Below are 72,089 nucleotides of genomic sequence, written 5' to 3'. Positions count from 1 at the left end.
CACAAACTGCAGCGCTCATCTGGAATCCGTAAAAACAACCAGAACCGAACGGAGCTGTCAGTAATTTTTACGCAGCTGTGCTATCTGCCGGTTTTCCTGGGTTTTCCTTACAAGCTCTCAGAAATATGTCGGTACAATTCCCTTAGAAGTCGGCCCAGGACGCACATTCTCCGGGACGTCAGTCGTGACGTTGCGCACCCCTGTGAGGCAGACAACGGCGAGCTCCTTCACCATCACGACCACCACCACTGGGCCACAACACCGTGTTGATAAATCGGAGCCATGTGGACCTCACGTACAGTTGTTGTGATACCTTATTTAAGAGCAAGTCTTTAATTGCGATTTAATTAACAGCAATTAAGAGCAAGACCGTTCTACGTGCATGACGGGAAAGGGAAAAGCGGATGGGATGTGCGAACGGCTGACCTACTTGCATAGCGTTATAAGCGTGTTTCTTTGTCAAACAAACTTCCTGTTTGTCAGTCAGTACTCTTCGTGTTCGTCCTTTCGTTCTGTCTCCTGTGTTTGAGTATTTTATCGCTTTTAACGCAGAAGGTGGTTGGTAAACTCTGCCCGAATAAACACGATCACCAAAGGCAAAAGGAAGGAGAGATGTAGTCGCAAACGGTTGTGATCAGATGGTAGAGGTGAACGGACATCATATCAACGTTTCGTTTCTACGCACCAAGACTGAAGTCACGCAAACGCCCGTGATGTTTCCCGCAGATGGACATGAAGTTACAGCACTGCACAGGCATGGCCTTACCCGGGCCGGGCCTGGCCGGGTAAATCTTCTTTTTTTTTCTTGCTTGCCCAGCATGGACTCGGTTTAACAATATGGGTCCAGACCTGTACGTTACCGGGACTAGTTTGGGCTCAAGCATGTGTTACCTCACCATTAGTGAGTTAGGGTCGACTTTTACAGCTGACTACACTTGGCCCAGGTAATCTATATATTTTTTTCGGGCTCGAGCCGGGAAACCAAGAATACTTCGGGTTTGCGAGGGCCCGGGCAAGGTGTGGAGCCAACGGGATCGGACCGGACGTGATCCTAAAAATGCGGCCCGTTCAGTACTCTGTGAAATCGATATTCTTCCAGAATTTTTGCGGGTGTTTGATGCATTTCAAGGGCAGCATTCCGGGACACCTCATCTGAAACCCGGCTTGACCTGATAGCAGAGGACTAGGCAAGGAAGCGAAGTTCACAGGGTGGTGAGTGAGTTACGTGAGGAGGAACAGATTTGGGCAGTGAGTGGAGGACATATCTGAGGCGAACAATTTTCTTCTCGCGCCGCGACCGACAACAACACTGATAACACGCCCGGGAAATTTCGCGAAAGCTAAAGAATAAGACGTGATGCATAACTCTGGGAACGAGCATGAGACTTTCCAGATATCGGGAAATTGCCGGATGAAATTGATTGACTGAATTGTGATTGCCTTGTGGATGACAAATTAACTAAATGTGAGTTCTAAGGGCGCGGCAAGGAAAACAGCTACGGTCCGCAGATGATATGCAAACTACGTAATTACATGATGATACCGTCAATGTCAAGTTTGTATCAAGAGTTATTACGAGTTAAAATAGAGGAATTTTCCGCCTGTGAGTGCCACTTGGGCAACGATTTGACAAAATGTCTGAAGTATATAGACTGGGCTGGTTTGTGTAAGTCCAGAAGGGACCAAAGAAGAAGCACGAAACAACAACAGAGCGACTTGTGCGTGGTCTTGACTCCTGTTTGTTCTTTGGTCGCTTGAAAATGAACAATTTGACCAAACGACACCTCGCAAGGTGTAGCAAGGGAACAGGCATGGGCCGCGTAGTCATAGCTACTATAAGCATGGATATACGACTACGTAGTTAAATGATGACGTCTTCGATATCACGTTTATGTCAAGAGTTATCACGAAATAAAATGGAATATATGACAATTTGGCGTCTACGAGTGCTATCTGGGTAATTAGCTGATCAAACGCGACTTAAATTTTGGTGCAGTAAATATATTTATACCCGTATCCACCAACTTCCTTAAACCATTGGTTTAGTGACGTCGGGTTTAAATCGATCACGTGAGACTTTCGTTCGTCAATCCTGGATCACCACCCCATGCTCTACTACCTGCTGCTGTGAAACCTTTGGCACCGCTCACCGCCCGCACATAGCGAGCTTCTTGCACGGCGCATGCGCATTTCGCTAGAGTCTGCCAGAAGTGGTGGTGACTGATAGGCCTAATCCCCGATTCACGAAGAATTTTTCATCAAATCTTGGGTAAGTTTTGATTGATATAGTTACTAGAAGCGCAGAGGAGATGGATTTTATCGCAATAGGACGAATATTTGCTTCAAATATTCCATTTCGATTATCCACCCAAGCTACTTAAACCGGTGGTTTCAGACCCATGCACTTGAATGGGACGCATTTTAAACTAGGGGAGGGGCTAGTTTAACGTCGGTCTAACTACGCTACAACTGCGAACGTGTGTGTTGAAAAAACTATCGTAGAGTGGTTGCGGTAGGGGATGTTGCACTAATTCGAAGTCTGACTGGTGTCAAAATTAATCAGAATCATTTTAAATGCACGGCTAGTAAAGAAAAGCGGCGTAACGCTTGACCGTGGGCACGGAATGCTGCAGTTGTTTTTAGAAGGCGCTATTGCGAACTCTTGCATAGTAAACGTAAAAAACATCGTGAAAGTGTGGTCAAAGAGAGTTAAATCGCCAATCGACATGTGCCAGGACAAAATCCAGATACCAATCCAATGGACCGAGAGATCGTGTGGATGGACGAACGTCAATGTGCATCTACGAAAACAAAGCATAATAGTGCTGGCGCTTATTATGAGTGTCATCTCCTGTGATACACACTGAAAGCACCCCGGTCATTGTACAGTAAGAGCAATAACATACTAGATGGTTGTTGCGAGCTCCGACGGAGAAGTGGAGGGGCGTTATTCACAGGCATGTTTATCAACCATCCCAGTATATCTCACCTCTTCGCAGCGTATCTAATCTCCAGAGACATTTAACCTTGCAATAGGACTGATCATAAAGTGCATTAGCGTCTTGTGGCTGGTGGGTGGGTACTATCGAGGTGTGCAGATATTGCATGTTGTTGCACTACACTGAACACAAAATTTAAGCAGGTTCTGGGTTCCCAGATTATGAAAATACTGGAGCACAAGCGAATGAGGTCCCCATTTTCCCTGGATTCACATGCAAGCATAGATGAAACTGAGATGTGTGTTTTACGTATTTCAGCAGGCCACAGCAGAAGAGAATCTATCGAATTTATCGTCTGGTAACAGTAGATCTGTCTGTAGGTCTGCTTCTGCAAAAGATACTACAGAGCATCGTGCCAAAGAAGGTTGCAAACCTTTTGGGAGCATCATTACTTTTGGAGGTCAACAATTGGAGGTACATAACCATGACCAATCACTGACAGCTTTTGTGCAATATATAAGCACAGGTATTTTTGAGATTATTTATGAAACATTATCTGTTATGGACGCATTCAAAACAACAACCATGTATTTGTGAACTTTTTGTTTATATTCAGACAATAAAGTACGTAGTTCCACAAGGATGACTTTTTTCATAGAGGCATGCACTCTCGATACCCTGCTGGATTAGTTATCAAGGTCAACATAAGTGAGCAATGATGCACAAAGAAAAAAAAATCCTTGCTGTATTCCACATGCGGACTCCACTAATATATCTGAGGTGTCGTACTGCAATAGAGCTGAATCGTACAGGAAGAAAGGGCAATGTGTACAGAAACTATGAGGCTCCCATTGGGCGGCAATTAAAGTTGAAAATTAGATCAAATGCAATTACTGCATATAGGACATTCCAGATGAATATAACAAAACGTTGGCTATAGACTCATCAATAGATGATATTAGCAATTATAATAGTAGTATAATGGTATATTGGTATAATGGCAATGGTAGTATAACAGTAGAATAATGGAAATGTGGATCCGCTATAGCTGCAGCATGAGCTCATGGATAAATTGTACCTACATGGCTACGTGACTGTTGTCAACTACTTAAGAGAAAGTTAGCTTGCGTTAACATGGGTGGATTTAATTGTCCTGCAAGTGCAGCCATTTATATCTACAGGAGACACAAGCACACACAAGCACACTGAGCACACAAGCACGACGAAGAGCATGAACCCATGTTAACAGTAGCTATCGTTCTTTTAGGTCATTGATAGCTGCCATATGACCGCATAGTTAATTTCTGTGCACATGTGTTCAGTGTGGATATAGACGAAGCAGTAAAGCAGGGTAAACATGCACCCATATTACATAACTCTCCTTTTATCTTGTTGATAGCTGAGATATGGCTTCAGAATTTCGAAGAATCATGCCATATGATTTATACTACTCTACCGCATCCACATTGCAATCATGCTCCTATTTATCGCGAATGCCACAATGCCTGTAATTTGGTGTTGTGCCTGTTTTCAACATGTCTGAATAGCCAAGTTCCAAAGTAGTGAACCAAACCAATATTCACTTCAATTATGCATATGCATAGTACTGCACTGTACTTTCAATTTTGTATACAACTTGTTCTCCTTATACCAGCTCAGGTGCATGCAAAGTGTCCACGGTTATTCCTATATGACATGTCCTGTACGTTACCTACGCAGAACCGGTACTCTCATTTGACCTCTGCCTTGACTCGCACTCCACCCCTAAAGGAGTGAGTGTAGGGCATACAGAATATGGGCTTACTACGGTAATAAAGTTATGATGTAACTAAGAGTGTGTCCATCAGTGTCATGACAAATGATTCTAACATCTATGGATCTGTCATTCGAAAGAGTGCCTGAATGCTGTTGCAATAGGACACACCACGACATACATTTATTGCTGGTAAGCTCCTTCTTCCCTCATCATCACCAGGAGAATATGTGGCATCTCGTGCACGTTAGTTTCACTGAATCACTGGCACCAAATGCTTGTGACATATGATTGTATATGTGTCACACCTGGTTATTTATTTTCTTTCAGGTAAGCAGTTCTTCAACGCCATATATGAAGAAAATTTATTGCTCTACAGTTATGTGGCTGGAATTAGCTTAGGCTTATTAGGCTTCTGGCATACCATGCCATCCCTAACAAAACTAACTTTGACGAAAAACATTTTTGTGTAACAATGAGCTTCACCATAGGTTCAGAAATCTTGTGGTTGTGTGTGTGGAATTTTTCGTTTCTTTTTAACGGGAGATTGACACTACTTGTGTTTCTTTTTATAACCCCCTCTTCTCCCACGTTTTCTATTGCACCCTTACGGGTGAATATAGTTCACTAAAGTGGAACGAATAGTTACCTGCAGTTGTTGTGTCCCAACGTGATGCATTTGTCCAGAATCTGTGAAACTGTTGCTTTGGGTGCTGGTATGTTGCAAACCATCTCCCCATACACCAGGTATTACTTTCCAGATGTTGCCTGAAGACAGCGCATGTTCATCACTCATTACTGAAGTTAGGTGGTCAGTCATGCAGAGGCATCTATTTCATTTTACTACATATTCAGCACTGTGTCCCATACACCTGCTCCCGGACTTTGTCCTTGATGATGCAGTACACCATGCTCACTAGATTAAACTGTCCAGTTGCATAGATTTGTGCTGACACAACTGGATGAATATTTCGGCTTCTGCAAAGTGACAACAACCAAGGTGGCTCAAAAATAACTGATATTATAGAAGAAAGGTATATAATAATTTAAATTTTAATAAAAAGACTACAGCACATTGTGGGTAAGATGCACCTGATTTCAATTTGCGTTCTTTCCTTTGTATGAGCCTATTTGAGTTGCATCCATTTGTTCATTGCGGTCTTCCTCTTAGTGATGAAAGATGAAAGTCACTGGAAAGGTTAGCCAGCTGTAGGACTCGAACCCACATCTTCTGGATTACCGGTCCAGGGCTGTACCAATTAAGCTAAGCTAACACGCCTTCTCAGCGACTTCCAGGGTGCGTCATCTGAAGGGACAAACCAGTCACTCTCTCTCACTCATCCTCCTTTCACTCTTGCATTTTTGCACACTCATACACACATTCATATGACAGGGATCGACGCCTCTTATGTCTATATATAGAAGGCCCCTTATGTCATTTTACAGTCAAAGTTGAATGATCTGTGCCAGAGTGGGGTGACAAATGTAACTGCATCACTTTGCAGATTCTTTCTGAGCAAGAAGCCTGAACTGAAAACCTGGATAAGAAGTGATTTCACAGAGCGTAGTTCATGATGCAGTCATCCGTGTTGTCATTCTTCTGTCCACATATTTTTCCTGTCTACACACCATAATTCGTACCAACTACACCGCCTTCGTAGTACGCTTGTTTAGTGCATGATGTGCTGTTGGCAGCCATATTAGAGCACAGCATGAGCTGTGGGAAGTTTTTAGACATTGGTGGTGGTGATAGTTTGGCATGTAATGTAACCTTTCATCAATGTAATGTAATCTTTCATCTTCCATGGAATGGTGCGATGATAATGCTAGTGAAATTGTTTACAATACCAGTATGAAGTCAAGAGCGAAGATTATAAAGAATGAGCATGGAAAAGTAGGTAAGTCCCCAACCAAGTGTGTAAAAGTGTTTCCTCAATAAAATACTGCTTTGAACAAATAAGCACAATACAATTATTGAACAAAATAGCAGTACAGGCTTGTGTGTAGCTGATGTTGCAGCTGTTGTTGTGTGTGTTGTCTTTGGTCCATTCCTATTTGCTCCACCGTTAAAACACCACTATTCAAACTGATATAAGACCTCGTACTTTATTAGGTATTTGGTTCATTTTAATATCTATATTTTGTGTACATGGTCTCAATAAACTGCAAATTGTGAATGGCTAGGATGTATTGTAATGGCATTAAAGTGTGGCCGTTTATTTTAGCAGTTATGACGTCTGTGATGTCAAGTACATAATATCAGATGACAAGCATGACAAGTATGCTTAATAACTAATTACAAATATTTACATAGGTATGTTCCCATTTTGTGAGATTTCATCAGAGCAAGACACAACCACATCGTAATAATGAATCTTTGTTGGATGAACAGAACAATCAATTTAGTGCGTAATGATTTCGTACAATAATATTATATGCTGAAACACAGAAATCAAAGAGGTCAGAGTTAAGCACGGCACCGTACTGTCAGGGGTTCACGACACTGGCAACTTCCACGCTCACACGCAGGGACGCCCTGGGCAACATGACGAAAACGGTGTTAAACAAACAAACAAAAGCCGCACACACAGGACGAGGACGTAAATGAGGCAGCACCCTCAGTACGTTTTCCGTATGAGTCGTGCTCCAAAGAAACACATCCAGCAAAGAGATGCTCTAACGCGTTGCAGACTTCTGACAAGTTGAAAGTACCACATCGATTTCTTAAAGGTATAACACCGTAAAAGTTATGAGTGTGGGAGGATAAGGCCACACCAGCATCGATGTTCTTTCTGTTGACATAGCCTACAGTGATCAAGCACTTGCACACACGTTGCGAGCATGACATCAGCTCGAAAGCGTATAAAAGATGCAGCTGGAATGCCCCAGCAATCGAGAGACTGTCTTGATCGTTGCAGACAGGTGGCACAACAGATGATAAACAAGCGAGGGTCGGTGCGGATGAAGTTATTATACGCAACCACAATCGACGAGCGAACACCGACAAAAGCACAACGGTCATCTGTGCGAGGACACGTACTGCTGCCTTTCAAATAACGTGACAAACGCTCTGTATGTACACTTTTTTAGCGACCATATCAACCACAAGTCGCAGAGATTTTCATTAATAAATACAGAGGTAGGCCCAACCTCCGATTACAAACACCCTGATCCGCAACCACCTGCAAGCGCAGCGCCAGCGCCGCCTGAACTTTTCTTCCGTTAACAGATTCATAATAAAAAAACAAACAAACGGGAGCCCTCCCCTTGGCAGTCCTGTCGTCTGTTACTTTCTCCCTTCCGTCAACCATCTCGTAACAATGTGAATAATGCGCATGCGTCGTGGTCAACCCTTTGGAAAGAGCTTCAGAGCCGGAGAGATCACGTGATCGATTTAAACCCGACGTCACTAAACCAATGGTTTAAGCTGGCTGGTGAATACGGGTGTTAGAATCGAAGGCCAATTGAATCGAAGGCCTTCCAATGGCTAGGAATACATAAGGTCACCTACACACGAGTCTGTGAAGAAGAAGAGAACATTGAGCGAATTTTATTTTACTGTATTTACAATAATCTCTGCCCATACATGTGGGTATATAGTCGCGGGTGGATAGTTCACAGGGCAATTTACAGCAACACAAGAACGGACAATTACAACAGGCGTTGCAGTTTCGAGCTTAAACCCTCGTGTTAGATTTTGTCTACCGGAATGGTACTGTCATGGGATTGTCTGCGCAGTGTGGCGACATGTTGCACGTGCCGCAGGGTAGGGCTGCGGATAATTTTGACGACCTCGGGTTCTTTTGACGTGCGCGGGAAATTTCCAACACAGGGTGCTGCAAGCAACGTTTACCTCTCCCAGACATTGCTACCGCCCTCGGCCGGGATCGAAGCCGCGATCTTGAGCCCAACAAGCCAGCACGTTACCAACTGAGCAACCGAGAACGGTTGTCTTCTGGAGGTACGGAAAATTTGATTGGCTCATGTGTGAGAAAGGAAAATCAGTGACGAAACCAAGATAACCTGACAATGAGCTTTTTTGTGGGGGTCCATCTTGAAACGCGTTTCGTGGTGTGTTATCGCTATCTCTGAATGACACCGCACATCTGACGGCCCCCCGCCCGGGAAGGAAACATTTTCGTGTTACCGTATTTTATGTATGTAGTATTTTACCGAAGGCGACATTAGTCCCTCACAATACAAATCTAGAGAGCATCGGGTGCATCGTACGAGGCTCGTTGTATTCATCTTTCCTTTATTGCGTGTTAGAGCTGCGAAGTAACTGTGGCTATGAGCAGCGTACAGACGTCGACAGATGTCCGTTGTATTCAGTAGCATAGTTATGCGTGGAAAATGTAAGGTGCTCCAAAACTAAATTACAGAGCAATCAGCGAGTTTAGATAAGTCTGAAGCGAAACAACAATAACGCGGTTTGATATTGCGACCCCTTCCTTCCATCGCAGCCTATACCTTTCAACTTGATCTCCAATGTTTATTGTAGATTTCCAACAACCGATTGCAAGGATCCGTGGTATGAAGACTGGCATGGGATTGAGTGTAGGGAAGTAGAAACTGGAACAGGATAGAATATCGCCGGTGGCGATTAGACACCCCAATGTCAAGAATAAAGGTGTTCTTGAGTAGGTTTGGAGAAAACGCAAAACAAGTGCTACACGCTCTAGAGCACATTATTTATTTCCAGAGTTCGAGGTAACTCGTCACTGTAACTAAGTTCCTTTTTTTTGGTAACTTGTAACTTAACTCGGTACTTCTGCGCCGTGGTAACTTTCAGAGGAACTAGTTTCTTTTTCAGCGAACTTCGCCAACGTAACTTCGGCTAAGTTGCAAGTTACTTTTTATTCGCTTTTCACTCACGTCCACTTATTTTCTTGCTTTCTCTCCGGTTCTTTCATGGTATTTTATGCCACAGAAAGTGATATTCAATCAATGACAACATTTTCTTCAGGAAGTAAGAACCGCTGCCATTGAAATGAAACTGAACCATTGTGCGCCCACAGGAAGTAAGATACAAAGCGTTCGAATTGTTGGACATAAACGAAAACTATCTAAGCGTGTTGCACTCCTTACTGGACTCAAGTCATGGTCTAACTCAACTGCTCACGCGCGCTGCATCTGTGTGGTGCTATCTTGTGTCCGAACTAACTTGGAAGTAACTCGTTCTTTTTAGTAAGTAACTCCGTAACTGCGAGTTACATTTCAGACCGAAGTACTTCGTTATTAACTTAGTTGCATTTTTAACTCGTAACGAGTTCTTTTTGACGGCTAACTTCTCAATATATGTTTATTTCTCGATTAAGGTGAAGCAATGCTTAGATCAGGGTAATCAGGGGCCTCACACACGCGGGCCGCATGTGCATGGCTTGCAGTCAGCTATTGTATGGCCCGAGGGCTCTTGACCACTAAATAGAATAATGCTGCCCAGCCCCCTCTTCAATTATGAAAAATTCAGAATGAAACTAGGTGGTCAGGCACTGCTGTTACCATTGCATGATGTAGTGCTGCTCCGGTCCACGCTAGGAAGCACATACACATACGAGCAGTTCTTGTGACTCACGAACCTGACTAAGTAGTTACAGCGACCTGGTCTGCACGTGCATTTTGATAAACCACACTGTAAGTGATATGGTAATTAAGATGTATTAGTGAAGACTTTGTTGTCGTTGCTCCACGAAACTCCCAATCATCATCAGCATCATCAGTGAAGAGAGGTACAGAGAATGGCATCATCCTAATTATTACACTAAGTTTCTGGGCTTGCAGCATCGCAACAGCCTCTCCGGATATGATCCGCGAAAAACCGTACGGAGAACAGAGGCGCAGAGCAAAAAAAAAAAAAAAAAAAAAAAAACGGGGGGGGGGAGGAAAGAGAGATGGAGCAGTTATGTATGGGGGTCAGTGTGTAAACATTTTTAATCATTTCTTTTCACGTTGAAAATGTAAACGAAATCAACAGTAGGCAATGTTTTGATTTCAGTGAAAAAAATATATTTTGGAAATGACCTTCAGTGAAGACAAAAGCAGTTGTCCGGAGCTTCCTACGATCAACCAGTCCAGAGATGGAGAGGGAAGAGCAGCTTTGCAGCCTTACTAACACCGTTTCATTGACGTCACAACCCTCGTAGCTGGCACACGTGAAGTCTGGGCCCTCTAGTATACCTGTACGGAGTGCAAACGGTCGCACTTTAAGGGGACGCTGAAGAAAAAATGCCGAAATCAGGAGATATGGCAAAAATTGCACATTCTTTAGCGCTCATTGCTCCTCGATGGCAGGTGAGATATCCGTAACTGAAGTATATTTTTAATGTGCAATCTTTCCTCTATCGTTTAATATATATATAACACAATTCTGCTCCGTTTCGTTGTGGAAAGAGATGAGAGTGACAGCAGAAAATTGCCGATGTTTGGTATGGCGTACGCCAGCCGCTGCAAAACTTATTCCAATAATTTTGCGGTCACTGAAAGACCAACGTATCCCATAAAAAAACTGCAAAAATGCAACTGCAAATAAAAGCAACTGCAAAAATATGTTGCACTATTTCAGCAGGGTTAATGCAGCGATTTTTTCTCCGTGCCCAGGTTTCGCCGTTGCGGCCTAGCACTCCGACTCCACTTTCGGGCGGCACGCCATCGCGCGTTTTCTCATTTCACAGGGCCTTCGGTCTCCCTCATCTAGCACTGATTCCTGCCGCTGGAACTTATTTGTGGACATGTGCACGACGGCATTCTTAGTTACGTGCAACCCTATGCCGTTGCGAGACCAATAGATGGCGTCTGTCTATTATGCCGCAGCGACTGAGAATGGAGTATTCACCCGCGATATGTCGCTGAGTACAGCAATAACGAGTTTTGTCAATGCAGAACGTGTGCGTTTCTTTAAATTAAATCTGTAGTAGGAAGGGCTACCAAGTGGCTATTGCTAGATTGCTATTGCCGTGCTATTGCTATTGCCGTCTTTATTACAGCCTCAAAAACAAGTAATAAAAAACTGTCCGGCTATATTGCATGGGTAGCATATGCATCCCCTGAGCCCTGACATTATTTGGTCAATTAGGCAGGATTCGGTCGATTAGAGGAAGGTTGCACCACGCCAGACCAAGCGAACCCTTGTCGTTAGAATGAGTCCCGCTTTCTTTATTATTAATATGTGTCAGAAGTAGATGTCACGATAACTTTCATCGCAGAAAGGCATAGCACCTATGCAACGTAGCTGGACAGTTTTTTGTTACTTCTTTTTGCGGCTGTAATAAAGACGGCACCTCCAGTGGTGAGGCACTGGTAGCGCTTCCCAATACATAATTTAATGTAAAAATCACACTTTGTGGAGTATTGACAAAACTGTTGCAAAAGTTGTTGTTATAGTGAACTACATATCGCAGCCAGTACCCCACTCTCAGTTACTGAGGCAGAATAGACACCATCTGTTGGCCTCGCAACGGCGTATAAAAAGGTTGCATGTATGTAAGAATGCCGACGTGGACATGTCCACAAATGAGTGCCGGCGGCGGGAATCAGTGCTACATGAGGGAGACTGAAGGCCCTATGAAATGGGAAACGCGTGATGGCACGGCACTCGAAAGTGGAGTAGGAATGTAAGGCCGCAACGGCGGATGCGGAGCTGCTCGGACTGATTGGCGCTCTGCGGCATATCACTGAGTCTGTGCCTGATGCGTGGGTCGTCCTCACAGACATCAAGGCGTCTTTGGCACTCCTGTCAGCATACCACCCGAGCGTCGTGAATGATCTGCGTACCATGGTACTTCAGGAGTACGCCCACCTCTCCTCAGTCGGCCACCTGCCTTCAGTGGGTACGCGGGCATGCAGGGCTACACGGAAACACCTGTGCCGACGCGGCTGCGAAACGCGGCCACGCCGGTGCCCCTACTGCCGCTCCTGGTGTCTGCGTGTCGCCTGATAATACGGCGTCTCTGCGGCAACGGCACCCGCCAGTTTCTTGTAGACGCTATCCGACCTCATGCATTCCTGCAGTCCGTCGACCCCTCACTGGGGTTTGTCATCGGCTGCCACTGTATCCGCGAGGAGGAGTCCCTTCAACATGGTCTTCGGCTGAACGTTGCCTCACCCGTTCACTCCTGTTCAAAATGGGCCGTGTCCCATCTCCCACTTGCCCCAGCTGCGCCGTACAAGACGATATCTCCTATCAGCTCCTCCACTGTCAGCGTTACCACCATTATCGGGCCGTGCTCTGCCAACAGCTCTCAGAGCTTCGGTGCACGGACGGATGGACAGACGATTCTCTCGCAACACTCCTTGGCCCCGTGCAGCGAGCTAGTCAGTGGAGTGTCACAAAAGTGGTGCTCCGCTTTGTGCGTGATACGGGCCTCCTGGGCTTTCTCTGAGCCGGGTTTCTTTTTTGGCTTTTCTTTTCTTATTTATGTATTTGATTTCGTTATTTCTTTTTCTCTCTTATTTATGTTTTTTAAGGAATAGCAAGCCGGCGTGCTGCATGGCTGACCTTTCCCCTTTCTTTTTCTCGTTTTTTCTGTCATTAAATTCCTCCCCCCCCCAGTCTATCAGTAACCACCACACATTTTTGTAACGGTGCCTAGTCATTGGTAGTTTGCTGGGACCCCTCCTCTTTAATATCTATATTAATGACGTCGTTAATCTCTACTCCCGGTCTAAGTTTGTGCTTTACGCTGACGACACCAGCACGTTTCTCTCTGGAACGGATATTAACTAATTAATTGCAAGAGCGAATTTGTTGCTGCACAATTTGTTGACATGGTCTGAAGCGAAGCCTGAGACTAAACCCCACCAAAACAAAAGCAATTGTTTTCAGACCAAGGAATAAGAAGATTAATGTACAGAGTTGCCTCTAGTGAAATGGGAGAACGGTTGACATAGTTGATACGGTCAAGGTTCTGGGTGTGCACTTTTCAGCCACATTGTCTTGGGATACCCACATACAGTACGTACGTTCGTTCCAGGATTTGCTCCATTTTGGGAATACTTTTATTTATTTATGATAGTACCTCAAGGCGCCCCATTGTGGCATTACATGAGGGGGTAAGCGAGGATAAAAGTTAACACAAGTAGAATATAAATAACACGGAAATATTAAATACACAGGAAATTGGCTAGTTCTCGCTTGAATACAATGAAATCGTTAATTATGGCATGTTCTGAGGAAGACAATTCCACTCGTTGGATGTGTACGGAAAAAAATGAACGAGAAAATTGGTCAATGTTGCATAGAAAACGTTCAACTTTAAGAATGTGGTCATGTCTCGGCGATGTATAGGAAGCAGCCGTGATGAAACTCGGTCGTAAAAAGGTGTTGTGAAAAAACTTGTCGTAGTCAAAGTCGTAGAAACTTCCGGCGTAACACAAGGTCAGGAAGGTCTAGAGATAGCATGATTGATGGAATGCTAGAAGGATAGTAATAGACAGTAGATATGAACCGTGCGGCACGGTTTTGGAAAGATTCAAGTAAGTTATTTAGTGTAAGTAAATTCGGATCCCAGATACAGGAACCGTACTCTAATTTAGGACGAATAAGGGTACTGTATGCTAGTCTTTTAACAGATGGTGGCGCATGCCTTAAATTACGGCGTAGGAATCCAAGTTTACGGTTAGCTTCGTTGATAATCGCATTAACATGATTCGAAACTAGATGAATCCCTAGGTATTTATATGAGTCAGATTTAGAAATAGGACAATTATTTAAGGTATAATCAGCGTTAGAAGGTAGTCTAGAACTCGTGAAAGAAACGTGCGAGCATTTAGACATATTAAGGGAAATCTTCCAGTTAGAACACCACGCGGAAATGAGATCAAGGTCATGTTGAAGTGCAAGCTGATCAGTAACGGAAGGTGTGCTGTGGTAGAGAACACAATCATCTGCGAAGAGGCGAATATTTGAAGAGAGGGAATTAGGAAGATCGTTAATAAAGATTAGGAAGAGAAGTGGTCCAAGTACTGACCCCAGGGGTACGCCGGATAACACAGGTAATGGAGAAGAGAGAGCATCATTTACCAGCGTTATTTGGTAACGGTCGTGGAGGTAATTTTTGAACCAGCTAAAACAAGGGGATGTAAGTTAAGTGGCGATACCTTATAAAGAAGGCCTGGGTGAATGACAGTATCGAATGCTTTGGAGAAATCTAAAAATATGGCGGCCGTGCGAATGTTACTGTCTAAGTTAAACTGAATGTCATGTATGAAGCAAGCTAATTGGATGTCGCATGAGTAGCCCTTTCGAAAGCCGTGTTTGTTACGGCGAGAAGATTATATGTTCAAGGATTTTGCATGGGACACTAGTTAAAGCTATCGGACGATTATTCAGAGGATCCAGCTTATCGCCTTTTTTAAAGAGTGGAACTATCTTTGACGAGCGCCAGTCTCTAGGAACAATACCGGAGGCAAGAGATTGAGAAAAAAATAGGGATAAGTATTGTGATGAGATTGCCTTTGTGTTCTTTAACATTTTAACATTGATGCAATCAAGGCCACAGGCGGATGACAGCTTCATATTTTCAATGACATTCTGAATACCATTAGGTGTGATATTAATTGGACACACAGGAGGAAATTGGTACGGCCGCGACAATGATGGTTGAAAACGTGAATCATCAACAAAAACACTAGCGAATGCATTATTAAAAATGTTACAGGAAACCCACTCGGGAACAACTGAACCATCAACATCTTTCGGAGAAATCGCCTGCTTTGATTTTGGGTTAATAACACGCCAAAATTTCTTTGGATTAATTGTAAGCTTGTTAGGAATATCTTTCGCATAGAAGCTACGTTTCGCATTCTGTGCTGTCTCTCTGAATATCTTGGCACAGTTGCGGTAAAGAGCAAATACTGACTCAGAGCCGCTTCTTTTCGCCTGAGCCGGTTTTTCTTGTTACTCAATTTTTTAAGTTCCGACGTATACCAGGGCTGCGTACAAGTATCCCTTACTGTACAAGAGGGGACCAAGTCCTCTATAAGCTGAAGAATTTTATTTTTCAAAACTTCCCAGTTATGATGAATGGAATAGCAGCTGAAAGATGCTGAGAAAGATGGGAAAAACAATGCGAGCTCCTCATTGATTTTATCAAAGTTGGCCATGTCATACAGCTTAATGATTTTGCTTTTACACTTTGTACGCTTAGAAGAAAGGCAAAGAGGAGCAATGACAACCCTATGATCGCTCAGGGATATCGGATACAGAAGATCACCAAAAACCCCGAGGTCTGTTGTGAGGACGAGATCGATAATATTAGATGTGGATGAGGTTATTCGTGTCGGTTCGGAAACCAGCTGTGTGAGGCCAAACTTTAGACACATATCTAGAAAGTTGCTTTCCTCCCTTATGCCACCACAGGGGATAGCCCAATCTATTCCGGGGTAATGTTGCGGAAAGCACACGGAAAGTGATGCAAGCACCTCAGAAAAAAGAGTTACCAAACTAGAAACACCAGGTGGCCGATACAACACTCCTATCAATATATCACTTAGCCCTAGCTTGGTAGATATCCAACACATTTCAAGTGGGGAGGGACCTGTGTCAACACGAATTGACTGGAATGTATTTCTAATACCAATAAGTACGCCACCACCCCGATGTTTAGTACGATCACAACGATAAATAACAAAATCGTTACAAGAACGCAATATTTCAGAGTCATCAATATCAGTGGTCAGCCAAGTTTCAGTTAATAATAATAATAATACTGCATCGATGCAAATATTTTCTCTCACGTCAGGCACTAAAATGAATACACTACGCGCACATCAAATCGCATCTTAGCTACTGTCTGTTAGTCTCGGGAATAACTTCCAGACACTCACTTTCGAAACTACTGGTTCTCCAGAAGAAATTTTTACGTATTCTAGAAGACGTAAGCTACAACTATACGACAGAGGGCCTATTCGAGAAGTATCGCATCCCCAGAATTCACACCCTTCATTGCTTGAGGCTCATCCTGACGTACCGAAGGGCAGTTGGACGTGGCGAGCTTAGAAATTCTAATCCTGTTTACAATTACCGCCACCCTTTAAAATATAAAGTTCCACAGTGCCGGACGTCGTATGGGTTCCACAGGTTGCAATATAATTTAGTTAGATTACTCAATGATAATACATGCGATCCGGTGTCTTTACACAGAAATGATTTGCTAATATATTTTTGAAATTTATAATAATCACTACTGTATACAAACGTTACATTGCTGTAGCAGGAGTAAGGTTCGAAGCTGATATTTGTTTCATTCGCTATTTATTATTATTGATGGTTGAGTGACATTTCTGTACTTGTTTACCATTGTGCATAGTGTTGCATACATTGTGATTATTTAATATGTGCTGCTGTAGGGGGTAGAGGCCTTGGCAAGTCTCCTGTGACTTTTTAGCGTCTGCTCCTAATCACTTGTGTGATGAAATAAATAAAATAATAAATAACAATTTCGTGAGCGGTGGCGTGTAGCTTGGGAGGCCCAGTTCGATCAGCGGGAGTGATGTCAGGATATCAGTGTGACGTAGCGAGCAGTCAGACCTCACATTTCACACGGCGTTCCTTCAGGTGTACTCACTCACGACGGACTGCGAACATCACGAAAATGTCGCCGTCCTCTCTTCTTCTGTAGCAGGCTCTCTAAACGAGGTTATGGTCTTTCGAAGGCAGGTCGTAGACAAGCCACCAACGGGCATTAGTTGTTTTTTCTCTCTATATCTCGTTCTTTTTATTCTGCAAGAAGGCAACGTACAGTACGACGCGCACAAAAGCGAATTTTTTTAGGAGCGAGGTTTCACTGCTCCTTTCGATGAACACTCTGGACTCGAGTGGCATTGCTGCATTGCCAAACTGACTTCAAACAGTAGGTAAGAAAACTGGCGGAGGAACACGTTTGGCTCTAACAGACACAACAACAAAATGCGTATAAGCATAACGATGTTTATCTTCGAAGCAACAGACGATACAACGGACAAACAAACTGGTCAACCAGCTAAAAGAATAACTAACGATCCATCAAATAATGAACAGGGAAACAAGCATCATCATCAAGCAAGAAGGAGACGCAACAAAGAAGCAACACAAAACAACGAATTACACAGCCGGGTGTAGGTATATCGTCGTCTTTGGTGTTATCATGGTCAGCCATTTCTCCGTGGTGTGGACGTACGTAGATATGATTGGCATTGACTGCGAGCGCTTCCTATTCACATCAATAATCTGAATACAAAAATCACAAGTGTTCAAAGATCCATGCATCCAGGACAAATTCAACTGCTTTCTTCACTAAATTCGGAATATGTAGCAATCAATCATTAAGAGCTGTACTTGAGAAGCCTCGTTGCACTATACATGCTGCCGAGTGGGGAGAAAGACACACTGAAGTACCAGATTGAAACAACAGCTTCGGGTCGCTGTTGAAGTTCAGATGATGACGTCTCGGCGAACGCCAACAGCTTTGCTAGGTTACCCATGAGGTTCAGTGCAGTGGTCCTTTCATTTATCATTTCCCGGGTCAACGGCTCTATGTATACAGTGGAAAGTCTTGGTGACACTGAATAGAGAAGTCCGGGTCTGAGCAGAGTGCTAAATACCCAATCTTGAAAGGTGTCTAAGTCAGAGTATTACTAAATACAGTCGACCCGCGTTTATCCGGATGGCTGCGTTTTGCTGTGAAAATGTCAAGATAGCGGGGGAACCGGATAAGTGAAACACGAAAATGCAGAGTGGTACTAAAAGGACATCCATATCGTACATTACATATAAAACTATCGATTGTCATCTGTTTCGTTCTAATACACGCATCCAGTTCTTGCAAACCTTTTCGAATGACATTGACTTGCGAAATGTTGTTCTGTTGCTCGAAAAAAAAATAGAGCTGTTCTCAGTGCCGCCCACACATTTTCTACCGTCACAGCTAGTGGGTCCACGCTTTCATCACCAGATTATTTTTGAACACTATCGGAAGCGACGACCTGACGATGATTGCAGCGCAGGGGTCCTCGTTGCGGACCTTCTCAGTCTGAAATGACCAGACTGCCCAGTGGATTACTTTTGTGTAACGTGCAAAGTCGGACAGGGAGAAGATTCTCTTTAGCAACACATTTTTGTGTCAGTACAAAGAAGGCCACGACCAGGGTTCTCGACCTCGCTTGACTAGGTGTAGGCCAAGTGTCCTTCCTGGAAAATACCGGATACCTGAAGCCGATTGTTGGGTATTGGTCACTTTTGTTCCCTGGAATTCTCGTCCGAGTCCGGAAGCTGAAGTCCGGATAAAGAGGGCGAAATACATGGAGAGAAATCCGTCCCCATGCTTTTTTGTCCGGATAGCGCAGGGTTCGGATAAATGAAGTCCGAATGAAAGCGGGTCGACTGTAGTTATAAAAGTAACTAGTTACGTTCCACATCATTTTTTACATTACGTTGCGACATTTTTTTGCTGGACGCCGCCTGTCTCAGAGTCACGTTGCTCCATGCGCTTGAGACTTCACTCATAGGTGGCTCCCCATGTCCGCTTTGTTATACATGTTAGAATTGTTTGGATTTGTGTTTGCATTGAAGAGAAAAAAAATCGATTACATCTGCCTGAAATGTAAAGACCCGGAAACAAGGCGGGATTTTCTGTAGTCCTTTTTCTTGTCTTCTGTGCAGCACCGTTTCGAAAGCTTACTCTGTCTATGTAAGTCACAAGACAGGTCGCACAGACACATGATGCTGGCGGTGCCTTGTGTGCAAAGAATGGTGAGAGTAAAAATAGCGTGTGGTTTTATTGCACATCACGTGAGCGTGAGCGGCGGGCTCAAGGGGGTTGCGCAGGGGCCTACGGGCTTTACTTTAACTGCTTGGATTGCAAAAACTAATTTGCATAGTTCATTACCACGGTGTGTCTCATCTTACCGCACGCGATTACTTGCTAATTGTCATAGCTATTGCTTGCACTCATTGGCAGTTCTGAGTGCGGTTCCAACTGTGTACGCCTAGCTAGGTACGCTAGCCAGGTCACCGTAGTTGACTTTACCATTTTTTTCGTGAATGAGCTTAGCCACCTTTTCCACGTCGTTCCTTACGTCTGGAAGAACACAGCCCGTGGCATTATTCAAGTCCTTCAACAGGCACAATTTTCCAGACTTCTGCTAAATTTTCTTTTTGATCAACTTTCTGTTCGCAACAAGGGACGACCATTCAATGGCTTCGGCTCTGGCTTCAGGAGCTGCTGTTGCCCTATTGCTTGGCAGGCGGTCGTATAATGCCTATGCGGAAAACATGTCGATTATTTACCGAATTTTGTCTCAGACCTGCAGCAAAACTATGAAGCAGACCGGCGCAGGACGCTCACCTTGGACAGCGTACGGTTATGCTCCAAGCACATTTGTGTGATTTGCAGCGCTTTGCCCTCACTGGATTCAGTACAGCGTATGAATGCAGGGCAGTCACTTTGAAAGGTGGTGCAAAAGCGTCTCTCGCTAGACCGTGTCCCAGCTGCTGAGAAAATTGGTCACAAAACACGAAAGCCAGGAGCTTACCTGGTATGGCGGTCTCCGGTGCCGCGACTCTGAAGTTTTTGCCACCTTTCAGGCAGGCACCCTTCAGGCCTGGTACATCCCGATTCTTTTATCAAAATAGCGTTTTACTTTGCTTATGACAGCTTGCACTGTTTTGCCATCGCGAACATAAAACGTTATGAAATTATCACTGGCGTACTTGTCGATCGCTGCCTTCAGTTCGTCGAACGTGTGCAATCGTTATTGCCAACTTCCGTTGCACTGCTTCAAGTGAATGCGACACGGAAAGTTTACCATGTGTTGAACGCACAGTGGTGGTGGCGGTGATAGTTGCTGAAAGGGCTTCCCGCTGTCGGTCTCACAGAGGTGGGCAGCGTCACGACTGACGACCTCTGGGAATGTGCGTCCTAAGGGAACTGTGCCGACAAATGTATTCAAGCGTCCGAGGAAAACCCAGGAAAAAGCCCAGACAGCAGGGCAGGCAGAGGGATTCAAAGCCGGTGACGCTTCAGGTGACTTGAGAGGACCCAGACGTCTTCAGGTGACTTCAAATGACTTCAGGAGACTCCAGACATATTCACGTTACTTCAGCTGACTCCGGACGTCTATCAGTTGACACCTGACGTGTTGTGGTGACTACGGCCAACATCAAGAGACTCCAGCTGACTTTAAGTAAGTTAGTTCGAGTAGCTTTAGCTCACTCATGACATCTACAGGTGCCTTGAGGAGAACTTTGGTGACTCCAGATGTCTTCAAGTGCCCTCAGACATGTTCAGGTGACTTCAAAAACTTCAGCCGTCTTCATGTAACCTCAGTTGACTCCAGGCGTCTTACGGCGACTTCAAATGACTTTAGGTGACTCAGAACGTCTTCAGGTAACTTGAAGTTACTGCCGACGTCATCATATCACACCAGATGTCTTCAGGCGACTCGAAATAACGTCATGTGACTGCTGATGAGATGAGACATCTTTGTGCGACTTCAAGTGACTTTAGATCTCCTGAGGTGATTTCGGGTGACTTCAGGTGACTCCAGCTCACTACAGGTGACTTCGAGTAAATTCAGGTGACTCATGACATCCTCAGGTGGCTTCAGGTGACTTTAGGTAATTTCATATGACACCAGACGTCTTCACTTGACTCCAGATATGTTCAGGTGCCTTGAGGTGACATCAGGCTCCCGACGTAGTGAAAACTTAAAAATGCGAGAGTTAGTGCACTATAGAAAAAGTATTTGGCTACGGCAAAGAGCGTTGCCTGCAATTGGAAGAGTTTTTAGTTGACACAGATCTAGCGTAAAAAGGAAGCTGTTCTTTATCACATTCTAAGGTTACATCCTTTCCTACGGGCAAATGAAAAGCCCTAGCGAATAATTATTTTCCACACCAGGTTCTGTACGAGCAATGCTTGCGTTGGTTCCTGACTCTCGGGTAACATTCGCTGAGAAGACCTGCAATAGCATGTCTAGCCAGGAAATTCCATTCTGGGCATGGACGTTCAAGGTGTAGACTATACACATGCCAGAAGCAAGGGATATTTGCATGTTTCTTCATCAGTGAGATATATCTTAGAAAAAACTTCAACACCTCCACATTATCTATAATTGTCCCGTCTGGCATGCGAAGCACGAATCACTTGCCCGATAACGTCTATACTAGACCACTTCGAATAATCATACATCTGCACAACTAGGAACAATTTTGGATGCGCTTTCGAAGAGAGCTACTAGGCGTTGATTTCATGGCTCCCATAGCTAACATATTTTCCGAAAGATCGTCTAACAAATTTGCACGCTATAGACAAGTATGTTGTCTAAACTGCAGTTCTCCTTGTGTCTGTATTATTTTCAATGGGGCACCAAATCCTTTCCTGAAAGATCTATTTTTGAAGCTCAAAACACCGTCGTCGTTTCTTTCAGAAAATTCCCAATTTGTGTGTGTTTGATCGGTGCTTGGGTAGCCTAGTGGTTTGAGGCACGCACATGCCGGAGACTACTTGTGTCGGTAAGGGTCGAGATCTCGTGGTGGGTGAGGTTCTGGGTGCAACTAAGAGGTCTGGGATTTCCCCTCCGACTAAGGAAACTGGGCGATGTGCGCGTGGTACTACCTAGTTAGTTGCCACTCCCAAGCCATGTTTTGAACTCTATTTCAAACTGATACCAGTAGTTTTGCATCTCAGCAAGCACGAACCGACTGTTCAGGAGGCTGTACCGAGACTTCAATTAAACCGGGGCCCTTCTCAGAACAAAATAATTAGGATAAAACAAGAAAATTTACATTAATTTGTGTTGGAAAATATTTCGTCTTGTGCGGGATTTGAACTGCCGATCTTCAAAGAAGGTCAATCTTCCATTTTTCGATTATCATACCAGAAGTTCAATAGGGATATGCACAAGAGCATTCTGATACAGTTCAACTCAAAGAGACGTAACGTAGAACATCATAGTGAAAAATTTGAAACACGACATTCAGCAGAATATAAAAATACTATGCTATGGCAAGGAGCGTTGGGAGCTATCGGGTGTATAACTGAAAAATGTGTCCGAGGGCAAGGTCATTTCTGGATCACCTGCCGAGGATCTCAACAAGCTGCATCATGTGCTGTCGACTAACATTAGGTGACTCCTGACAACTTCAATGGCTTCAGGTGACTTGAGATGACCCAGACGTCTTCAGGTGACTTTAAATGACTTCAGGAGACTCTAGACATATTCACGTTACTTCAGCTGACTCCGGACGTCTATCAGTTGACCCCTGACGTGTTTTGGTGACTACAGCCGACGTCAAGAGACTCCAGCTGACTTTAAGTAAGTTACTTCGAGAACCTTTAGCTCATTCATGACATCTACAGGTGCCTTGAGGAGAACTTTGGTGACTCCAGATGTCTTCAAGTGCCCTCAGACATCTTCAGGTGACTTCAAAAACTTCAGCCGTCTTCATGTGACCTCAGTTGACTCCAGGCACCTTACGGCGACTTCAATTGAGTTTAGGTGACTCAGAACGTCTTCAGGTAACTTGAAGTTACTGCCGACGTCATCATACGACACCAGATGTCTTGAGGCGACTCGAAATGACGTCATGTGACTGCCGATGAGATGAGACATCTTTGTGCGACTTCAAGTGACTTTATATCTCCTGAGGTGATTTCGGGTGACTTCAGGTGACTCAAGATGTCTTCAGGGTGACTCCAGCTCACTACAGGTGACTTCGAGTAAATTCAGGTGACTCCTGACATCCTGAAGTGGCTTCAGGTGACCAGGTAATTTCATATGGCACCAGACCTCTTCACTTGGCCGCAGATATGTTCAGGTGGCTTAAGGTGACATCAGGCTCCCGACGTAGTGAAAACTTAAAAACGCGAGAGTTAGTGCACTATAGAAAAAGTATTTGGCTACGGCAAAGAGCGTTGCCTGCAATTGGAAGAGTTTTTAGTTGACACAGATCTAGTGTAAAAAGAAAGCTGTTCTTTATCATATTCTAAGGTTACATCCTTTCTTACGGGCAACTGAAAAGCCCTAGCGAATAATTATTCTCCAGAACAGGTTCTGTACAAGCATTGCTTGCGTTGGTTCCTGGCTCTCGGGTAACATTCGCTGAGAGAAACTGCAATAGCATGTCTAGCCAGGAAATCCCATTCTGGGCATGGGCGTTCAAGCTGTAGACTATACAGATGCCAGAAGCAAGAGATATTTGCATGTTTCTTCATCAGTGAGATATATCTTAGAACAAACTTGAACATCTCCACATTATCTATAATTGTCCCGTCTGGGATGCGAAACACGGATCACTTGCCCGATAACGTCTATACTAGACCACTTCGAATAATCATACATCTGCCTAACTAGGAACAATTTCGGATGCGTTTTCGAAGAGAGCTACTAGGCTCTGATTTCATGGCTCCCGTAGCTAACACATTTTCCGAAAGATCGTCTAACAAATTTGCACGCTATAGACAAGTATGTTGTCTAAACTGCAGTTCTCCTTGTGTCTGTATTCTTTTCAATGTGGCACCAAATCCTTTCCTGACAGATATATTTTGAAGCTCAAAACACCGTCGTCGTTTCTTTCAGAAAATTCCCAATTTGTGTGTGTTTGATCGGTTCTTGGGTAGCCTAGTGGTTTAAGGCACGCACATGCCGGAGACTGCTTGCGTCGGTAAGGGTCGAAATCTCGTGGTGGGTGAGGTTCTGGATGCAACTAAGAGGTCTGGGATTTCCCCTCCGACTAAGGAAACTCGGCTATATGCGCGTGGTACTACCTAGTTAGTTGCCACTCCCAAGCCATGTTTTGAACTCTATTTCAAACTGATACCAGTAGTGTTGCATCTCAGCAAGCACGAACCGACTATTCAAGAGGCTGTATCGAGACTTCAATTAAACCGAGGTCCTTCTCAGAACAAAATAATTAGGATAAAACAAGAAAATTTAGATTAATTTGTGTTGGAAAAAAATCGTCTTGTGCGGGATTTGAAATGCCGATTTTCAAAGAAGGTCAATTTTCCATTTTTCGATTATCATACCAAAAGTTCAATAGGGATATGCACAAGAGCATTCTGATACAGTTTGACTCAAAGAGACGTAACGTAGAACATCATAGTGAAAAGTAGTAACACGACAGTCAGCAGAATACAAAAAAATAATATGCTATGGCAATCAGCGTTGGGAGCTATCGGGTGTATAACTCAAAAATGTGTCCGAGGGCAAGCTCACTTCTGGATCACCTGCCGATGATCTCGAAAAGCTGCATCATGTGTTGTCGATTAACATTAGGTGACTCCTGACAACTTCAATGGCTTCAGGTGACTTGAGATGACCCAGACGTCTTCAGGTGACTTCAAATGACTTCAGGAGACTCCAGACATATTCACGTTACTTCAGCTGACTCCGGACGTCTATCAGTTGACACCTGACGTGTTGTGGTGACTACAGCCGACGTCAAGGGACTCCAGCTGACTTTAAGTAAGTTACTTCGAGTACCTTTAGCTGACTCATGACATCTACAGGTGCCTTGAGGAGAACTTTGGTGACTCCAGATGTCTTCAAGTGCCCTGTGTCATGTTCAGGTGGCGTGAAAAACTTCAGCCGTCTTCATGTGGTTAATAGAGAACGGAAAAGGAACCGTCAGGGGAATGGTGATGCTTTTAAGCAATTAGTTGAGAGCTTTAAGGCTCAAGTGCGACGTGCCAAGTTTCATTTTTATATTGTGACACTGCACAAATTTCTCAAAGAGGATCCGGCCAGGTTTTGGCGTTTTTTATCCCCATCACGAAAATCACTTGAGAGGTTACAGGTGGATGGTACTGTGATTAGTGACATTAATGTGATTTGTGAATATGTTAATGACTACTTCTGTTCTGTGTTCACCATTGATGATGGCATTCGACCTGACTTTGACGATAACATTGTATATTCGCTTCTAGACATTGAGTTATCTATACATGGAATTTTTCAGCTGTTACTTAACATTGATAACAAAAAGGCGGTAGGTTCGGACGACATTCCCAGTACGTTCTTATCACGTTACGCGGAGTGGTGTAGTGAATTCCTTTTCTTGATTTTTAAGAAATCGCTGTCAACAGGATCAGTCCCACAACAGTGGAAGATTGCTAAAGTTGTGCCGATTTATAGGGCTGGCAGCGTTCAGGATGTTTGTAATTACCGACCGGTTTCCTTGTTGCCGACGTGCGCTAAGGTTCTAGAGCACATAATTAGTAAACATATAATATCCTTCCTTGAAGGGAATATATTTTTTAACCCATTTCAACATGAATTTCGGGCGGGGGTCTCCACATTAACTCAATTAATCGAAATCGTACATGATTTTGCGGAGATTGTGAATTCTCTTGGTCAGGTTGATGTTATATTTCTAGATTTATCCCGGGTGCTTGATAAAGTCTCGCACAAAAAATTGCTTCTGAAGCTTGGTAAAACTATTTCTAACCCATGTATTATCTTTCTGGTAGACAACAATATGTAGAAGTAAAGCAAACCCGGTCTACTTGCTCCCGCGTTTTGTCAGGTGTCCCGCAAGGGTCAGTTCTTGGACCGCTTTTATTCTTAATTTTCTTCAATGATTTTATGAAGGGTGTTTCCGCACGTTGCCGCCTTTTTGCAGATGATTGCGTTATTTATTCCCAAGTTAAAACTGTTGAAGATCAAGTCTTGTTAAATGAGTCTCTACAGAAGGTTGTGACTTGGTGTGACACTTAGCAGATGGCTTTAAACCCGAAGAAGTGTGTGTGCATGAATGTGACTAGAAAAAAAAGTACTATTTTTCGATTACCAGATTAATTCATGTACGTTATCCAATGTTAGTAATTTTAAATAGCTTGGTGTAAATATTTCAAATACTTTGACATGGAATTTGCATGTGGATAGCATCGTCCAGAAGGCTTCCGCTAAGCTCTGGTATTTAAAACGTAATCTTCAACATGCCACGTGGCAGACAAAGTTATCGGCATATAGAGCCTATGCTAGACCAGTATTAGAATACGCAAGTGTTGTGCAGGATCCGTTAACTGTAAAAAATATTTCTAAAATTGAAGCAGTCCAAAAGAGAGCACTTCGCTTTATTTTTAATAGATACGAGAGACTGAGTTCGGTGTCAGATCTTTACTACAAAGCGGATTTGGAGAATTTGGTCAATAGACGTAAAATTGCAAGACTCAAGACTATATTTCTTATCCTCAAAAATAAGCTTAATATTAATAGGGATCAGTACATTATGTTCCAGGAAAAGAGATCTATTCGTCGTGTACACGCTCTGCAGTTAAAGCCATACCAATGTAGAATAAACGCGTTTAAATTATCTTTTTTTCCCCAGGACGGTAGAGGAATGAAAAAGCCTACCGGAGGAGGTTGTCACGGCGAATACTGTAGTTCAGTTTCTGTCATTGCTGTCAGGGCAGTTGGCATAGATGTATAATTCTGTCATTATTCGGTTTTGTTGTCATTTCCCATTCCTACTTAGGCTTCCAGGAGGAAGCCAGTATTATTTCAAATAAATAAATAAACAAATAAAATGTGACCGCAGTTGACTCCAGGCGTCTTACGGCGACTTCAAGTGACTTTAGGTGACTCAGAACGTCTTCAGGTAACTTGAAGTTACTGCCGATGTCATCATATGAGAGCAGATGTCTTCAGGCGACTCGAAATGACGTCATGTGACTGCCGATGTGATGAGACATCCTTGTGCGACTTCATGTGACTTTAGAAGTCCTGAGGTGACTTCGGGTGACTTCAGGTGACTCCAGACGTACGAAGGTGACCCCAGACGTCGTCAGGGTGACTCCAGCTCACTCCAAGTGACTTCGAATAAATTCAGGTGACTCCTGACATCCTCAGGTGGCTTCTGGTGACTTAGGTAATTTCATATAACATCAGACGCCTTCACTTGACTCCATATATGTTCAGGTGCCTTGAGGTGTCATCAGGCTCCCGACGTAGTGAAAACTTAAAAACGCGACAGTTAGTGCACTATACAAAAAGTATTTGGCTACGCCAAAGAGCGTTGCCTGCAATTGGAAGAGTTTTTAGTTGACACAGATCTAGCGTAAAAAGAAAGCTGTTCTTTACCATATTCTAAGGTCACATCCTTTCTTACGGGCAACTGATAAGCCCTAGCGAATAATTATTCTCCAGAACAGGTTCTGTGTGAGCATTGCTTGCGTTGGTTCCTAACTCTCGGGTAACATTCGCTGAGAAGAACTGCAATACCATGTCTAGCCAGGAAATCCAATTCTGGGTATGGATGTTCAAGCTGTAGACTATACAGATGCCAGAAGCAAGGGATGTTTGCATGTTTCTTCATGAGTGAGATATATCTGAGAAAAACTTAAACACCTCCACATAATCTATAATTGTCCCGACTGGGATGCGAAGCACGGATCACTTGCTCCTGTGACTCCTCTGGCTACCTGCCAACGGACCGCCGACATACTACCCCCCGGCATGCTGAGCAGAGTTGACCGAACGCTCCCTTTCCGCATGCCAGCGCATATCTCTCATCAAGACGCCGCATAACTTCATGGAATGCGCGTCGACATGGCCTTCACAGCACAGTGGCGCTACAGCTTGAGACAAATTAACTCTGCCCACTGCTGTCACTGCGGTGCTGCGCAAGATGTCGACCGGGCCGTCCGCTCTCTCTCACAAAATTGCTTGGCCCCTAGCCGCATCCAGCTCGCCAACGGTCATCAAGGCTCTCTTCGCCTTTTTGGACGCCACAGGACTTCGATCCTCAGTGTGGGGGGACCCGTTCCTTCATTCCCTGCTTCATCTCCAGCAACGGGGTAGAGTATCACCAACGGCGATGTAACTCCCCACCCATCATCCTGAAATAAAGTATTTGTTGTGTCTTTATCTGTTTGAGTGAAATAGAAGCATGTTACCAACGAGCCTAAATGGACGTTTTAGTGTATTCCTTGATGCCCACCCGGCGTTTGACCGTATATAATCCACTTTGCAATCACGTGAAATCTCGTTTGTTCCGGTGTCAGCGGAGCCACCGCGTCATGTCGAGGCCTGGGGTACCCAAAGGTGGAGTTCTGGTTCTGGCCCCTTTGCCTTTCAACATTGTCATGCTTGATGTTCAGAATATACTTACTACGACCGGCAAAGTGACTATGTAAGGGTAAGGTGTGGCAAGATGAGACAGAAATGTGAATTTAGCATGAAATTTTTATTTTTCGTGTGTTAAAAAAATCGCCATGTGCGTATTCTCAGGGGATTAGAGCTTTTGAGCTTAAAGTGATATAACCGGTTTAAAATAACCACACAACAAGAAATTTTAAAAATGCAGATTGTCTCAAACACACAAACCGGGCACCACAAGTCTGATGCGTCGTTGGTCGCTTGCTTTTGCGTGCGCCTCTGTTTTGCTGCAAATATCCTAGGAAACAGGAAAACTTGCTGGAAAATCGTAGGCAATATGCAAAAAAAATAGACCCCTGGGGAACAAATATAATAGTTCATAATAGTTCACTTATCAGTTTTACGTGTACGTTAAATTTAAATTACATTAAATTGTTGTGTCTTGCCCCGTGCATCTCATCGGATGCGTTAATTTTTTCTACTGAACAGATATCCAAGAGCGCCCATATTTTGCATGTATCTACATGAATGAATAAAGTCCTGTATTTGCTTGCTGTTGGGGCACAGAAAACTGCTTACGATCTTTCTAGAGTTTGTGATGAGTGTCCCAAGTCGACAATGTTGCTTCTTGGGACTCCACGTCTTGATATGAGAACAAAAATAGCCTTGCATGTGCATCGTAAATACGAATATAATATGTTTGTTTGTTTACAATACTGTTGATCCAGCTTTGGATCGTTACAGGAACTTCACTCACTGTTCACTCGCTACGCTCATGCCTACCACTTCGTTCTGCGCGTTGGCCGCCCGGCGGTGCCAATCTTTTCTGAAATGGCGGATTATGATGGTCACCCAGCGTTATGCGCATAGGTACGCCATTTTCATGGTTTGACGCACAGCGTCGTACACAGCGACGGCTAAATTTCTGCTGTGATATTTTAATGTAACCTGGAGGCTGCGAGGGACTCATACTGCACCCAGTCCGTGGCAACATCGAATGTTGCCGTGCTGTTACCAGTGCCACTGAGACGTTAAACGTTGCTGATGGTCAGCTACACTAATATCCTAAATAATTGAAACTTTCGTAATATTCCTGAAAGCCCACATTAAACTCTTCCCACAATAGAGTAAGTTGGGGCAAGGTGAGACATAAATTTGCAGTGGATTATGAAATTTTACTTTTACTGTTTTTCAAAACGCTAACCACAGGCAGGGGTCTCAGTTGTCTAGAGCTTCCGACCTGCAAATGCAGAACGGGCGCAACCGGCGTGATATAACCAAAGAAATTCAAAAATGCAGATTGTGTCATCTTGCCCTAACCCTCGGGGCAATACGAGATATCGCGTGCAGCTAGATGAGGCACGCCGTGATAATGGACTACGCAAATTAGTTTTTGGAATCCAAGCTTTCAAAGTAAAGCCCGTAGGCCCCTGGGCAAACCTCCTTAAGTCCGCCGCTCATATGATGTGCAATAAAACCACACAGAGCCCGGTACTATTTTGCTCCACCGTTCTTTGCAAACAAGGCACCGCCAACATGATGTGTCTTGTGTGACCTGTCTTGTGACTTACATTGACAGAGTAAGCCTTCGGAACGCTGCTGCACAGATGACAAGACAAAGGAATACAGAAAATCGCACGTTTTTGGGGGTCTTTACATTTCAGGCAGAAGTAATGTATTTTTTCCCCTTCAACGCAAAAACCAATCCGGATAATACTCATGTGCAATAAAGCGGACATGCAGAGCCACCTATGAGTGAAGTTTCAAGCACATGGAGCAACGAGTCTGAGACAGGAGGCGTCCAGAAAAAAATGTCGCATCTTGGCTCGTGCGTATATGCTGGTAAACCATAGAGGCAGAATAGAAGTCCCACGCCGAAAGCCGTAGCGAGAGAGGGCACGGAAGAATATTAGTAACTCTTTATGAGGTTCAAGCGAGGATGAGGATCAAAACGACAGTAAATTCTGTCGTTTCTGTAGAGCATCCGTTTTCATCTGCTGACCTCCTGCTCAGTGGATTGGCTATTGGATAGTAATTTTGACAACCAGTTGTTCTTGCGAGCTATTCAGTGTCACCAACACTGACGTCGAGGTATCTTGAAGGTAACGAGTTACTTTCAAAAGTATTTAGTAATATTCTATCTTGGACAGTTTTACAGATTGGGTTGTTGAGTTAGAGACAAACACAGCCGGAAGGGTCAACGGAGGGTGTTTACTCTGGGCTGTCTGGCCCCGAACTAAAAGGAAAAGAACAACGGCTCGTGGGCCGAAGGTTTGGTGCGAGAGTTGAACCGGTGGTCGTGGACCACTTCATAGTCGTCTGCTACATCGCCCCCACTGGAGACAGCGGAAAGCTGTCTGACCACGTGACAGTCTATATGGAACGGGTCAAAGATGGTGGAGAAGGGCTGGAGTCACAGTGGTTGAATCGGAGAAGGTCGGAGGTGGGCGGTGCTTCAGTGCAGGCTGACAGGAGCCGTCCACGCTGATCGTGTCTTCGTTACCGTTGACGTTGACGCGGTAGTTCTTGCCGGAGCGTTCGATAACCGTGTGGGGACTGGAGTATGGAGGAACGAGGGACTTCCGGACGTCGTCAGTGCAGATGAACACATGCGTCGCCGTAGGAAGATCCAGCGGGACGAAAGGGGTGTAAGAGGTTGAAGTACGTGGGGGAACCGGGCGCAGTGTGCGGAAGAAGTGTGTAGTCGCAGAACAAACAGGCATGTGTCAGGCTGGCCGAGGATATCGGCGACTACAACCCAGATCGGGCTTGAATGCAGCACATGGGTCGAGTAGGACCAGCGGAAGTTTAGCGGCCCAGTCCTCACGGTCTTCAAATGCCATGAGGGCGGTCTTCAGGTGGCGGTGAAAATGCTCCAGGACACCATAGGATGCAGGGTGCGAATGCGGGAGGTGTCAAGGAGCCGTGCGAAAGCAGAGAATAAGTTGCTCTCAAATTGGCGAACTCTGTCGGTGGTAACCTGAGAGGGTATTCAGAAACGGGCAACCCATGTTGCTATGAACGTGGCAGCGACTGCCACGTGGTCCACTGCTTTGAACAGATAGCGGAAAACCAGACGACGGCGGAAGGGGACCGATGATGACGATGTGCACAACATCGAAACGGCTGTCCGGGAGGCCAAATTGCTGGTGCGACAATTTTGTATGCCGATGCACCTTGGATCGCTGGCAGGGGATGCACGAACGGGCCCAGGCTCTGACGTCGGGGTTGATGGAGGGCCAAACAAAACGAGCGGTCACCATGTGCTGGGTGGCACAAATACCGGTGTGGGCCCGGTTGTGGACTGCAGCAAAGGCCACGCGCCGGTAGGGCGCCCTTACGAAAGGTCTAGGCTTTGCCCGAGTAGTGTCGCAACAGATGATCAAGTGAGAGCCGTGTATGGGGAGGTCGGTGAGCCTGAGCGAGGATGTGCCACACAGACGAAGCTGCAGAAGTTCGTCGCCAGTGGCCTGTGCAGCAGCTATGGCATCGGGAGTAAGCGGCTGGACGATGGGAGAGACGCTCGCAATCCGGCTAAGGGCGTCTGCAGGAGAGTTTGCGGTATCGGGGACGTGCTGAACGTCCGCGGAAAACTCTGCGTGATAGGCCAGGTGCCGGATTTCCTGTGGCGAGTAGCGGCTGCTCGCCGACCGGAATGCGTGCGTAAGTGGCTTGTGGTCCGTTAGGATGGTGAATAGCCGACCCTCGAGAAAGTGGCGGAAGTGGCGCATCGCAAGATAGGCAGCTAGCAGTTCGCGGCCGAAAGTACTGTACTTCTGCTCCGACGGGTTGAGGACCTTGGAGAAGGGAGCAACTGGTTCCCACGCCTCATTGATCTACTGCTGAAGTACTGCACTGGCAGCAATGCCTGACGTGTCGACCATCAGGGACGTGGGGGCGCCAAGCTTGGGATCGCAAAGCATGGTACAGCGCGCGAGGTCGGTCATGACTTGAGTGAATGCGGGATCGGCATCTGGACTCCACAGAAGGCCGGACGAAGGGGTTTTGTGCCCGGCGAGGAGGGTGTCCAGAGGGCGCACAGTCTCGGCACAGTGAGGTATAAAACGCCTATAGAAATTGACGAGGCCGAGGAAACGGCGTATCTGGCGCAAGGAATGCGGGCGAGAAAAGTTGGTGATCGTCTCTACCTTGCTCTTGAGAGGAGCAATGCCTTCGGTTGCCACCTTGTGGCCCAGAAATTCGGTAGATGAGACGCCGAACACGCATTTCTGCACGTTGACCACAATTCCATGGGCGGCCAGTCGTTCGAAGAGCAGCCAAAGGTGCCGTTCGTGTTTTTCTGCCATCGAGCTTGCCGATGTCGAGAAATCGTCGATGTAGGTAAAGATGAAGGGTAGCCCACGAACCACGCAGGCAATGAACCGCTGGAATGTTTGAGCCGCGTTGCGCAAGCCAACAGACATGCGCGGGAACTCAAACAGACAAAAAGGGGTGATGATTGCGGTTTTCTTGACGTCCTCGGCTGCACCGGGATCTGACGGTAGGCCTCCATCAGGTCAATCTTGCTGTAGAAGGCGGTGCCGTGCAAGCTAACCGTGAAGGCGAGGTAGTGTGTAGCGATTCAGAACGGTGGAAAGATTCAGGGCGCGGTAATCGCCGCATGGGCGTTTGTGACCGGTCTTCTTTGGAGCCATGTGCAACGGCGATGACCAGCCACTTGAGGAAGGCCGGGCCACACCGATAGCGAGCATGTGGTTGAACTCCGCGCGCACCATCTTAAACGTCTCCGGGGCGAGGCGACGAGGCCGCGCGAAAACTGGAGCGCCGGAGGTCTTGATGTAGTGAACTACGCTGTGACTGACAGGCTTCGACCAATCAGGTGCTTGCGTAAGTGTGGAAAATTCACGCAGGATGGCAGCGTACGGTGACAGCAAGGCAGAAATGGTCGTGAGCGTCGGAAATGGAACGTCACTAGCAGAGAAAGCTCGGACAGAGAGGTTTGTGGACAAGTCTACGAGGCGCTTGCGCGCTACGTCGACCGTAAGGCGGAAATTCTGAAGAAAGTCCGCCCCCAAGATTGTTCTGTCGACGGCTGCTACGAGGAAGAGCCATGGGAAATTTCGGTGCAGCCCAAGCTTCAGCGTAAGGGACACATGGTGGTAGACCAGAACGCAGGTGTTGTACACGGCAGTGAGGTGGAAAAGGGGCTTGTGTCGCCGGTCATGAGCGTTTGTACACTGAGCGGTAGCACACTGACTTCGGCGCCGGTATCGACGAGAAACCATGCCCCTGACTTGTGGTCGGTGACGAAGTAGAGACGGCTGCAGGAAGCGTCGGAGACAGCCGCAGCCGTTAGCGGTCCCCGGAAATGTTTCCCTGCCAGGAGCAGGGACATCTACATCTTCGGGCATTGGAGCCGAAAGGCGATGGTAGTGGCAAGGGCCAGCTTCTTGGTCGGGGCAATGAAATCGCGGAGAGCGCCGACAGCTGCCGGACCGGAATCGACGTAGGTCAGATGATGATGATTATTCAGGGTTTTATGGCGCACGGACAACTAAGGTCATAGTGCGCCAAAGCTAACGTCGGTCAGTGCTCCGACGGCGCGACCGAAGGGGGTCGGGTGAATCGGAGAGCCACACCAGGGCGGATAGGCGGGTGAAATCCTCACGAAGCTGCACAACTGGATCGAGTGCGCTGGCGAACTCTGGCGGTGCAACACTGGGGTGTGAGGTGGAAGCTTGGGTGGTACGCAAAGGAACTTCGGCGGTGCTGAGTGCGGCGCTCGTAACGGCGCCGATGTGCGGGGCGGACACCTCCATAATATTGCCAGCGTGCGCCGCCAATTAGGGAAGCGGCAAGTCGGAGCCTGTGGCCAGTATCATCTGAACGTTGGTGGGAAGGCGCTGGAGAAAAAGATCCTTCAAGAGAGCCTGGACGAACGTCGGCGCGAGCTCACCGAGTAAGGCTTGCATGTCGCGCAGATACTGACTTGGTCTGCGGTCGCCCAGTTCTTCTGCGGTTAGGAGTTGATGTATCCTTTTGCGCTCGGACGCAGTCGTTCGGTCGAGGATGGCCGCCTGCAAAGAGTCGGACGGAGCAACAGCTGGCGGCAAGGACGTCAGCGATCTGGGCGGCGATGTCTGGCGGAAGCACGCACACGACGTGGCGGAACTTCGTCAGCTGGTTGGTGACGTTTGCCAGGGAAAACTGGCACTCAAGTTGGAGGACTGTGGGGTTCTGCGACCAGAAGGGAGGCACAGCCGGAAGACACAGCCGGAAGGGTCAAACTCTCGGCTGTCTGGCCACGAACTAAAAGGAAAAGAACAAGGGCTCGCAGGACGATGGTTTGACGCGAGAATTGAACCGGTGGTCGTGGACAACCTCATCGTCGTCTGCTACAGGTTACTTAGCGCTCTACTCAAACTGGACCTCCCTATTGAGTGTCACAAACACCTTCTGTGCTACACATACAGCCGTCGCGCCGAGAAATGATAAGAAATGGAAGGAGCACCGCACTGAACCTCATGGGTAACCAAGCAAAGCTGTTGGCGTTCGCCGAGACGTCATCATCTCAACTTCAAAAACGACCTGAAGCTGTTGTTTCAATCTGGTACTTAAATGTGCCTTTCTCCCCATTCTGCAGCATGTATAGTGCAACAAGGCATCCCAAGTAGTGCTCTTAATCATTCATTGCTACATATTCTCAATTAAGTGAATTAAGAAAGCAGTTGAACACTTTTGATTTGAACAATGAAACAATTTGAACAATTTTTGAACACTTCTGATTTTTGTATATAGATAATTGTTGCGAATAAGAAGCCCTCGTGGTCAGAGCCAATCATATCTACGTACGTCCACACCACGGAGAAATGGCTAACTACGATATCACCAAAGACAACGAGGAACCTACAATCGATTAGGTTGGCTGTGTTGTTCGTTGTTCTATGTTGTATTTCCTTCTTGCTTGATGATGGTCATGCTTGCTTGTTTGCAAGTTTCTCTGTTCGTTATTTGATGGATCGTTGGTTCTTCTCTTCGCTGGTTCATCAGTTCGTTTGTCCGTTGTATCGTCTGTTGCTTCAAAGATATACGTCGTTATGGTTATACGCATATTGTTGCTGCTGCCGTTAGAACCATATACCACAGCCTTGAACGGAAGATGAGGAAACGTAGTTGACAGTTCGCCCTCCGATTTTTTACCTATTGTCTCAAGTCAGTTTGGCACTGCAGCAATGCCATAACGAGTCCAGAGTGTTCATCGCACGGAGCAATGAAAGTTGGCTCCTTAAAATTTTCACTTTTGTCCGCGTCGTATTGTCCGTTGCCTTATTGCACAAGAAAAAAGACACAGGGAAAGAAAAAAGAACTAGTCGCCTTTGGTGACTCGTCTACGATCTGCCTTCGAAAGACCCTTACCTCGTTAAGAGAGCCCGTTACTGAACAAGAGAGGATAGCGACACTTTCGCGACGTTTGCAATCCGCCGTCAGTGAGTACACCTGTAGGAGCGGCGCGTCTTGCCTGTAGGAGACAAATTTCCAGCGTGAAGTGTGAGGTCTGACTGCTCGCTACGTCACACTCATATCCAGACGTCACTCCTGCTGATCGAACTGGGCATTCCAAGCCACGCACCATCGCTCATTAACATGCACGGTGACAAGACACCGTCTCAGAAAAAAAAAAATTTCGCATTATGGTTCTTGCTAAACTGCTCGAATAACGGAGCAATTATTAGAAGAAGGTCATGTGTTTCTTTTGGGGGGGGGGGCAACGCATCGGATGGGACTGGAAGGCTTTCACCTTCAAAGCGAAGAACTGTACCAGCAGCCGCATCATATCTTCACAAAGTATTCACTGACGTCACAGCTGGAGGTAATAGAATCCACCACGTCTGCAGAACAATCAGCGTCTGGACTTTCCGGAGTGTACTGTGATGCATTATAAAGATACACGTTAATAGAATAGGGCATCAAGCACCTATGTGGGGGACACCAAGACATAATGACGTTGCCACTGCTCATGCCCAGAAGCCAAACCGTACCTTGGGTTCTGGAGGCCCACGTATTTTCAAAAAGCTGACATCTGTGACAACTTGACAAATATACATTTTTCTTTTGTAATCCTCGGTTGTTATCCGTTGCACAAACTGCAGCGCTCATCCGTAAAAACAAACAGAAGCGAACTGAGCTGTCAGTAATTTCCCGCGGCTGTGCTATCTGCCGGTTTTCCTGGGTTTTCCTCACACGCTGTCAGAAATATGTCGGTACAATTCCCATAGGAGTCGGCCCATGACGCACATTCTCCGGGACGTCAGTCGTGACGTTGCGCACCCCTGTGAGGCAGACAACGGTGAGCTCCTTCACCGTCACGACCACCACCACCGGGCCACAACACCGTGTTGATAAATCGGAACCATGTGGACCTCATGTACAGTTGTTGTGATACCTTATTTAAGAGCAATCCTTTAATTGCGATTTAATTAACAGCAATTAAGAGCAATACCGTTCTACCTGCATGACGGGAAAGGGAAAAGCCGATGGGCTGCGCGAACGGCTGACCTACTTGCATAGCGTTATAAGCGTGTTTCTTTGTCAAACAAACTTCCTGTTTGTCAGTCAGTACTCTTCGTGTTCGTTCTTTCTCTCTGTCTCCTCCCAAGCGGCACAATGTACTGAAAGTCAAGTGCAATAGGGGTGGACGGTATGTGTCTTATCAATGTTCTGTAGAATCACGAGTCTGTTCAAGGCTTTTCACCTACCCGTCCACCCCTATTGCACTCGACTTTCAGTACATTGTGCTGCTTGGGCTGTGTTTGAGTATTTTATCGCTTTTAACCCAGAAGGTGGTTGGTAAACTCTGCCCCAATAAACACGATCACCAAAGGCAAAAGGAAGGAGAGATGTAATCCCAAACGGTTGTGATAAGATGGTAGAGGTGAACGGACGTCATTTCAACATTTCGTTTCTATGCACCAAGACTGAAGTCACGCAAACGCCCGTGATGTTTCCCGCAGATGGACATGAAGTTACAGCACTGCACAGGCATGGCCTAACCCGGGCCAGGCCGGGTAAATCTTTTTTTTGCGGGCCCAGCATGGACTCGGTTTGACAATATGGGTCCAGACCTGTACATTACCGGGACTAGTTTGGGCTCAAGCATGTGTTACCCCACCATTAGTGAGTCAGGGTCGACTTTTACAGCTGACTACACTTGGCCCAGGTAATCTATATATTTTTTCGGGCTCGAGTTGGGAAACCAAGAATACTTCGGGTTTGGGAGGGCCCGGGCAAGGTGTGGAGCCAACGGGACCGGACCGGACCTGACCCTAAAAATGCGGCCCGTTCAGTACTCTATGAAATCGATATTCTTCCAGAATTTTTGCGCGCGTTTGATGCATTTCAAGGGCAGCATTCCGGGACACCTCATCTGAAACCCGGCTTGACCTGATAGCAGAGGACTAGGCAAGGAAGCGAAGTTCACAGGGTGGTGAGTGAGTTTCGTGAGGAGGAACAGATTTGGGCAGGGAGTGGAGGACATATCTGAGGCGAACAATTTTCTTCTCGCCCCGCGACCGATAACAACACTGATAACACGCCCGGGAAATTTCGCGAAAGCTAAAGAATAAGACGTGATGCATAACTCTGGGAACGAGCATGAGACTTTCCAGATATCGGGAAATTGCCGGATGAAATTCATTGACTGAATTGTGATTGCCTTGTGGATGACAAATTAAAGGGGCAATAAACAGGTATACAAGGCGCACTTTTTTTTGAATGTATCGTGATACGTTGCCGACGGTGAACGTTTTCAAAAAATTGTTGTCGCAAAAAAGTAAATAATGACGCCAAACAGACTGAATATTTGCTGCACTCTTTAAACCCCTATGCTCCGCCCTGCGATCTCCTGGCGACAATAGCGACACGTCATTTTGACGTCGCGCATCATCAGCCACTTAGAATGCGGGACGCTTATACATTAATTTTGTTATAATATCGAGAGGTGAGGTCAACTCTAAACATATTCCCACTTGTCAAATCCAAGACAGCCATTTCAAACCGTACCAAAACCCCCCAATATTATATTTCACGTGCTCACTATATTTCCGCTGCTGTATTGCTCCGCAAGGTCACCGCGATGTCCCCACAACCGGTTCCCTCGCGAGCTGCAGCTTGTCTCAGTGGGGTCCGTCATTGGCTAGGAGAGCGAAAACTCCCCCTCTTCCACCTCCTAGAATTCGGTGTTGTTATACGCTGGAATATAATGACGTGACTCGGTTCCAAGCATAAGGAGAGACTCGCGCAGATTATGCTCTTTGAATGGCATTGTTTCGTGTTAAAGACGCTCGCTAGAAGCAAAAGAATTTCATATTTGGATATCGTGAGCTATGTTCTTTCATTGGGCATAATAATTGGAGAATGTTCCTCAACCTGTTTTGTGCCCCTTTAACCAAATGTGAGTTCTACGGGCGCGACAAGGAAAACAGCTACGGTCCGCAGACGATATACAGACTACGTAGTTACATGATGATACCGTCAATATCAAGTTGGTATCAAGAGTTATTACGAGTTAAAATAGAGGAAGTTGACAATTTTCCGCCAGTGAGTGCCACTTGGGCAACGATTTGACAAAATGTCTGAAGTATATAGACTGGGCTGGTTTGGGTAAATCCAGAAGGGACCAAAGAAGAAACACGAAACAACAACAGAGCGACTTGTGCGTGGTCTTGTCTCCTGTTTGTTCTTTGGTCGCTTGAGAATGAACAATTTGACCAAACGACACCTCGCAAGCTGTAGCAAGGAAAACAGGCATGGGCCGCGTAGTCATAGCTACTATAAGCATGGATATACGACTACGTAGTTAAATCATGACATCTTCGATATCACGTTTATATTAAGAGTCATCACGAAATATAAATGGAATGTATGAGAATTTGGCGTCTACGAGTGCTATCTGGGTAATTAGCTGATCAAACGCGACTTAAATTTTGGTGCAGTAAATATATTTATACGCGTATCCACCAACTTCCTTAAACCATTGGTTTAGTGACGTCGGGTATAAATCGATCACGTGAGACTTTCGTTCGCCAATCCTGGATCACCACCCCATGCTCTACTACGTGCTGCTGTGAAACCTATGGCACCGCTCACCGCCCGCACATAGCGAGCTTCTTGCACGGCGCATGCGCCTACAGTCTGCCAGAAGCGGTGCCGACTGATAGGCCTAATCCCCGATTCGCGAAGAATTTTTCACCAAATCTTGGGTAAGTTTTGATTGATATAGTTACTAGAAGCGCAGAGGAGATGGATTTTATCGCAATAGGACGAATATTTGCTTCAAGTATTCCATTTCGATCATCCACTCAAGCTACCTAAACCGGTGGTTTAAGACCCATGCACTTGAATGGGACGCATTTTAAACTAGGGGAGGGGCTAGTTTAACGTCGGTCTAACTACGCTACAACTGCGAACGTGTGTGTTGAAAAAACTATCGTAGAGTGGTTGCGGTAGGTGATGTTGCACTAATTCGAAGTCTGACTGGTTTCAAAATTAATCAGAATCATTTTAAATGCACGGCTAGTAAAGAAAAGCGGCGTAACGCTTGACCGTGGGCACGGAATTCTGCAGTTGTTTTTAGAAGGCGCTATTGCGAACTCTTGCATAGTAAACGTAAAAAACATCGTGAAAGTGTGGTCAAAGAGAGTGACATCGCCAATCGACATGTGCCAGGACAAAATCCAGATACTAATCCAATGGACCGAGTAGAGGTCGTGTGGATGGACGAACGTCAATGTGCATCTACAAAAACAAAGTATAATAGTGCTGGCGCTTATTATGAGTGTCATCTCCTGTGATACTCACTGAAAGCACTCCGGTCATTGTACAGTAAGAGCGATGGTTGTTGCGAGCTCCGCCGGAGAAGTTGAGGGGCGTTATCCACAGGCGTGTTTATCAACCATATCAGTATATCTCACCTCTTCGCAGCGTATCTAATCTCCAGAGACATTTAACATTGCAATAGGACTCATCATAAAGTGCATTAGCGTTTTGCGGCTGGTGGGTGGGTACTATCGAGGCGTGCAGATATTGCATGTTGTTGCACTACACTGTACACAAAATTTGACCATGTTCTGGGTTCCCAGATTATGAAAATACGGGAGCACAAGCGAATGAGGTCCCCATTTTTCCTGGATTCACATGCAAGCATAGATGAAACTGAGAGGTGTGTTCAGCATGCCGCAGCAGAAAAGAATCTATCGAATTTATCGTCTGGTAACTGTAGATCTGTCTGTAGGTCTGCTTCTGCAAAAAATACTACAGAGCAACGTGCCAAAGAAGGTTGCAAACCTTTTGGGAGCATCATTACTTTTGGAGGTTAACAATTGCAGGTACATAACCATGACCAATCACTGACAGCTTTTGTGCAATGTATAAGCACAGATATTCTTGAGATTATTTCTGAAAAATTATCTCTTATGGACGCATTCAAAACAACAACTTTTGTATTTGTATTTGTGAACTTTTTGTTGATGTTCAGACAATAAAGTACGTAGTTCCACAAGGATGACATTTTTCATAGAGGGATGCACCCTTGATACCCTGCTGGATTAGTTATCAAGGTCAACATAAGTGAGCAATGATGCACAAAGAAAAAAAAATTCTTCCTGTATTCCACATGCGGACTCCACTAATATATCTGAGGTGTCGTACTGCAATAGAGCTGAATCGCATAGGAAGAAAGGGCAATGTGTACAGAAACTATGAGGCTCCCATTGGGGGCACTGAAAGTTGAAAATTAGATCAAATGCAATTACTGCATATAGCACATTCCAGGTGAATATAACAAAACGTAGGCTATAGACTCATCAATAGATGGTATTAGCAATTATAATAGTAGTATAACGGTATATTGGTAAAATGGCAATGGTAGTATAACAGTAGAATAACGGAAATGTGGTTCCGCTATAACTTCAGCATGAGCGCATGGATCAATTGTACCTACATGGCCACGCGACTGTTGTCAACTCCTTAAGAGAAAGTTAGCTTGCGTTAACATGGGTGGATTTAATTGTCCTGCAAGTGCAGCCATTTATATCTACAGGAGACACAAGCACACACAAGCACACTGAGCACACAAGCACGAGGAAGAGCATGAACCCATGTTAACAGTAGCTATCGCTCTTTTAGGTCATTGACAGCTGCCATATGACCGCATAGTTAATTTCTGTGCACATGTGTTCAGTGTGGATATAGACGACAGCGGTAAAGCAGGGTAAAGATGCACCCAAATTACATAACACTCCTTTTATGTTGTTGATAGCTGAGATATGGCCACAGAATTTATCCATGTACTCAGGTGTTGAGTGTGAATACAGCACTAAACAAAACAAAAAACAGTGTCCCTTTTGTGTCTCCCGAAGCTCGAACCTTTTCTTTCAAGCCAAAATGTATGCATGCTATTCTGCATCATTTCTGTGAGCAGGACTGCTAAAAATTGCTCGACGACACTGCAGCTTTACACTTTTGTGATATGTGCACTCTTGTTTTGTAGCCTCATATCCTCTACAGGTAAATCTTACGAATGAATAAAACACATCTCATGGAGTCATGCCATATGATTTATAATACTCTACCGCATCCACATTGCAATCATGCTCCTATTTATCGCGAATGCTACAATGCCTGTAATTTGGTGTTGTGCCTGTTTTCAACATGTCTGAATAGCCAAGTTCCAAAGTAGTGAACCAAACCAATATTCACTTTTTTTATGCATATGTGTAGTACTGCACTGTACTTTCAATTTTGTTTACAACTTGTTTCTTCTTATACCAGCTCAGGTGCATGCTAAGTGTCCACGCTTATTCCTATATGACATGTCCTGTACATTACCTACGCAGAACCGGTACTCTCATTTGACCTCTGCCTTGACTCGCACTCCACCCCTAAAGGAGTGAGCGTAGGGTATACAGAATATGGGCCTACTACGGAAATAAAGTTCTGACGTAACTAAGAGCGTGTCCTCAGTGTCATGACAAATGATTCTAACATCTATGAATCTGTCATTCGAAAGAGTGCCTGAATGCTGTTGCAATACGACACACCATGACATACATTTATTGCTGGGAAGCTCCTTCTTCCCTCATCATCACCAGGAGAATATGTGGCATCTCGTGCACGTTAGTTTCACTGAATCACTGGCACCAAATGCCTGTGACATATGATTGTATATGTGTCACACCTGGTTATTTATTTTGTTTCAGGTAAGCAGTTCTTCAACGCCATATATGAAGAAAATTTATTGATCTACAGATATGTGGCTGGAATTAGCTTAGGCTTATTAGGCTTCTGGCATACCATGCCATCCCCAACCAAACTAACCTTGATGAAACACGAAAAACATTTTTGTGTAAGAATGAGCTTCACCATAGGTTCAGAAATCTTGTGGTTGTGTGTGTGGAATTTTTTGTTTCTTTTTAACGGGAGATTGACACTACTTCTGTTTCTTTTTATAACCCCCTCTCCTCCCACGTTTTCTATTGCACCCTTACGGGTGCATAAAGTTCACTAAAGTGGAACGAATAATTACCTGCGGTTCTTGTGTCCCAACGTAATGCATTTGTCCAGAATCGGTGAAACTGTTGCTTTGGGTGCTGGTATGTTGCAAACCATCTCCTCATACATCAGGTATTACTTTCCAGATGTTGCCTGAAGACAGTGCATGTTCATCACTCATTACTGAAGTTAGGTGGTCAGTCATGCAGAGGCATCTATTTCATTTTACTACATATTCAGCACTGTGTCCCATACACCTACTCCCGGACTTTGTCCTTGATGATGCAGTACACCATGCTCACTACATTAAACTGTCCGGTTGCATAGATTGTGCTGACACAACTGGATGAATATGTCGGCTTCTGCAAAGTGACAACTACCAATATGGCTAAAAAATAACTGAAATTATAGAAGAAAGGTATATAATAATTTAAATTTTAATAAAAAGACTACAGCACATTGTGGCTAAGATGCACCTGATTTCAAGTTGCATTCTTTCCTTTGTATGAGCTTATTTGAGTTGCATCCATTTGTTCATTGCGGTCTTCCTCTTAGTGATGAAAGATGAGGGTCACTGAAAAGGTTAGCCAGCTGTAGGACTCGATCCCACATCTTCTGGATTACCGGTCCTGGGCTCTACCAATTGAGCTAAGCTAACACGCCCTCTCAGCGACTTCCAGGGTGCGTCATCTGAAAGGACAAACCAGTCACTCTCTCTCACTCATCTTCCTTTCACTCTTACATATTTGTACACTCATACACGCTCATACGACAGGGATCGACGCCTCTTATGTCTATATATAGAAGGCCTCTTATGTCATTTTACAGTCAAAGTTGAATGATCTGTGTCAGAGTGGAGTGACAACTGTAACTGCATCACTTTGCAGATTCTTTCTGAGCAAGAAGCCTGAACTGAAAACCTGGGTAAGAAGTGATTTCACGGAGCGTAGTTCATGATGCAGTCATCCGTGTTGTCATTCTTCTGTCCATATCTTTTTCCTGTCTACACACCATGATTCGTACCAACTACACCGCCTTCATAGTACGCTTGTTTAGTGCATGATGTGCTGTTGGCAGCCATATTAGAGCACAGCATGAGCTGTGGGGAGTTTTTAGACATTGGTGGTGGTGATAGTTTGGCATGTAATGGTGCGATGATAATGCTAGTGAAATTGTTTACAATGCCAGTTAGGAGTCAAGAGAGAAGCTTATAAAGAATGACCATGGAAAAGTAGGTAAGTCCCCAACCAAGTGTGTAAAAGTGTTTCCTCAATAAAATACTGCTTTGAACAAATAAGCACAATGCAATTATTGAACAAAATAGCAGGACAGGCTTGTGTGTAGCTGATGTTGCAGCTGTTGTTGTGTGTGTTGTCTTTGGTCCATTCCTGTTTGCTCCACCATTAAAACACCACTATTGAAACTGATATGAGACCTCGTACTTTATTAGGTATTTGGTTCATTTTAACATCTATATTTTGTGTACATGGTCTCAATAAACTGCAAATTCTGGCAACTGAATGGCTCGGATGTATTGTAATGGCATTAAAGTGTGGCCGTTTATTTTAACAGTTATGACGTCTGTGATGTCAAGTACATAATATCAGGTGACAAGCATGACAAGTATGCTTAAAAACTAATGACAAATATTTACATAGGCATGTTCCCATTTTGTGATCAAGCACTTGCACACACGTTGCGAACATGACATCAGCTCGAAAGCGTATAAAAGACGCAGCTGGAATGCCCCAGCAATCGAGAGACTGTCTTGATCGTTGCAGACAGGTGGCACAACAGACGATAAACAAGCGAGGGTCTGTGCGGATGAAGTTATTATACGCAACCACAATCGACGAGCGAACACCGACAAAAGCACAACGGTCACCTGTGGGAGGACACGTACTGCTGCCTTTCAAATAACGTGACAAACGCTCTGTATGTACCCTTTTTTAGCGACCATATCAACCGCAAGCCGCAGAGATTTTCATTAATAAATACAGAATTAGGCCCAACCCCCGATTACAAACACCCTGATCCGCAACCACCTGCAAGCGCAGCGCCAGCGCCGCCTGAACTTTTCTTCCGTTAAGAGATTCATAATAAAAAAACAAAACAAACCGGAGCCCTCCCCTTCGCAGTCCTGTCGTCTGTTACTTTCTCCCTTCCGTCAACCATCTCGTAACAATGTGAATAATGCGCATGCGTCGTGGTCAACCCTTTGGAAAGAGCTTCAGAGCCGGAGAGATCACGTGATCGATTTAAACCCGACGTCACTAAACAAATGGTTTAAGCTGGATGGTGAATACGGGTATTAGAATCGAAGGCCAATTGAATCGAAGGCCTTCCAATGGCTAGGAATACGGAAGGTCACCTACACACGAGTCTGTGAAGAAGAGAACATTGAGCGAATTTTATTTTACTGTATTCACAATAATCTCTGCCCATACATGTGGGTATATAGTCGCGGGTGGATAGTTCACAGGGCAATTTACAGCAACACAAGAACGGACAATTACAACAGGCGTTGTAATTAAAACTTAACACGAGGCTTAAAACCTCGTGTTAGATTTTGTCTACCGGAATGGTACTGTCATGGGATTGTCTGCGCAGTCTATTCTATAGCCTTGCCTGCATAAGATATGTTTCCGAACAAAAATGGTGATACCCTTTTTCTTGCCTCAATGTAACTTATATTAAGTGTCACTTGTGTCACAAGTGTCACAGTAGAGGAACATAAAAACTAGCATAATCGCCCTTTACTTTTTGGAGCCTGTCCCAAATTACCTTTGAAGGTGTGTTGTTATTCAGACTTGAGACAAAATCCTTCCACGACGCTTTTTTGGCTTGGCGCCGTGTCCAACGGGCTTTACCCTATACCCTTTTTAAACCGGATTAGGTTTGTTGTGGTTGGATATTTGCGAACGATACTCCATGCCCGATTTTGCTCCTTCCGCGTATCCTTGCAGTCGGTGTTCCACCAAGGCTTGGAGCGCTTTGGCAGGTCCCCAGACGTTTGTGGAATGGATAGAACAGCTGCATTTGTGATCGCATCAGTCACCACTCTGTTTGCTCCTTCAATATCTCCTCTCTGAAGAGACAGATATGACAAATCGACTGTTTTCTTAAAATTACTCCAATCCGCGTGGGAAAGGTTCCATAGAGGCGGTCGTGTTCTTAAGCTACTTGTTGGACCAGGAAATCTAAGTACAACTGGAAAATGGTCGCTACCGCGAGGGTTTGCTTGCACATCCCAATTGACATTATAACACAGAGAGGGGCTGCACAAAGAAATATCTAGGGGTGAAAATGTCTGAATGGCAGAATTTATGTACGTTGGTAGACCAGTGTTCAAAAGGCAGAGCTGCTTTGAAAGTAAAACCCTTTCAATTAGCTTGCCACGACTGTCGAGCCTTGAGCTGCCCCACAGCGGACTATTGGCGTTAAGGTCCCCGAGAATCATGAAGGACTGAGGAAGCTGATCACATAACTGTTCAAACTCTGCTTGGTCTACGTTTTCTGCTGGCGGTAAGTACAGAGAGCAGACAGTAATTACCCGTTCGAGACATACTTGAGCGGCAACAGCCTCTAGGTTCGTTACCAGGGGTACGGCCCTCGCAGGTGCAGACTGCGGGACAATGACAGCCACACCTACCGATGCGCGCGCGCACCCTTAACGATCCTTTCTGAACACGGTGTATCTTCGAAAGGGGTTTATGCTTTGTGGGTGTAAATTTGTCTCCTGTAAGCAAAAACAAACCGCCCTATGTTCCTCGAAGAGGTCTTTTATGTCAACGACATTTGCAATAAGACCCCGACAGTTCCAGTGGAGGATTGTTTGGCCCATAATGTACGAAAGAAAGAGAAAAAAGATTAAATCTAAGTACCTCGAAGCAGAGGACTGTGCTAGCATTTCCTACTTTTTTGGCGCAGTTACTTTCTGTCGAAGGGTTTTCTTCCTGGCCTCTGCCAGTTCCTGTCAGAGATGTCTGGGAGCGAACCACTCGCAAACAAACCCTTGACAGTCTTTTTTTGTGATTGTAAGCTCGTGCTCACGAATGAGGGTTCCGAGCTCGAGTCATCGTCACAATCCATAGAGATTTTCTCCACGGAGGACGATGACAGATGTGACACCACAGCTTCAGGTGGCGTCATGGATGTAGTTGGTAAGACAGTGGGTGTGATGTCAGTTTGCGTTTTAGTGGATTGTACCTGTGTTTGTGTTGCGTGTGTTATCATTCTTGGTTTCTCCTTAGCCTTGTCTGCATAAGATTTGTTTCCGAACAAAAATGGTGATACCCTTTTTCTTGCCTCAATGTAACTTATATTAAGTGTCACTTTAAGATGTAGAACCTCTTTTTCGGCTTTCCATTTTGGACGAGACCGAGAATAAGAGGGGTGGTTCTCAGAACAGTTGACACAATGTTCGGCCTGATCACATTCCTTTGTTTCGTGTCCCTCCTGCCCACTACGCGTGCAGCAGGGGCGGCCTGTACATGCACCTGCACCGTGTCCAAAGCGGTTGCACTTAAAGCAACGAAGAGGGTTGGGTATGTAAGGCCTAACGTCGGTTGTTAGGTACCCCACCTTAAGCTTCTCAGGTAGCACCGGTGTGTCAAACGTAAGTATAACGTTCCTAGTGGTGATATATTCGTTGTTTCGTCTGATTTTTATCTTGCAGACATCTATAACTTGTTGGTCTTTCAAGTTCATCAGAATATCTTCAGCTGGCACATCGATCAGTTAAGACAGGGAAATGACGCCTCGGCATGTATTCAGGGTCTCATGTAGAGACGCGGAGATCTTGTGCCCCCATCATCTCTGTCGCGTTCAGAATAGCTCTAACAGAGCTACAAACAGGATACAGCTGATAACACATTAGCATCTCTCGAATACCTTCACTACCCAACTTCTCAAGCATCACCACATAAATTTCATAGAATAGTGTTGCTATCCCTTTCGGATACACATTTGAGCAGTAAGTCGCCAGACCTCATGCGTTTGATCTCTGTCACATTTTGTGAAAGTGATGCAACCGCTTTTTCGATGAAAAAGGGCGACATTTTACCTAAAGGAGTGTGCTCAGGGCCAGCACTAGTCAAGACAATGAACTTTGGTGTGTTGTTTGGCGTGTTCAATAGCACGGTTTGTAAGGCATCGGTGTGAGGGCGCTTACCCCCCCCGATCAAAGATTTAGAAGAATATTTTTTCCCATGCAGTATTTAAGAGCTGGACGATCCAAACTGTCTCCCACACTTCACGCACGTCCATACATGTGGGAAGGTCCCGGAGTTACTGAAAACCCATCGGCCGGGGCTTGACCAAAACCCCGACAGCCTCCATTCATGGTTTCTCTCCCTTCACCTCTCATCCCCTCGGCACGGTAGGTAACACCTTGGGACTGGGGGCTGGGGTCCGTGGTGGCGCCACTCACCAAACACCAGCCGAAGCCAGTGCCCCTGTGGGGTTTGTGAAATTGTGGCAGTGATACAGTTAATATTGAATAGACTTGCAAACTATGCAAAATACCCTGTTCACAGAGAAATGACTCATAGAAAATAAAAATGAATAAGAACCACTAATAGTCAAAATATCACAGATTGCACAAAACGGCGCGGCTCGACGCCGCTGCTGCGAGACTATTTGCAAGCTTGAAACTCGCTACGAAACAAGTTTTGCTGGCCCGCAGACCTGTTTGTTGCTCAGGGCATATGATCACTATATTTCAGCGGCTCTACACTTCTTTGTGGGAGCTGTTGATATGGCAGTTGTCACCCGTTGTGCAGCGTTTCCTCCATGCTTCCCATCCTGGCCTCGAATCGGAATTCTGCTTCAAGGCGTAACTGTGACAAAGTAAACGACGACCAAGACGCATTACAAAGTGAATAGGAACAACGTCAAGTGTAATAAAAGTCACTATCGACAACAGGGAAAGGGTACGAACTATAGCCTATACTAAAACGATTATAGGTGAGGCAGCGAGGAGAGAAAAATGGTACATTTGTACCACAGCAGTACCAAGTATGTAGGAGGAGAGATCAAAGAGATATCTTACTGAATGCGGTCATGGTCGACAGGTGAGTGTTAGCATTGGACGCATGTTCCGGGTAACACTTGTGCCGTGTACCGGCTAATATCTGTCAGTCTTCGGTATGAATCGCATGCGCATTTCCTCCAGGCGGCACCGTGAACACCAGTGAAGTCTTCGTTGGTGACGTTCATACCCACTGCGGCCAGCTGTGACAGGGAATGGTTACTCAAACCACGGTCGAAACGAGCCCCCGAAAGACAAAAACATCCTGCGCCATACACAAAATTTAGCGCTCGTGAAGTCCACGTTTATAGGCAATTCTAACAGAGCTACAAACCGGATACAGCTGATAACACATTAGCATCTCTCGAATACCTTCACTACCCAACTTCTCAAGCATCACCACATAAATTTCGTTGACGTTCTGTCACGACCGCCATGACACTTCGATTTGCACCTGCACCAGAGGAGGCACAGTAAGCGGGTTTCGCCGCCGCGAAAATAGTGTCGCCACTGGCATTTCCCGCCAAATTCCGGCTATTTAGTTTTCATTGGCTCCGGTCCCCCACGTGACCTTTCTCGATCATGATTGGCTGAGGCTCATTTAACCGGTGGATTCGCCCGCGTTCGTTTCTCCGAGGCGCCGACCCGTCTGACCGTTGTGTAGCTGGCGTCTATGTAGGCAGACGGTGATTTCGTTTCGTGGATTTCGAAGATGTTCGAGCTATGGACGAACGCCTGAATGAAAGGTAAGCAGACAAACGTATGATGCATGTCAGTGATCAGACGCTTAATACTGTCGCCTAACTGTGTACGTGCAGGTTCGCCTTGTCCCGTATTACATCACTTTCTGCCGGTTAACAGTCATGATCTGGTTTATGATTCTGCGTGGCGTTACTTGTCGCGTTTTGTTCCGCTATTTGAATGTGTCCGGTGTTTAATACACTGGTGTGCATGTAAAGGAAAACAGCGTGCATTGCGTACGCAGGGCTCTTCGAATTTTGTCATTAGTCGACATTAGGCGCGTAACGATTGCATGTCTTACATAGCGTATACAGAATATTAACGTTGCCTGTGCTCGGGTTTACCATATCATTGAGAGGTTCTTTTTATTTTTATTTTCATTCGGACACCGACAGCTGTTCGTGGCCCTGCGATCCGCGAACATGTGGCCCCCGTCACCTGAAGATTCTACAGTTGTGCTGGGATAAAGCGGATGGCTTCTGCGACTCATCACGTGCTATATATGTGTATAGTAATATCTACTTTCTCCAAACCGAATAGGTTCCCTTAATGATTGTATAATATGATAGTCACGCTTTCTGTTGCTCGTCACTATTTATTCTTTATTTATTCTGTAATAATCGTGTAGATTTACTTGCATTCAAATGTTGCTTCTTGTTTATATGTTTACCGTGTCAATAAATTTGTACATGTGAATTCCTTCGTCTTCTGGATTTTCATTTTCTGCTTCCCGATAATATTAGCAGATGGCGTGGCCGGCCTGCCGAAGCGCACGGACCAGGGTAGGGGTGGGGGAGAGAATTCGAGTGAGAGGGTACGGAGAGGGCACGCAGCGCACATGCGCAGTTCGATCAGCCAGCTCGCGCTTTTTAACGCCGTTTTCCGGCTACTTTGTCGTGATTCGTTACGGATGATCACGTGGTCAAGAGGGGCGGTGGTTTTCGTGGCGAAACTGTGGAAGCTACAGCTGCACTCCACTGCCTGCACCTTCCAAATGCTAGTCAGAAGCGTGGGGAAGAACCAGGTAGCCACTACAATAGTAGTGCTGCTGGCATAGTTATCGCAATAAAATTTATTTAACGGAGGTGTCTTACCTGTAAAAGAATCTCAGAATCAGCAAAGCGAGGAAACGCTGGCGGCAAGGCATCGAAGAAGAGGTGTGACCAGTGCCGCGCTATCAGCATGTCTGGCCCCGTCGCATAGTTCACGTGACTCCGGTCCTCGACGCCGGTCAGGTGATCACTCTGAGCACATAGAAAAATTTAGACAACACGAAATCATGGAGGAAGGAAACACAAGGAGCGGCCCCTCCGACAGTTTTCTATCGGGACGAGCGTAGCCGGCCTCGCATTCCATTCTGGGATGCTCCTGTCTACCACGTGACCGCTCACGTGACCCTCCAGACAGCATGGCTCCAGCAAAGCAGACGACGCGAGCTGTAGTTGTGTTGCAGTTCAGATGGCAGTATTACGTTTGAACGCGTGCTTGCACATTATTTCTGTGCGTTACGAACAGTGGCGTATCTAGGGTGTGGCATGTGTGGACAGGTGCCATGGGCGCCAGGTGAACAGGGGTGCCATTATGTGGTCGGGTGTGAATGTGCCAGGTCGGGCACTCAACCTGGCACATTTATAAATGATCTAAAGCACCCGCCATTAGAGAGGTTGTAGCGTGAAACTTATTAGTGCGGACCACACGAAAACGCATCCCCAAGGACATCACGTTAACCATGTTGCCATGGGCGCAGATAGCTCTAGATACGCCACTGGTTACGAATGTTTACTCTTCTATTAGAAGACCAGTCACAGTGTGCAGAACGCAAAAGGAGTACGCGGGACCGGAAACATCACGTGTGGCAACGGTTACTTCCAACGTATGTACTTTTCTTGACTAAGTGGTTAAGAATGCCGTTCCATTAATCAGATTTGTACAACAACTGAAGATATGAAATGAATCTGCGGCAGAGTCTGAGGTCCCAAATGAACAATTCAAGATGACTCGAAGACACACGGGCGACTAAAGCAAGTTACCGTGTACTTACGAACAAAACGCGTTCCCGTGACAGAGCTGATTTCAGTTCAACAAGAGCCGCAGTCGGGACAGGAACACATTACCATACGTCGCTTCTACGACGGTGATCACATTTGCACAATAAATTACTTCCAAGAAGCAAAATCATACGGACAGCAGCGCGAGAAACAAAGCCTTGCAAAACCGAAACTTTAGGGGGGATCACGTGGTGGACAGGAAGCAATGGCGATTTTGACTCGAGCGACCGCTAGAGGGTGGCTACGCTAGTCTGGAGGGAAGAGCCGCTCCTTGTGTTTCCTTCCTCCATGCACGAAATAGACTTCACGACGTCCGATTCCTGGTCCCGTGATAAACGTGTCTTCTACACGGCGTACGCGCCAAAAAAAAGAGACAATTTTTATGGTATTTTCTTTTCTCCCGGGTCACGTGGGCATCTGTCGTCTAAAACTTCGGCCTTGACCGCGAATCTAGAAGACACGGCAGCTCTTGACGGCACGATAAAAGACCTATTTCTAAGAGTGTAGTTACGCTGAACGGCGCACGGGTGGGTCGCGAGGCTTGGTTCGGTGAATAAAGTTTTTCCGTGTGGTGAGGTTTTCCTATTCATTATGGAGGACCAGAACAGACATTATATACAGCTAAGTCACATCTATGCTACTACCGCAACTAGCCAGAGACGTTCATGTGGTGCTTGCTGATCTACCCACACCGAACAGCTCGCAGCTGATGATCACCCAAGGAGGCTGGAATGATAAAAACGGTTTACTTGCAATTCAGACAATATACATATTTTATTTTCGCGATTGTAACAGTTTGAAGCAATATAACGAAATACCTACACCATTGAATGCATAGCGGTTTCATTATTATTTCATATTTTCTTTTCAACCGTTAAAAAGCAAAGGCGACCATTGGTAGGGTATCTTATTAAAAGTGACCACTACAATTTCCTCTGTACGGCGAAAAGATAGGTCTTGAACGCTGCTCCGACTGAAGTTCCCATGCGTGCCACGCACTTTCATACCGCAGTCCTTCATTTTGCACGCGCGCATTTGCTGACTTTCCTACTTCGGCCATTATTGAACACAACGACTTCAGTAAGAAACCTGGAGCAATGACAACCCTTTCGGTTACCCGGCATCCATCACATGTGAGAAAGACGATCATAAACTAATCAGCTGAGCCGCGGATGAGCTCTCCTAATCCGATTTCAAGGCCATGTGTTACAGGTTGCGTGGATGTACGAGCGCGTTTTTGAACGCTACAATGCAGAAAAAGTCATCCGCTCACAGCGTGACCTGAGTTGCTATTGATCAAAAATAACAAAGACGGTTGAGAGCATCAACTGTTTGTTACATACATAAAAAACAAGACTTTCGTGCAGTAGGCTGCACTTCTTCAGGTTTGAGGACCTGTTACAAGTGGTGAAGAATATATCAAAAACCAAGTCACATGGTACAAGAGAAAAGGGTAAGGGTGAAGAGAACTACAAACGCAATACAAATATCAACAAAAATGAAAAACAAAACGCAATCAATAGGAGGTGGCTGGACAAGGTCAGACAGACATACAGACGAGTCGGAGTTGTACTTGGAGGAAACCAATGAACACCACATGAATAGGCACAGCAGCCAGTTGGCACAAAGAGCTTTAGATTGCGTACGGGGAATTAGGGCTTAAGGGCGAAGGATTGAGGACACACAGCACCTTGATGGCTGACAGCTTCCAGACTCTGGGAAAGTAACGCGGAGTTGGTGTCTTGCTGATTGTGTATCATCGTGTATGATGTGTAAAATGGCAGACAAGTGATAATAAATAGACTCATTGTATAAAGGACTGTAATGGGCCGCCGTACACGTTGATGCCGTGCGGCTGTAACGTTGCAAATTTCGAAATGAAACAGAATTCTCGATTTTTGCGTTTGATGTCATTAGAGTACCCGGATTCTAAAATGGTGATAAGTATATGCGTATGCAGATCATGTCCCGGAAGATTAAAATGTAACGCTACAGGTGACTGACGTTTATTAACAATATCTGATTTATGGCCATAAAATCTTTCACGGATGGTGTTACGTGTTTCGCCTACGTATTGTTTATTGCACAATTTGCATGTAATGAGATAGCAGACATTGAATGAGCTACAGTGAAGAGACTGCCGAATAGAGAAAACGAAACCATTAACAGTGCTACAGGTGGAGGTACATGTTGCAATAAATAAGCAAGTTTGGCAGCGGTTGCTGTTGCAAGGAGCGCAACCGGGACTCTGTTGATTATTGCGGAAGGAAGTGAGTAAGTCGCGTATGTTACGTGATCTCCGAAATGTAATAGCCGGAGCATTAGGGAAAATGTCTTTGAGATATTCATCGGCGTGGAGTGTGTTTAAATGGCGCTTGAACACAGATCCTACATTACGGAGTGCGCGGTTGTAAGGTGTAATGAAAGTACATTTATCATGACTTGGTGCCTTATTGGATTCACGAGGAAGCAACCATTCCCTGTCTAGGGAGGTGGCTCTGGCTAGGGCACTTCCTTGTCCAAATAAATTCCATTAAAAACATTTCTCCTAACCTCAACAACGCTATACTGGTAACTATGGATGTGACGTCGTTATATACAAATATTCCCCATGATGAAGGTGTCAACGCTGTAGAGCTTTTTCTTTCATCCTTCCCGTCTGATCTTCTTCAAACTAAAACCATTATCTGTCTTCTTGAGTTAGTCTTGCAGTACAACTACTTTGTTTCTAATGACAAACATTATGTCCAAGTTCAGGGCGCAGCGATGGGTTCCCGTGTCTCACCCAATTACGCAAACCTCTTCATGGGGCTTTTTGAACAAAGAGCCTTAGAGTCTTTTCCAGTGACGCCATTAGTATTCCTGCGATACATTGATGACATTTTTGCCATCTGGACAGCTGACGAAACCTCTCTACTCTCATTTTCTGATCATTTTAACTCACGGCACAATTCCATCAAATTCACGTGCAACTACTCTCGAACTTCAATCAGCTTTCTAGACGTCACTGTTTCTCTCGAGTCGGGTAAACTCGTCACAGATCTCTATAAGAAGCCGACTGACAAACGGCAGTACCTTCATTTCAAACAGCCATCACCCCAATATCCAAAAGCGAAACATTCCATTTCGACAACTCACACATTTAAAACGCATATGTTCCAACACACAAGATTTTTTGAAGCATGCAAAGGACATGTGCAATGACTTCAAGGAGCGCAGATATCCCGACGAACTCATCGACAATACCTTAGCCAGAGCCACCTCCCTAGACAGGGAATGGTTGCTTTCTCGTGAATCCAATAAGGCACCAAGTCATAATAAATGTACTTTCGTTACTACAAGCTAGATAACAACACTCTCTAGGAGAGAGTTTGCTTTTCGTACTGACCATACCAAGCGAACAATCCAAACACGGAAGAGCCGCCGCCGCCGGAGTTGAATAACAGTAGTATAGGGGGGACCGCTATAAGAACATCCTTTTTCTAATCCAGTTCTAGGAATTTCTAATCCAACACAAGCCAGTTCTAATCCCTCTGGTTAGTTAGCTCTGGTAGCCCCACTTTGATTGACAGGCCCCTTTTTGGCTCGCCCATTCATGCTGATTGGTTTGAGATGACCCCACTTCGATTTACAGGTCCCTTGTTTGGCTCCACCCCTTCACGCTGATTGGTTCAAAATGACCCCACTTTGATTGACAGGCCCCCTTTTGGCTCCGCCCACTTCACGCAGATTGGCCCCTCCAAACCTACTGATTGCAGATTGATCCATCCACTTCGCGCTGATTGGCTCCTTCTAGGACAGCTGATCGGCCAACCCAGTGACCCCGCTACAGCTCTATCTTAGACAAACAAAAGGAATACATTGCAACGTTTATTGAGTACATCATGGCTGTCTTGGAGAGATTGATTCCTTTGATGCTGGGCATGGTTCCTCGGAAGTGACGAATCATGTAGGTGTCTCTGGGACAGCGGCTAAGAAAAGTTTCATCCTCCGTCAGTTGACACATTCCACGCGCACTGGACGGTTACGTCCAGTGGTTGAAGGCACGTGCGTAGCGATCCAGTAACGTTCTTGTCCAGCTTAATGTTGGACCGCATAGGTACCACATACCAATCTGTGATAGTGAAGATATCACCAGGGCATTCAAGCGGGTAGGTGTGCTTATCCTTCTCGAGCTTCATGTGTCTTCAGTTGCAGGTGTCCAGCGCCAGCGTGCATGAGATGAGCGAGAAGAGAACAAGCTACCATATCCTTCCACTGGGCCAACTGACGCTACTCCTTCTCATCCTCTGCATTATCTGAGGGGAGAAAGAATGCCCAGTTAAATCACGCTATCTCCGTCATAACTCAAGCTTACCATATTCGCAGCTTCCGTATGGGTAGGAGTCGATGTCATTGTAGAGGTATCGTTTGTCGTCGTACGCCATCAGACTTCTTTTCACATTTCTGATGGTGTACATGCACTGTTTCTTTCCCACTATTGACACCTGTTCGTGCGATACGCTAGTGTGCTTGAACAGGGTATTGTGGTACGTATCATGGAGGAGGTGTTTGCGCACAATGTTCTTTTTGACCCCTTTAGCTCTTGCAATTTGTTTTCCCCCAGCTAGTTTGATGGAGTACATTTTGGCTTTCAAGCATATTACTCCCTCTATGGGTATGCTACCAGTTTCACTTTTGAATGCACCAAGCCTACCACGATTCCTCTCGCTGTACAGTGGATGACCCCGATCGAAGGAAGACAAGTCTAAATGGTCGTCGGAGATCACACGTAACTGATCTTCGTAATCCTTGCAGAATAGGCCGAGGATCAGAGAATCCGTGTCAAAGTAGCAGGTAATCACCGGACAAGTGAGCTTGCTCAGCAGAGTTTCGTAGTAGAACGAGTACATCGTTAATTTACTCAGTTCTAAAATCGTGAAGCCAATTTGCAAGGGGAAATCACATCGCACTTTTCTTTTGCGCATTTCGTACATGACACAATCGGGGGACAAAATTTCCATTCGCACGCATTCTGCCCGACTCCCGAGGCGACTCGCCGTCTCCTCATCGAAGGCTAGTCGAATATCCCTCATGTTAAATTTATTTAAAAGCGTTCTTCCGAAGACCGCATTATTTGAGATTTTATAGAAATTTTTTTCGAATGTCGTGCCTGAGGCAACGCGCCTGGCAACATTGTCCTCAATGTAGGGACGCAGGAATGGTGCCTGACGAAATTTTAGGATTCGGTGAATTTTTGTCACCCTCATGCCCAATCTACAGTAGAGGGCGAGCAGTGCGTAATGAACGACGTACTCGACCTTGTCCTTGCACGTCAGCAACAGCTTTTTGCTGTTAGCTGGCTGATACATTAATTCTTCGAGAAGACCTCGCTGGAATGGCGAGAGCCATTCCTCCGGGACCACAGCCTTCTCGGGAGCCAGGGGGAAGTACCGCGTTAGAGCGTGGATAGATTTTGGATACTCCAAGTCGCACACATACACGTACCCCACCTCCGAATCCGTGGGGTGACGCATAAAATCCACAGAGCTAAAATCCTCGACCCACTCGAAATCGCCGACGGGGAGGTGCTTTACCATACTGAATCCGTAAAGATTGTTGCAATCTATGTATGATATGTACACCTCCTCTTTTTCGGGATCATAGCCACTACACAGAGGGTTGTTAGCCCGCAAATGACGACTGCTCGCCTAACAGAGCCCGCCCCTAACACCCGACTCGATGGTTCTGTACATGTCCTCGTCGATGATTAACTCCAATTTTGCCTGCGTGTAATTTAGAGCACATTGCCACGAATAGGATGCCAGAGAAACACAATGAAGCAATTCGAATCCACGCGCGTCGTAGCACAGTCGTCGAAAGTGCTGCATTACATCAGCATGTAATAGGGCATCCGTTTTCAGGTACAGTGCATTATAATCCATTAGATTCGAGCATCCAAAACGTTCAAATACTTGCAGCGCATACTGGTAGTCTTCCTCGCTTATATCCTCCCCAGTGAGATCATTTCGGAAGGCAGATTTTGCCGGCAGAGCCAATTCGTCGTGCACCGCAAAAGAATTAACGTGGCTGTATGGGAATACACCTTTACGAAGCAGAATTTCGTAGTCGTTTCCAAATACCTGCTTCAGGCACTGGAACGCCTCTGCGCCCCCCATGGATTTGACGGTTTCCACGAGCTCTCCCAGCGACGAATTTAGGTACTGCATGGTATCTCTGAATAGGAAGGTGCCAATTTCGAACGATCGAATTTTTTCCATGGAACTGGCAACGATGAAGGGAGCTCGCTTCCACCCGAGAAGGTGAAATTCCCGCAGCAGTCCGGCCAAATCGTAGGCCAGATTGTGCACCATGATCGGTAATTTTTCTCTCGTCGTGAACGCCACGTTACAGGGGCTGCACAGCGTCGCAGTGTAATTTGTGTCCCCGGTAGTACATCGCTTGGAAAGGTCGTGATGACGGACACGGGGTAGATCTCGCGTGAACTCCCGTTTACAGTACGCGCAATGGGTGGCAGCTCTGTGCTCGGCCCGTTGCTCATCATTCAGCACCATTGTGGCGGGGCAGGCATTCAGAGCAACCATCTCGTCCCGCATTTCCATCAAAGCCTTCACGCACTGCCTCGCGGAATCTTCACCGTGGTGCGTCCTGACGCGCATCACCTTCGAGTCGTGGGTGCGCACGAGCACGGCACAGAAGCTAGAGGTGACGTGACGCTGCATGCCAACACCACTGGGCGCGAGTACGCTCTCCGTGTCCAACGCGACGACGTAGTTGTACTGCTGCTTGTACTGTATTTTATTAAATTCTATAAAATTTTTGCCAGGTTCGCGAAATTCCAATAAGATTTCGTTCACGTCCGCGCACAGGCGACGATGTTTTGGCATGCTCTTTTCCTGGTTAAAAGAGCGCGTGCAACGTTCGCATACGAAACACCTATTATCTCTCATCAGTAATCGTTCGAGGGACTTGATTCCAAAAAAATGTTCATCTATAGCCAATAAGTGAATTTTTTTTTCACACTCTAGTTTTGGGGGTCGCGACACGTGCACTCCCTGATCGACGTACTCGTACACGTAAACGGATATCTTGTTTTTGTCTTCGAATTCGTCCAGATCAGAAAATGAAACGGGGAAGTGGCTTGGCCACCAGTAATCTACTGCATAATTTTCACATTTTTTCCACGAATTCCTTTCCTGTGGGTGCAGGAGAGCGAGCGTATTGTATTTAAAACATTTGCCCTCCTTGCGTGCTGGTAAATGGATATTCGTTAACACGTTCCTGCGTTTAGCCAGATTCGTGGGAAGTACCCCATTGCACCCGAATTTTTTTGTTTTCACAGCAGAAATACACATTTGAACTTTTTGGACGTCAGTGGATACAAACCCACTACCCTCGCGCTGGTAATTTTCAATGCGCCCGGTGGACTCCTGAACCACATCCATCAAAGTATTTGCGATAGCTCCGTCGCTGTGGACTTCGCGAGCAAGCGCCATAAAATGAGCTATGTGCGCGGTTACATCCCCTCGATTTTCTTTCATCATTAGAACGTCAGAACAAATGCAAAACCTAAAGGGTATTCTTTGCGCTCGCAAAATAGCAATTATATTGTGGAGGTGGTTCATTAAATATTGTCGCAAGTCCTCTACTCCCTGATCGTGAACAGATGCCAATAGCACAAACGCTTTGACGATACCTCGAAATGCGCTATCAGTTTGAAAGAAAGGCAGGAAGGAAATGTCCACATAGGGATGTGATCGCTCGACATGAGCATGCAATGTGGCAGGTGAAATGTCTGGAGAAGATGGTGAATTCTCTTTCAATGGCTCATCATCCCCGATATCATGAGGATCAAAAAAGCAGAACACGCATCTAGGCACTGAAAAAAAGAAGAAACACTAAGAAAACGTGCACCACAAAGCGTGGATGAAAAATACTCACTCTTGAAGCGAGCTCCGCACACTCCCGAAGTGACGCGAAGACTGCTGCCTCTTTACACATCCTCCCCATTTATATAGCGGCGACCTCGCTGCATGCCCCAACATGCACGGGTGCGGCGAGTCGTCATAGCCTAAAAATAACCTGCTCTGCATGTTCAAGGTCGCAGCTTGCCCTTGGCTTCACGTAATGCTCCGTCCGCCTACACCATTGCCGTACCTGAGCGCAAAGTTCGCTCTCATCACATGTCATTCCGATATGCAAGTTGCTTTCATGAGCAGGCACACAACCATCCCTTTTTGTTCACAGTGGCTGTGGAATTTCAATAATATTACTTAAAAGAAACAAATTGCAATGAAATGCAGGTTCATCTCAGACAGGAATTTCTACCCTCAGCGTTAAACCCTCAGATACTAGCATTTCTGCTCAAATAGCAAAATAGCAATGACCTCAAAAATTAAACACATGCTAACAAACTACCATCAACTGCTATCAGATAAATATTGCATAATGCTAAATTCTCAATTGCATTGCCCCTAAGTGAAGAAAGCGCAGGACAAGGGTACACAAATTCACTTAAGCGATGAGGGAAAAGGCTTAAAACCTCAGGAATAAGCGCAGAGTCACCACACATCGCTGCGCAGCTAACACAAGATAACAACAAGATACTAGCGGCGGGTAAGATTGTAACACTGCTAAACAAGCCCCAACATGCCATGATGACGTCACAAACCAGGAAAAAAGCACACACAGCAGTTCAGGAATGCACAAGGAGAGGTGCTTTATTGGAATCTCTACTCCTGGCTCAGACACCAACATTTCTGCTCAAATACCCATAACTGCAAAATTAAGCACTGCTTACTTCGTCAAGATATCGAACAAAATCAAACAAACAACCCCACTTCCACTGGTAGAACACTATTCAGCTTTTAGGCAGGAGGCTTTCTTCTACATAAAAAGTAGAGAAAATAAGAAAAGAGCAGCGAAATATTACACGCACATTTGCTTGACTTAAAAAACCTGAAGCATATGCCAATAAACCAAGAAAAAGGCACTCATGTCTGCTATCTGATAGTGCCACATACACAGATGTATTGTCGCAAAGAAAGCACAGGACAGGGATACACAAATATCCTTAGGTGAGCAGGGAAAAGGCTCAAGACCTCAGGAATAATCGCAGAGTCACCACACATCGCTACGCAGTTAACAAAAGATAACAACAAGATACTAGCGGCGGGCAAAATTGTAACACTGCTAAACAAGCCCCAACATGCCATGATAACGTCACAAACCAGGAAAAAAGCACACGCGCGCGCACACTGCAGCTCAGGAATGCACAAGGAGAGGTGCTTTATTGGAATCTCTACTCCAGGCTCAGACTGCTCAAATACCCATAACTGCAAGATTAAGCACTGCTTACTTCATCGAGCACCCAACAAAATCTAACAAACAAACAAACAAAAACAAACAAACCCACTTTCCGTGATAGAACACTATTCAGCTTTACCAAGTGATTTTCTTCTGCTTTAGCAGTCAAAGAAGAAAAGAGCAATGAAAAGTTACACGTACTTTTGCCTGAATAGCTATAACTGCAAAAAAAAAAAAAGAAACAAGGCGCATGTTAATAAACGGGGAAAAAGGCACTCATTTCTGCTATCAGATTATTATTGCATAATGCTACATACACAGTCGCGTTGTCCCTGTGAAAAGAGAGCACAGGACAAGGGTACACAAATCGAATTGGGAAAATCACTTCTACTCGCGCAGCATAATACGATATAAGCTGTTTTTTTTACGGGTGAAAATTACAATAAGAAGCCACCTGCTATGCAAGTGCAACAACCCTTATTTTTAAACCAACACTTCATGCAATACCACATAAATTTATCACTCGAGTCACACGAAAAGGCATACACAATGTACTTACTGGTTAAGTGGGGTCACAGTTGCACACACAACACACACAACGAGCGACAGTGAAAAATAAGAAATTACACGCACTTCTGCTCGAATAGCAAAGTGTCAAGCATGACAAAACAGATTTTCTACCACCAGAAAATTATTAAACAGAATAACACAATATTCGCAAAAATTAAGCTTGTGTGGCAAACACACAACCTGAGGAACACACCTATTCACATCTGCTTTCTGAATTTGTTATACAGGCGTGAGCGATTCGATAAGAATAAAGCACGCTGCTTGGAGAAAGCATATATCATGTGTAACGCAGTCTACTCTATTGAAAATGCGATCAACCTTATTTTTCAAACAAAAAAAATCACAGTCGGCATAATATACGGCAATATCGGCAATATCACTGCAGTCAAACACAATGAACTTACTTGTCAAGTGGGGACCCAGCTGCACCAACGCGCACGCACACATTTTTAGTGCCTCACAACGAACAAAAACCCAAGGTCTATTCACAGCCACATAAATTCATATTATTCCTCACGTCAATAATTATCCAACCATCGTCAAAACGGGGAACACGCATATGCCAATGCGAAACAATAGGCCTTCACGCCGGATGTAATACGATATCGCCAGTCGACCGCCCCAAAGCAAAAAAGAAACACAGCATCTCAGGAATGCATGTTGCCTATACATCCAAGAACAGCGTGCAGCAATTATAACACAGAATGAGATTCATTTCCTTGTACTCTTGTTTTGCTTGCATATAAATATTTCACAAGAAATATTAGAGAGTGAAAAAGGAGAACAGCATTCGCTACACCCTGTAGCTCTTATCATTTTTAAACAAACCAGTTTTCATATGTTCATAACCACACTACCATTCACTAAATAGGGGAGTCACTAATGATTCAAATAAGATAAAATATCATTCCATCATCATTGATTGCAAACTTCACGCAAGAATAAGCAACTGCTGCGTGTCGTATTTTTCTTATAAGAAACACAAAATGGACTCAATCTCGCCCTGTTAAATACCAACAGCAACGATTTTTTTGTATTTTGTATTTATTTTTGTCCTTTCCAGCAGCTCATTACTTTTCAAAAATTAAAAATTTCTGATCTGCTGATAAAACAGTGTGCCCCCCACGTGAGCTGCATTGGGCCCGTTCACGCAGTTAGGACACGCTTGACGCAATGACGCGCGCTCCGTTATCGTTTCCCCGTACACTGTTTTATCAGCAGATCAGAAATTTTTAATTTTTGAAAAGTAATGAGCTGCTGGAAAGGACAAAAATAAATACAAAATACAAAAAAAATCGTTGCTGTTGGTATTTAACAGGGCGAGATTGAGTCCATTTTGTGTTTCTCATAAGAAAAATACGACACGCAGCAGTTGCTTATTCTTGCGTGAAGTTTGCAATCAATGATGATGGAATGATATTTTATCTTATTTGAATCATTAGTGACTCCCCTATTTAGTGAATGGTAGTGTGGTTATGAACATATGAAAACTGGTTTGTTTAAAAATGATAAGAGCTACAGGGTGTAGCGAATGCTGTTCTCCTTTTTCACTCTCTAATATTTCTTGTGAAATATCTATATGCAAGCAAAACAAAAGTACAAGGAAATGAATCTCATTCTGTGTTATAATTGCTGCACGCTGTTCTTGGATGTATAGGCAACATGCATTCCTGAGATGCTGTGTTTCTTTTTTGCTTTGGGGCGGTCGACTGGCGATATCGTATTACATCCGGCGTGAAGGCCTATTGTTTCGCATTGGCATATGCGTGTTCCCCGTTTTGACGATGGTTGGATAATTATTGACGTGAGGAATAATATGAATTTATGTGGCTGTGAATAGACCTTGGGTTTTTGTTCGTTGTGAGGCACTAAAAATGTGTGCGTGCGCGTTGGTGCAGCTGGGTCCCCACTTGACAAGTAAGTTCATTGTGTTTGACTGCAGTGATATTGCCGATATTGCCGTATATTATGCCGACTGTGATTTTTTTTTGTTTGAAAAATAAGGTTTATCGCATTTTCAATAGAGTAGACTGCGTTACACATGATATATGCTTTCTCCAAGCAGCGTGCTTTATTCTTATCGAATCGCTCACGCCTGTATAACAAATTCAGAAAGCAGATGTGAATAGGTGTGTTCCTCAGGTTGTGTGTTTGCCACACAAGCTTAATTTTTGCGAATATTGTGTTATTCTGTTTAATAATTTTCTGGTGGTAGAAAATCTGTTTTGTCATGCTTGACACTTTGCTATTCGAGCAGAAGTGCGTGTAATTTCTTATTTTTCACTGTCGCTCGTTGTGTGTGTTGTGTGTGCAACTGTGACCCCACTTAACCAGTAAGTACATTGTGTATGCCTTTTCGTGTGACTCGAGTGATAAATTTATGTGGTATTGCATGAAGTGTTGGTTTAAAAATAAGGGTTGTTGCACTTGCATAGCAGGTGGCTTCTTATTGTAATTTTCACCCGTAAAAAAAACAGCGTATATCGTATTATGCTGCGCGAGTAGAAGTGATTTTCCCAATTCGATTTGTGTACCCTTGTCCTGTGCTCTCTTTTCACAGGGACAACGCGACTGTGTATGTAGCATTATGCAATAATAATCTGATAGCAGAAATGAGTGCCTTTTCCCCCGTTTATTAACATGCGCCTTGTTTCTTTTTTTTTTTTTTTTGCAGTTATAGCTATTCAGGCAAAAGTACGTGTAACTTTTCATTGCTCTTTTCTTCTTTGACTGCTAAAGCAGAAGAAAATCACTTGGTAAAGCTGAATAGTGTTCTATCACGGAAAGTGGGTTTGTTTGTTTTTGTTTGTTTGTTTGTTAGATTTTGTTGGGTGCTCGATGAAGTAAGCAGTGCTTAATCTTGCAGTTATGGGTATTTGAGCAGTCTGAGCCTGGAGTAGAGATTCCAATAAAGCACCTCTCCTTGTGCATTCCTGAGCTGCTGTGTGCGCGCGCGTGTGCTTTTTTCCTGGTTTGTGACGTTATCATGGCATGTTGGGGCTTGTTTAGCAGTGTTACAATTTTACCCGCCGCTAGTATCTTGTTGTTATCTTTTGTTAACTGCGTAGCGATGTGTGGTGACTCTGCGATTATTCCTGAGGTATTGAGCCTTTTCTCTGCTCACCTAAGGATATTTGTGTATCCCTGTCCTGTGCTTTCTTTGCGACAATGCATCTGTGTATGTGGCACTATCAGATAGCAGACATGAGTGTCTTTTTCTTGTTTTATTGGCATATGCTTCAGGTTTTTTAAGTCAAGCCAATGTGCGTGTAATATTTCGCTGCTCTTTTCTTATTTTCTCTACTTTTTATGTAGAAGAAAGCCTCCTGCGTAAAAGCTGAATAGTGTTCTACCACTGGAAGTGGGGTTGTTTGTTTGATTTTGTTCGATATCTTGACGGAGTAAGCAGTGCTTAATTTTGCAGTTATGGGTATTTGAGCAGAAATGTTAGTGTCTGAGCCAGGAGTAGAGATTCCAATAAAGCACCTCTCCTTGTGCATTCCTGAACTGCTGTGTGTGCTTTTTTCCTGGTTTGTGACGTCATCATGGCATGTTGGGGCTTGTTTAGCAGTGTTACAATCTTACCCGCCGCTAGTATCTTGTTGTTATCTTGTGTTAGCTGCGCAGCGATGTGTGGTGACTCTGCGCTTATTCCTGAGGTTTTAAGCCTTTTCCCTCATCGCTTAAGTGAATTTGTGTACCCTTGTCCTGCGCTTTCTTCACTTAGGGGCAATGCAATTGAGAATTTAGCATTATGCAATATTTATCTGATAGCAGTTGATGGTAGTTTGTTAGCATGCGTTTAATTTTTGAGGTCATTGCTATTTTGCTATTTGAGCAGAAATGCTAGTATCTGAGGGTTTAACGCTGAGGGTAGAAATTCCTGTCTGAGATGAACCTGCATTTCATTGCAATTTGTTTCTTTTAAGTAATATTATGGAAATTCCACAGCCACTGTGAACAAAAAGGGATGGTTGTGTGCCTGCTCATGAAAGCTACTTGCATATCGGAATGACATGTGATGAGAGCGAACTTTGCGCTCAGGTACGGCAATAATGTAGGCGGACGGAGCATTACGTGAAGCCAAGGGCAAGCTGCGACCTTGAACATGCAGAGCAGGTTATTTTTAGGCTATGACGACTCGCCGCACCCGTGCATGTTGGGGCATGCAGCGAGGTCGCCGCTATATAAATGGGGAGGATGTGTAAAGAGGCAGCAGTCTTCGCGTCACTTCGGGAGTGTGCGGAGCTCGCTTCAAGAGTGAGTATTTTTCATCCACGCTTTGTGGTGCACGTTTTCTTAGTGTTTCTTCTTTTTTTCAGTGCCTAGATGCGTGTTCTGCTTTTTTGATCCTCATGATATCGGGGATGATGAGCCATTGGAAGAGAATTCACCATCTTCTCCAGACATTTCACCTGCCACATTGCATGCTCATGTCGAGCGATCACATCCCTATGTGGACATTTCCTTCCTGCCTTTCTTTCAAACTGATAGCGCATTTCGAGGTATCGTCAAAGCGTTTGTGCTATTGGCATCTGTTCACGATCAGGGAGTAGAGGACTTGCGACAATATTTAATGAACCACCTCCACAATATAATTGCTATTTTGCGAGCGCAAAGAATACCCTTTAGGTTTTGCATTTGTTCTGACGTTCTAATGATGAAAGAAAATCGAGGGGATGTAACCGCGCACATAGCTCATTTTATGGCGCTTGCTGGCGAAGTCCACAGCGACGGAGCTATCGCAAATACTTTGATGGATGTGGTTCAGGAGTCCACCGGGCGCATTGAAAATTACCAGCGCGAGGGTAGTGGGTTTGTATCCACTGACGTCCAAAAAGTTCAAATGTGTATTTCTGCTGTGAAAACAAAAAAATTCGGGTGCAATGGGGTACTTCCCACGAATCTGGCTAAACGCAGGAACGTGTTAACGAATATCCATTTACCAGCACGCAAGGAGGGCGAATGTTTTAAATACAATACGCTCACTCTCCTGCACCCACAGGAAAGGAATTCGTGGAAAAAATGTGAAAATTATGCAGTAGGTTACTGGTGGCCAAGCCACTTCCCCGTTTCATTTTCTGATCTGGACGAATTCGAAGACAAAAACAAGATATCCGTTTACGTGTACGAGTACGTCGATCAGGGAGTGCACGTGTCGCGACCCCCAAAACTCGAGTGTGAAAAGAAAATTCACTTATTGGCTATAGATGAACATTTTTTTGGAATCAAGTCCCTCGAACGATTACTGATGAGAGATAATAGGTGTTTCGTATGCGAACGTTGCACGCGCTCTTTTAACGAGGAAAAGAGCATGCCAAAACATCGTCGCCTGTGCGCGGACGTCAACGAAATCTTATTGGAATTTTGCGAACCTGGCAAAAATTTTATAGAATTTAATAAAATACAGTACAAGCAGCAGTACAACTACGTCGTCGCGTTGGACACGGAGAGCGTACTCGCGCCCAGTGGTGTTGGCATGCAGCGTCACGTCACCTCTAGCTTCTGTGCCGTGCTCGTGCGCACCCACGACTCGAAGGTGATGCGCGTCAGGACGCACCACGGTGAAGATTCCGCGAGGCAGTGCGTGAAGGCTTTGATGGAAATGCGGGACGAGATGGTTGCTCTGAATGCCTGCCCCGCCACAATGGTGCTGAATGATGAGCAACGGGCCGAGCACAGAGCTGCCACCCATTGCGCGTACTGTAAACGGGAGTTCACGCGAGATCTACCCCGTGTCCGTCATCACGACCATTCCAAGCGATGTACTACCGGGGACACAAATTACATTGTGACGCTGTGCAGCCCCTGTAACGTGGCGTGCACGACGAGAGAAAAATTACCGATCATGGTGCACAATCTGGCCTACGATTTGGCCGGACTGCTGCGGGAATTTCACCTTCTCGGGTGGAAGCGAGCTCCCTTCATCGTTGCCAGTTCCATGGAAAAAATTCGATCGTTCGAAATTGGCACCTTCCTATTCAGAGATACCATGCAGTACCTAAATTCGTCGCTGGGAGAGCTCGTGGAAACCGTCAAATCCATGGGGGGCGCAGAGGCGTTCCAGTGCCTGAAGCAGGTATTTGGAAATGACTACGAAATTCTGCTTCGTAAAGGTGTATTCCCATACAGCCACGTTATTTCTTTTGCGGTGTACGACGAATTGGCTCTGCCGGCAAAATCTGCCTTCCGAAATGATCTCACTGGGGAGGATATAAGCGAGGAAGACTACCAGTATGCGCTGCAAGTATTTGAACGTTTTGGATGCTCGAATCTAAGGGATTATAATGCACTGTACCTGAAAACGGATGCCCTATTACATGCTGATGTAATGCAGCACTTTCGACGACTGTGCTACGACGCGCGTGGATTAGAATTGCTTCATTGTGTTTCTCTGGCATCCTATTCGTGGCAATGTGCTCTAAATTACACGCAGGCAAAATTGGAGTTAATCATCGACGAGGACATGTACAGAACCATCGAGTCGGGTGTTAGGGGCGGGCTCTGTCAGGCGAGCAGGCGTCATTTGCGGGCTAACAACCCTCTGTGTAGTGGCTATGATCCCGAAAAAGAGGAGGTGTACATATCATACATAGATTGCAACAATCTTTACGGATTCAGTATGGTAAAGCACCTCCCCGTCGGCGATTTCGAATGGGTCGAGGATTTTAGCTCTGTGGATTTTATGCGTCACCCCACGGATTCGGAGGTGGGGTATGTGTATGTGTGCGACTTGGAGTATCCAAAATCTATCCACGCTCTAACGCGGTACTTCCCCCTGGCTCCCGAGAAGGCTGTGGTCCCGGAGGAATGGCTCTCGCCATTCCAGCGAGGTCTTCTCGAAGAATTGATGTATCAGCCAGCTAACAGCAAAAAGCTGTTGCTGACGTGCAAGGACAAGGTCGAGTACGTCGTTCATTACGCACTGCTCGCCCTCTACTGTAGATTGGGCATGAGGGTGACAAAAATTCACCGAATCCTAAAATTTCGTCAGGCACCATTCCTGCGTCCCTACATTGAGGACAATGTTGCCAGGCGCGTTGCCTCAGGCACGACATTCGAAAAAAATTTCTATAAAATCTCAAATAATGCGGTCTTCGGAAGAACGCTTTTAAATAAATTTAACACGAGGGATATTCGAGTAGCCTTCGATGAGGAGACGGCGAGTCGCCTCGGGAGTCGGGCAGAATGCGTGCGAATGGAAATTTTGTCCCCTGATTGTGTCATGTAAGAAATGCGCAAAAGAAAAGTGCGATGTGATTTCCCCTTGCAGATTGGCTTCACGATTTTAGAACTGAGTAAATTATCGATGTACTCGTTCTACTACGAAACTCTGCTGAGCAAGCACACTTGTCCGGTGATTACCTGCTACTTTGACACGGATTCTCTGATCCTCGGCCTATTCTGCAAGGATTACGAAGATCAGTTACGTGTGATCTCCGACGACCATTTAGACTTGTCTTCCTTCGATCGGGGTCATCCACTGTACAGCGAGAGGAATCGTGGTAGGCTTGGTGCATTCAAAAGTGAAACTGGTAGCATACCCATAGAGGAAGTAATATGCTTGAAAGCCAAAATGTACTCCATCAAACTAGCTGGGGGAAAACAAATTGCAAGAGCTAAAGGGGTCAAAAAGAACATTGTGCGCAAACACCTCCTCCATGATACGTACCACAATACCCTGTTCAAGCACACTAGCGTATCGCACGAACAGGTGTCAATAGTGGGAAAGAAACAGTGCATGTACACCATCAGAAATGTGAAAAGAAGTCTGATGGCGTACGACGACAAACGATACCTCTACAATGACATCGACTCCTACCCATACGGAAGCTGCGAATATGGTAAGCTTGAGTTATGACGGAGATAGCGTGATTTAACTGGGCATTCTTTCTCTCCTCAGATAATGCAGAGGATGAGAAGGAGTAGCGTCAGTTGGCCCAGTTGAAGGATATGGTAGCTTGTTCTCTTCTCGCTCGTCTCATGCACGCTGGCGCTGGACACCTGCAACTGAAGACACATGAAGCTCGAGAAGGATAAGCACACCTACCCGCTTGAATGCCCTGGTGATATCTTCACTATCACAGATTGGTATGTGGTACCTATGCGGTCCAACGTTAAGCTGGACAAGAACGTTACTGGATCGCTATGCACGTGCCTTCAACCACTGGACGTAACCGTCCAGTGCGCGTGGAATGTGTCAACTGACGGAGGATGAAACTTTTCTTAGCCGCTGTCCCAGAGACACCTACATGATTCGTCACTTCCGAGGAACCATGCCCAGCATCAAAGGAATCAATCTCTCCAAGACAGCCATGATGTACTCAATAAACGTTGCAATGTATTCCTTTTGTTTGTCTAAGATAGAGCTGTAGCGGGGTCACTGGGTTGGCCAATCAGCTGTCCTAGAAGGAGCCAATCAGCGCGAAGTGGATGGATCAATCTGCAATCAGTAGGTTTGGAGGGGCCAATCTGCGTGAAGTGGGCGGAGCCAAAAGGGGGCCTGTCAATCAAAGTGGGGTCATTTTGAACCAATCAGCGTGAAGGGGTGGAGCCAAACAAGGGACCTGTAAATCGAAGTGGGGTCATCTCAAACCAATCAGCATGAATGGGCGAGCCAAAAAGGGGCCTGTCAATCAAAGTGGGGCCACTAACCAGAGGGATTAGAACTGGCTTGTGTTGGATTAGAAATTCCTAGAACTGGATTAGAAAAAGGATGTTCTTATAGCGGTCCCCCCTATACTACTAATAACTAGCACTGATGATATGTAGCAGTGGGCTGCAAGCAACACATCGTTTGCGACTGTCGTCGCACTAAGTGATGCTGTTTGTACGGGCCATACCATGCGAACAATTAATGATATACGGGAGAGTCGCGATGGAGGACAGTACAGGTCTAGCAAACTGGCTAGAACAGAATGTGCCACTCACCCTGATCATAGCGGAAGATGCGAGTGGAGCAGAGCCAGCGACGGGAGCACTCGACTGAGCCGAGCGCTGCCTGTTCCCTGGTGATCAGCCTCCGTAGTCCAGCACGAACTGCCTGAAACAAACCTACGCTCCCACAGTCGGGGCCACCGAAGGCCGACCTGCACCGGCGTATCCAAATTTGGAAATTTATTTCCGGAATCAAACACGCCAGATGTTTCCGATCACTTGCTGCAACCGGCAACGGTTCCATGAACCTTACGGTGCCCCATTCGACTCTTGCAAGGTCAAAAACAAAAAGACTGCTCTAGAGGAGCAGCGGAATCTGGCACTGAAGGAAGCAGTGCTCTGGTGACTCCGAGATGCCACAAGACGGGCAGTGATCCGTGCGACAAATATGGAAGCGGTGTAAACGTTCACGAAGCGGGAGGACACCATGAGCCAGCTTCCACTGGAGACTCGCTCGACGAGCGTCCAACCAGCAAGCCGTGATACGTCGCCAGGCGCTCCCGGAAGGACTACCCACGGCACCAGGCAGGGAGGGAACCAGCACCGCCTCCATGAGCGCGGCGTAGAAATCCTTGGCTTCCCAGTTCCCAAGGAGAGACGTCAGCGCCTGGGGACATCTCGCGTACGCGTCTGATGGCAGCTATGCAAGCTGTGAAAAGAGGGGAGGGAACCTCTGCTCTGGGACGCCTGTCAGTGATATCGGTGAACCACCGGACAGCATGACCAATGAAATAGTGCACCAAACCGCACGCTGGGTGATCAGGATTGTGAAGCGCCTCAAACAGAGCCCGGATCTGCAGTGCAAGAGAGCGCTCCGTGATAGCCGGCACGCCTAAACCATCCCGATCACCCATTCACCTCCTGACCCATTCAACTGAACCAGCCCACAGGAAACGGAACGCGTTATGGCGACCCGAATGACTGCAGAGTGTATTGGCATCAAATGGAAGGCCGGCCACAGGGCCAGGCTTCCTGCAGCATCTCAAATAGACTCGAACAACATTCTGAATACCAACTCTCACCCAGCGACTAAGGCTGGTCAGAGATTGCTATACGTGTCCGTTTCGCCATGCAACAGTCCATGACACTGGAAAGCTGCAAGTGGGAGAACAACACGAGGATGTGGACATCTCATAGATTAACATGGAACTTGCCATTGTCCACCCTGAAGAGGATGTCAG

General features: G+C 45.5%; 2 protein-coding genes and 1 long non-coding RNA gene across 3 annotated transcripts; all 3 read right to left on the bottom strand.

Moving 5' to 3' along the window:
• Positions 1-33,317: 33,317 nt before the first annotated feature.
• LOC135400394 (uncharacterized) lies at positions 33,318-34,139 on the bottom strand. Its single transcript, XM_064632237.1, has one exon. It carries the CDS (start codon positions 34,137-34,139, stop codon positions 33,318-33,320), a length of 822 nt encoding a protein of 273 aa, XP_064488307.1.
• Positions 34,140-48,782: 14,643 nt separating this feature from the next.
• LOC135399481 (uncharacterized) lies at positions 48,783-51,325 on the bottom strand. Its single transcript, XR_010424296.1, has 3 exons — positions 51,142-51,325; positions 49,328-49,509; positions 48,783-49,115 (listed from the first exon to the last, which is right to left on the bottom strand). It is a non-coding gene; the product is annotated as an uncharacterized LOC135399481 (long non-coding RNA).
• Positions 51,326-55,975: 4,650 nt separating this feature from the next.
• Positions 55,976-57,208, bottom strand: LOC135399480 (uncharacterized). Its single transcript, XM_064631248.1, has 2 exons — positions 56,453-57,208; positions 55,976-56,393 (listed from the first exon to the last, which is right to left on the bottom strand). Exons 1-2 carry the CDS (start codon positions 57,168-57,170, stop codon positions 56,368-56,370), a joined length of 744 nt encoding a protein of 247 aa, XP_064487318.1. The 5' UTR covers positions 57,171-57,208; the 3' UTR covers positions 55,976-56,367.
• Positions 57,209-72,089: the final 14,881 nt, after the last annotated feature.

The sequence above is a fragment of the Ornithodoros turicata genome, chromosome 7 (genome assembly GCF_037126465.1).
Source record: "Ornithodoros turicata isolate Travis chromosome 7, ASM3712646v1, whole genome shotgun sequence".
Lineage (NCBI taxonomy): Eukaryota > Metazoa > Arthropoda > Arachnida > Ixodida > Argasidae > Ornithodoros > Ornithodoros turicata.
Note: the sequence above shows the minus strand (reverse complement) of the source record. Positions and strands in the feature narration are given on the sequence as shown.

Bases quoted from the DNA above. Each gene is read 5' to 3' on its own strand.
- LOC135399480 (XM_064631248.1), bottom strand. From the start codon at position 57,170: ATGAGGGATATTCGACTAGCCTTCGATGAGGAGACGGCGAGTCGCCTC. The intron at 56,394-56,452 runs GTAAGCTTGAGT...TTCTCCCCTCAG, and splicing joins ATACGGAAGCTGCGAATATG to ATAATGCAGAGGATGAGAAG.
- LOC135400394 (XM_064632237.1), bottom strand. From the start codon at position 34,139: ATGCCCGAAGATGTAGATGTCCCTGCTCCTGGCAGGGAAACATTTCCG.